Source organism: Lactuca virosa, chromosome 4 (genome assembly GCF_052849685.1).
Source record: "Lactuca virosa cultivar CGN04683 chromosome 4, Lactuca_virosa_CGN04683_v6, whole genome shotgun sequence".
NCBI lineage: Eukaryota > Viridiplantae > Streptophyta > Magnoliopsida > Asterales > Asteraceae > Lactuca > Lactuca virosa.
Window position 1 is genome coordinate 65,316,972 of NC_136429.1, and position 72,089 is coordinate 65,389,060.

A 72,089-nucleotide genomic window follows, 5' to 3' on the forward strand; every position below is an offset into this window, starting at 1 on the left:
AGAATTCAAAAGAAACAAAGTGTGGAAGCTCATCCCGTAGCCACATGGTCACACCATTGTTGGTACTAGATGGGTATTCAAAAACAAGCTGGATGAATCTGGTGCGGTAGTCAGAAACAAGGCAAGGTTAGTTGCAAAGGGCTATAGTCAACTTGAAGGTATTGACTATGATGAAACGTATGCTCCGGTGGCACGAATGGAAGCCATCCGAATCTTCCTAGCATACGCAGCCCACAAAAACATCAAGGTACACCAAATGGACGTAAAGAGTGCATTTCTTAATGGGGAATTAAAAGAATAGGTTTATCTTCAGCAACCTCCAGGATTTTAAAGTATTGAATTTCCAGACCACTGCTACAAACTTAAAAAAGCAGTCTACGGTCTGAAGCAAGCCCCAAGAGCGTGGTACGAGACTCTCTCTGAATTTCTTGTCTCGTCCGGATACAAAAGAGGAGTGATTGATCCCACTTTATTTAGAAAAGCAAATGGTGACCACCTTATGCTTGTACAAATATATGTGGATGATATCATCTTCGGGTCGACTGATCAAGGAATGGTGGATGAATTTGCTAAGCTCATGACCAACAAGTTCAAAATGAGCATGAATAGAGAGATTAACTTCTTTCTAGGACTTCAAGTGAAACAAGTTCCGCAAGGGATATTCATTCATCAGGAGAAATACACCACTGAACTATTAAAGAAATATTCTATGGACAACTGTTCTTCGGCTAAGGTCCCCATGGCCTTCGGATATAAGATCTCTGCTGATCCCTCAGGCGAATCTGTGGATCACAAGACTTATAGAGGTATCATAGGCTCTTTGATGTACCTCACCGCAAGCATGCCAGACATTGTCTTTGCAACAGGTGTATGCGCAAGGTATCAGGCTGACCCAAAAGTGTCACATATGACCGCAGCCAAACAAATACTACGGTACCTGAAAGGAAGCAAGTCACTTGGATTATGGTACCCCGCAGGCAATGATTTCAGCCTTCAAGCATTCATAGATGCGGATCACGCCGGATGCAGACTAGATCGAAAAAGCACCTCAGGTGGATGTCAATTTCTGGGTGGAAGACTCGTCAGTTGGTCATCAAGGAAACAAAGTTGTGTATATCTGTCTACCGCAGAAGCAGAATATGTGGCCGCAGCCAGCTGTTGTTCACAAGTTCTATGGATGAAGACACAACTTATGGACTACGGATACAGAATGCTGCGGATACCAATTTACTGTGATTCTGAAAGTGCTATAGCGATTTCTCACAATCCTATTCAACACTCAAAGACCAAGCATTTGAACTACGGTATCACTTCATCAAAGACCACATCCTGAAAGGTAACATTGAACTCATATTTCTCCATACTCATGAAGAGATTGCTGATGTATTCACAAAGGCACTTGACTCTACAAAGCTCAACACTTTCTTACAAATGTTAGGAATGATGAATCCGGACCCACAATTCTTCTTGAAGTGATACACAGCGCAGACCATCCTTGGTCTCTGTTGCGGTCCTAACTGAAGTTACTTATGATAGATGGTTTTCGTATATACTGTGTACCGCAGTCTATGTACCGCAACCATATATCATATTTATCTTTCACTGGTCCTTATTGTTTGTTGTTACTAACTTCTTGTACAAGTGCTCTCCTCAGTTTCTCTACTGCAGTCATACATCTGTCCATCTGCAATGAATGATCCATCCGCAATGAAGTTTCCATCCGCAATCACATTAATAATTTCTCAACTGTTTCATTAATCTTTGAATCATGGTGTGCTATTTAATGATCCTTCATTACATAAAACATTAAATAAAAACATTCCTTGAGAAACTTTCTCATTCTCTTTTTGAATAAACCTTGTGTCAGACCTATTTTAGGTATGATGACAAAAAGAACGTTTTTCCATAAACAAATCCTTAATCTGTCTTTTCCTCTTACCCAGCACGTCCCATCCGTTACAACTTCTTTTTGCACAACGGATCAAACAAACCCTCACCACACGATCACCAGACGTGATGATGTACGTCTGAATTTTCATTAAATGCAAACCCCTTTTGGTAAAATCTCAAAAAATAATAAACCGTTTCATATCTTGTGGCTGAGATTTCACCTCCCAAAATCAATAGAACCCCCAAACCTTTACTTTTACCTTATCCTCTTTCACCTAGGGTAAAATTGTTTACCGTTCAACTCCATCACTATAAAAACCTTTCTTCTTCCTCAAGAACAGTTTACGCTCTCTGAACATTGAATTCTTTCTCCATTATCGTACTCTGTTTTCTACACTTTCTCTCAAACTGCTACAATGGTGAAATCCGGTGTATCCAAGAAACACTCCAAAGCTTCTGGATCAGTGAACCCTACTGGTTCAGACTCTGCTTCAAGACATCCCACTCCCACGATCGCATCAAGCAATTTCAGAGCCGTGTTCGAAGACCATTCATCTTACCATGCTCCAATCAAGCTGATGATCAAGTTCTTGAACAATCACCCCCTGTTTGGCCCTTTCGATTCCTTCACAGACGTTGTCCCGCTTTCAACCCTATTCAAATGTGCCTTTTCAGCCTATCGACCACTCGAGAACCCACAAGAAGTGCATCTTAACCTAGTTAACGATTCTTTGGTCATTCTATCCAAAGAAAAGTTTCTCTCTGCCATTAACCTTCTTGTTCATCCTTCCAACAAAATTTTTACTCCATCCATGGCGGACATCACTTCTGCACTTTACCAAATGGGTTATCAGAAGAAAATCAAAGGCATTGGAGAATTCAAGAAGAACCAACTGCCTGCGGTCTGGCAATTTGTTTTCCATTTTGTCATCCGCAGTCTATTCGGCAGAACCGGAGGCACGTATAATATGGGACTCAAACTCCTGGAGTTGGTATGGAGCATCTTCACTGGCCATGACGTAAACTACGGTCAGATTCTATGGGACGATTTTCTTCAATACATTCCCAAGGAGAGCCCAAGGGAGAACCCTACCGAACTTACATTTGCAAGGTTCTGGTCCCTCTGCATTTTAGACCTTCATGCGGACGCAGGAATAAGCATGGGCAACGACATCGACTTCTTTGTCACCAAGGATCTTAAAAGGTATAATCCCTCATCTGATCAATCTGTTTTTGGACCAATTAGAAGACTTCCAAACCACATTCTCAACACTCTTGGTCTTGAGACTGCTGATGTCTCAGATCATATTGAGGATACGGAAAGTATTGCCCCGTACCTTCCTACCCCGCCTCTTCAAACCCCATCCACAATCATTACCCCTGGTAGTACCGTAGTCCCATCTTCCACTACTCTCTCCAATCTTTCTCAAAGAAGAAAGAAACTGGCCTCAACCCGTCAAGGCCCCCGCAATGTCTACAAGAAACAAAGAACCCCAAAGAAAGATGTTCCCAAACCATCCGCACCCTCAAAGAAACGCAAAACCAAATCAACCGCACCCACACATGACAGTGACTCTGATGAGGATGCGCAACCAATTGCCATCCTTAAGAAAAGAAAAACCAATCCCACTGGCCAAATGCGTGACCGGACTGATACCCTAGCCTCTCAAAAGGCTCCGGTAGTCCTTGGGGTGGCCGCAGACCCATTCAACACCACAATCGAATACCACTCGGGCTCAGGATAACACTGGTTCTCGCCCTAAGGTCTCCAGGGCTTCCCGACTGCATTTATTTTCCCCTGAGGAGTTGAACTCCATCCTCTTGAACATAACCCATACACTTCAAACACCTTCCCAACCGCAGGGCACTTCTTCCGCCCTTGCCGGAACTGAGCCGAGGCCAAACTTGACTACGGGTCAAGGAGACCGAGGAAGCTCAGGAAATCCTACTCTGCTTACATATGTAACAGGTGGTTTAGGCACGGTGAGCACAAATGTGCAAGGATCCGTGGACCCGAAGGACACTTCGGTGCGATACCAAGGATTTGACGGTGACAACTCTAATGACTCATGGTTGAACTACGCTCCGGTATCTGAAGCCGACATCTAGAAGTATGCCGCTTTCCGTAGGGCATTCCAAGCACGAAAAGATCAACAAATCAAGCAACAGCAGCAAAAAGAACAAGAAATCCAAGCTGTGGCTAAGTATTGGGCAGATGCAATTAACAATGCCAATACCGTAGCCACCATATTGAAAGTTCAAGACTGGATGTCTGAGATGGCAGAAACTCTCCGCAAGGCTCAAGAAGCAACTGCTGATCAAAATGCTTCCAAAGTCCCTCCAACTCCCACTGTCCAAGAATCACAAGACGAAGGAACCGCAATAGAAGTCAGCTCTGCTCCCACCTTCGGTTTTGATGATGTTGATCTACAAGAGGTAAATAAACCCTCTCCCTCTGATGATGATGTTATGATGTTTGATGAAGAAGAAGAATCCAATGGCTCTCACCACTCAACTTCCAAGCCCAAAGAGAAGAAGAAAAAGAAGAAGAATGTTGTAACAAGGAAAGAATTTTTGAGCCTACAAGCAAAGGTCGATCAAATTCTTCCTGCGGTTAAGCCAACTCAACCGCAACCAGAAGACACACCCGGACCGTAGTCATTGATCGAACGGATAGAGCGCTTGGAAACTCGTGAGAGATTGGTTGCTGAGTGTATCTCCCTCAAAGTTGAAATGGGAATCCGGTCCCTTGACAACAATCGACAAGCAGATCACAGGGACTTCATGGCTGCTGCGGAACGCCTCATCTCTGAGGTGACCGCAATCAAGAAAGATCTACAAGCAGCCATTGCGGATCAAGCCACCCAATCTCAAAAGCTGATAGCTGAGACTCACACTGCATATGAGTCCACTACCTCAGTCCTTCAAGCTACTATCAACCGATTGCAACGCTCATTGTCAACCAACTTCCATAGTCCTGAAATCCTTCAACTCACCAAGGAAATTCACAGGCTGCTCTTCAACTCCACCATCCCCAACAATCAACAACTGGCAGATGCCCTCAAAGCTCAATTTCAAGATGTCTATGCCAAAGTTGATGGCCTTAGACAATGGCTTGAGGAAGCTCCTGCGTTGCATTCCTCAAGAGGGGGAAGTGAAGAAGAAGAAGACCATCACTCCAATCACTCCAAAAGCCTCTCCCAACATCAAAGCCCCCCATCATTACAGAAAAAATTCCTACACCGCAACCCTCACCGCAACCATCTCATCATACTCTACCTCATCATACTCCACCATAAAAGGAGATCACTCCTGAGAAACCAGAGACCCCTCCTCACTTCAAAAATATGGTGGATCACATGTCCTCTCCAAGCTCAAACGACTCCCCTGCCACTACCCAAAGGAAAAAAGATTGGAAAGCAGCTAAACTTGCTGAGCTTATATGGAGAGAATGCGGTTTTGACACTATCATGGATGAATCCTTGATAAACTCTTGGATCAATCCTCACCGTAGACTACTGGATGACGACTACAGACCTCACCTCACATATGCTGAACCCCCTTCGGATGGCTACTGGGATGTTCCAATCTCCCCAAATGCCAAATACTTCATATTATTTGAGCAGTTCGACCGCAGCCTTCCAGACCACAAAAGACTGCCAATGGAATTTGAGAGACTTAGTCATTTTTATGCTAAGCATGCCTCTCCCATTGAGAAAATATGGTCTAACGATAGACCATCCGCAGTCAAGAACTACAAGCTTCGGAAGTTCATGAAGGCTGACTTCATCTAGTACACCCTCACTAGAAGGGAACACGACTATGTCCGCACCCAAGCTGACTTCCCCTGCATGAATCCTGAAGAAGTCTTTCTCATAGCTAAGGTGTTTCAGAACAAGTCGGAGAGGCACCCGAAGATGAAGATAGCTCTTGAAAGGGCTAATACGTTTTTGAAGGAGACTGTCTGTGATTTTGCTAAAATCGACGCAGACATCTACCCCACCATTGCCAAGAAGTTTGATCTACCACCACTCGATCCTGCACCGATGCCTACCGAAGGCTATCAAGAAAGATCCTTAGGTGCAACCAACTTCCCTGAACTCGGAGTCATTTTCAAAAGGAAGACCGATAAAGTCAAATACTTTATTCCTATGACTGCCATGAACTGCCTCACCAGGAAGCAACTTGAAATCTGCCGAACCGCAGTCGAAAGATCAAAGCATACAACTGCCGAAGTCAAGTTCGAGATTTTAAGGAGGATCACTTGGTTGGGAAACATCAGGAAGTTTTGGTGGATCCTGATCAAGTTTCTTAAACTTGATAGCTGAACAAAAAGTTAAAGAGGTCACTTAGGGGGAAATTGTTGAATCATGAAAAGTGACCCTCTTAAACTTCAGCTACCGCAGCCAACAAGCTACCGCTGTCAAGCTCCCTCTTCAGCATCTGCCTCCGAAGTCATCAATGCCAACCGCAATCACTCTTACTTTACTTAGTTTATTTGTCTTTCTGTAATACTCTCTATTGTCCAGTATGCCTTGCATGGCAACTCTTAGAGAGTGATTCAAATGTAACTTCTTGAGTCTCTATAAATAGAGCTCATTCTCACTTAGAATCAACCTATCAATCTGAATACACATCTCTGAAGTTATCTTTTCTATCTCTCTATCTAATTACGCATCTCTTCTCACTCACAAATCTTACTAGAATATAACTGATTACACTCTCTCTTCGGAGCAAGTCTTTTGTGACTTAATCACTAAGTTTGATCTCGCTTATTAACTTGGCTTGAATGCATTCCTCGTTATGAATCAACTTATGTGTATACTTGATATAACAATTGTTGTCATTTCCATTTCTTTACTTTTCCGCAACTAACTCTCTAACTATCTAACTCTAAATATTATTATTGAGCTTTTAGATCCTTCGAGATTAACTATTCCGCAATATATTTGTTCTAACGTTTGTTCAAGTGTGTATCAAAGCTTTTCTCTCAACAATTATTTTGTTGATTAATATGATTGATTTTTAAGTGTGTAAATAATTAATTTAGATATTAATTGAACTTAATAATTAATGCCAAAAATTATTTGGTTTATTTTTAAATTATTTTGAAATTTATTATAAACCTAGTATTTTTAAAAGTTTAAAATACACCTTATATATAGAAGATTAAAAGTTTAATATTACTATATGTATAAGACTAAGTCAGTCGAACCGCTAGTATGCCTCATTCACGAAGCTAGTCTATAAGGGGGGGGGGGGGGTGTGGTGGTGTTGATTATGATGGCATGTGTGGAATTAGAAAAGATGTAGTGAATCATCATACAAAATCAAGAACACATGAAGTAATTAAATATGGGTTTAACTCTCATTAGTATTGATAGAAAGAGTACAAATGAGTCTTGCAATTTCTCTCTCTAAACTAATGCTCTGAAAGTGTTCACTACATAAATGAGCGTCACTCACTTCCTATTTATAGGAAAGACAACTCATTACCCAATACAAGTGGGTAAAACACAAATACATCCAAGAGTGACTTTGCACCCTAACATTCTCCCCCTCAAAATTAGGATTGGATGTCCGGCTTCAATATCCAACGAGCTCACGCGATCAAGACCAAACTCCCCCTCGAAGTAACACTAGTCTTCAAATACACAAATGAATACTCACTTCGAATACCCATCATTCTCCCCCTTTTTATAATCAAAAAATGATTATAAAACCCATTAAGGGTGAGAAGCGCCCGAGGAATGAACTTCACAATACTCCCCCTTAATGTGTACCAAAAATGAATCACCGAAAAACTTGCACAGAAAAACATTCACGAAAAAGCCTCAAAAAATTTCCAATTTGTGAAAATTTTTGACTTTTGGGTGAAAGTTGCAAGATTTTCCAAAATCCAGGTAAGAAAATGTCACTTTCTGAATTCTGCAGGGACCCGTTGCGCCAAAAACAGCTAAAGATGCGAAACACTCCCCCATTTACGAAACTGGGCATAAAGTGTAAGTTCGCACCAAATGCAAGGACTAGAAATGAATATTCTTCAATTTCTCAGCTTTAATACTCCAATTTCGAAAGTTGGTAAATTCTGCCAAATTTTCGATACTTCAGGGACTACTTTCGAAACATTTGCCCAATTCTTCAAACTGTCGAAAATTTGATCCAAATTTTGAAGGCGGGTAAAAGATGTCAAAATTTTGAAACTTTAAGGTTCAATTTCGAAACATTTGTATCTTCTTCTTCACTTCGTTAACCAAGTAACGAAGTCTCAACTGGCTTCGCTTTTATCGGGAGGGCTTTGTTAACGAATCGTGTATGATCTATGATAACGAAGCACGAATCCGCACCCTTCGTTAATCAACATCAAAATACATACTTCGCACATCTACTCCAAAAACCTTCGCTTTTTCCTCACTGTTTCCCAATCGATACAAAACAACAAACCCAGACTCAAAGAATTCGTTAATTGAGGCCATCGACTCAAAATCTTCGACATCAACAGCAAATAACAAAGCTTTGTTACTTGATCAAACACACCCATTTAACGAATTCACAGCTTTCATTCTCATCATACAAAATCATCTTCCCAGTCGACTCCAATTTAGACATCGACACAATCCAGGAATATGAACAACTCGTTTGACCATAAGTCAAAATCGATTTCGACTTCACCTCTTGCAAATCAAGACTCCCAGGCTTCGATGCTCAGGAACGATCTTACAATAACCATATAATCTCGATTCCACGTCATCAATCCAAAACACCAACTGAAACCATCGAACTATCGACTCTAAAATCCAACTTATATCCACCAATAGGAAGTCAAACCCATTAGACAGTTAGATAAACCAAGTCGACCATTCATGATTCGTTCCCAATTCAAGGTTTGTTCGTCCCTAAACCATCAAATCCAGTTTAGATATCGACACATCAATACAAAATTCATCACCAAGGCGACCTTTCCCAGTTCATTCCCATCAATTGACATCAAAACCAAAACAAATTCGACTTTGCGACTCCAAATCAATCTTCAATCGTTCACACCTCCGATTTCACAACCTTCAAAACACAGAAATCGACATACACCTTCCCAAACGATCTTAAATCGACCCTCGATTCCTAAGGTTCGAAATTAATCATTTCAATTCTATTTTGACTTTTGCAGTTGACTTTCAGTTCTTCGGTCGACAAACAACAAATCGAAACTTTTCTGAACAATTTCAGATCAAACCCATTGATTCATCAATAATCAATATGTTCTTCATTGTTCATCAATTGTTCTTGAGAGTACTTCAACAATCAATCAAAATTCTTTTAAGATCATAGAACCAATTTGTCGACTTCTTAGCTTGATCATAATCGATTTTATGTTTGAACAAAGTATATAAAATCGATTCACAAGACCAATTTAACAATCAAAACGCATCAAATGTTAAGAATAATGGGATGAAAACGAATACGAGTCAAGAACAGTGAAACGTACAAGCACTTTATGCGTATGATAATGAATGAACGAACAACGAAGTAAACACGCCTCATAGCTGATTCAATGACTCGTTGGGCTTGTTTTCTTAAGATATTAATCCATGGGCTCAAAAATTGGCATCAATTTTGGATTACAAGAATAGTGAAGAAGGAGATATGATTGGGCTGAATCGATGAACAATAACATTCGAAATTTTGACGTGGGCTCAAGAATGATATGAACAGTAAAAAATTTCTTTTGGACTCAATTAAAAATGTGGATGAACAGTGAATTTTGAATTTGAGAATGATTTTTAGAATTTTGATCTAAAAAAATAATTGGATCAAACAAAGTGGTTGAAACGGATTTGATCCAATGAGGCAAATCGATCAAAAATTGAAAAACGTAAAGCACGAATCGAAATTATGGACGTTTTGGAATCCATTTGAGAATTTGTGATACCTTTTTGACGAATCAAGTTCCATTTTCAACGAACGAATCAAATTTAGAAGATCTTGGTTCTTTTGTTGGAACAAGAAAATCTCCAATTTGAATATTGTACTACCCACTATGCGTAATGTACAACTTGTTCTTTGTGTTCTTCGTGTTCTTCAACGATCCAAGAACATCTTCAAAAGAACCACCAACACTTTTGGGTTTTGACTTCAAATTCAATGCAACCTTTGGAGATTGTTGCTTCGGAACCCACATTTGTTTCACGGATTTCGGCTTCACAACATTTGACGATTTTTGTGAATAAACCCGCTTATTTTTGCATTTAATATTCTTCTTGTTTTTCTTTCTCATCTTTTTGTATCTTGAAGACTTGATTTCATGAACAAATCCACTTTCCACAACTTCAACTTTGTGAGTTTGAATCAAACCTTTTTGGAGTTTGATACTTGTGAATTTCTTGGATCACCGACTTCCGATAAGGAATCGTTCCTTTAAACGAATCACAAGAACACAACATATCATTAGTTTGAACTCCTATCGAGCAAAAAACTTTTTCATCATGAGAATTAACTTGAACTCGTTTTTCTTGAACATCAAGAACATCACATTGAACTCCATTGTCAAGAACTTCAACAAACTTAAGAGCAAGAAGATCATTTGGGTTTTCAATAAGAGAAATGAAATACTTATCAAACAAATCTTTTTCCTTTCCTTTCTTTATATCTCTCTCTCAGTCATCAAGTTATTGCAAGCTTTAGTCAAGCATTCAATCTTTGAAAGTGGTTGAAAAATCAATCCTCCATGATCATCCTTCAAACCTCTATAAGAAATCAAAGTATCCCATGAAATCATCCTGCCTTTCAATATTAATCCAATGAATTGTTCTAAACCGACTTTGTATTTGACATCTTTAACGATCACAATCCAAGAATCACACTCTGTCACACCCCCGGACCAGAACGGCGGAAACGTCCGGAGGCGGGTGACTTCATTGTGTAGTATCATAACAAATGCTTATAAATGAAACTTAGCAAATCCAAACATCATACATCAATATAACAAGCTTACATTGTTTTACATCATGTTTATGTTCTCCAATTTTACACAAAAGAGACATCAGTAAGCAAATCCAAAATATAGCAAAATAATCTTGAGTCCGCGATCCACAACCTGTTTATTGGATTCCTGAGAATACAAGTCGTTTGAAAAGCGTCAACATAAAATAAGTTGGTGAGTTCATAAACATTTTTGTATAAAACTTTGATGATAGTTTAGAAATCCAGAAAATCCAATATTTTCTTATCAAAATAGTTGTATGTCTTGTTTCAACTCGAGTACAGTTGCATGTGTGTCTTAGTTAGTCGTTTTCGAAATCGTATATAATTGTTTCCTCTAGAAAATCCTATATTTTATGATGTATAAAATAGTAGCTTTGGAAACCATAATACTTGTGTAGAAAGGTTTCATTTGAACAAACCAAAACATAGTTGTTTGTAAACCAAAAGTGAAATCTGTATAAATACATTTCTGATATATTCTAGTGAGTCGTTATAACCATACTAATATGACGGAGTGCCCGTTTTGACGTTCTTCAGGCGTCGGTTTCGTTTAAGACATTTGTCACCCTAGACTGACCGGTTTAGCTGTAGCGAACAGCGAAGGTGCGTGGTGTCAACCCCGTATAGATCTATACATAAATTCCCGTTCCCCTTCCAGGAGACTTTGGTTATAACTCTTACAGGACTTTAGGCATACACTATTTATATAAATATATGTAATGTGAAGATTTGTCTGACTAGAATACTAACAGATTTTTGAACAATCGTGAAATCCAGTATTTACTAATTAAATAATAGTAGTTGTACTTGTTGACTAGGTATTTCGTTTCGTTTCGCTTCGTTTCTTTGCGTTTTGTTTGTTGAAATAATCTGCTTTGCATATGTTATCAATCGACCCAATATTAGAGAAGTCGGCAAAATGGCTCTTCCCTTTAATATTTACTAAGTGAGACCCCATTTGTCGGAAGGTGTCAAGTTATGATTTGTGTAAACTAGGACTTGTGTGAAGTTATGACAGCAGCTTTATGACATGCAAATTTTTCTGTCATAAAGGCTCTATTTGTAAATTTTCTTGGTGAAATTATTTATCTCAAATATTCATAAATAATCACTAATAGTTTGCAAAAAGTCACTAATATGACATAACGTTCCAATTTTTTTTCAAAAGAATTATAGAAACAGTGTCAACATATCAAGATATATTTCAACAACTTTTACTTCTGGACAAGAAGCCATGGATAAAGGGGGTATGCTGGACATACTCAAAAATTTGGGAGGCTCCTTTTGTAAATAGAATATCCTTTATGTGGTGTTAAAATATACTCCCAACTTCATGAGGTTTGTAAAATCTCACGTGCATGAAAAGTCATCTTGAAATAATAATATTTTAATACACCCATTTAACATACAAATACATACAATTATTCAAGAATTTAGAACAAGAGTTGACTTGTACTCTCCCCCAAAAACAATAAAAACTTAGAAAAAGGTGGGGTATGAAGCTCACATTGGTTTAGTTTGTTGGGTGATTTGAAGAGATGTAAGGAGTTTCCAAGTTCCAACACTTGGAAGTTTCTTTGAACTTAGAAATATCCTAAGAAATTTTTTTGTGTAAATATAATGGAGCCTTAGGAATATTGTGAAGAATCACTAGTCAAATAAGATGAACACTTACAAAAATCTGGGAATTTTCCTTGAAGGGATGAAACTTGGAGCTTGAAGGAGTTAAGAGCACTCTTAGGAGTTTGCTGGAGATGAAAATGAGAAGTGGGGAAATGGGAGAAGAGGAGTTCACGTATTCTAAGTGGAGAGATAAGGAGTGACTTGACATTTGCTTGGAGGACTGGTGTACAAGGCTTAGTTCTCTGTGGATAATACATGTTTTACTGAGATTTGCATGGGAAATGAGGGATTTGCATCACATCACAAAGTCAAACCTCCTTATCTACTTAGAATCCCTTTAAAATCTTGGGTATTATTTTATATAAATATGTCTAAAATAATCAATTTTGGCATAAAATGGGGGGTTTAAGGGGTCCGATATGAAAATTACGAGTTTGGAGAAATTCCCGACGTCAAAATGCATTAAAATGAAGAAAAAGTCTGAAATGGACAAAAATACGGAGTGGAGTCCGGAGCCTGTGAGGGTCCGAAGCCAATTCCAAAATTCCGGAGTCATTCTCAAAGATCCAGAGTCAACAGACAAGTTCTGGAGTGTTTTTCTTGGATTCCGAAGTCCATGCGAAGTCCGGAGCGAAGCGAGCAATCCGGACCGAGGTGCGAAGCCGAATAAGAGTTTCCGAAGCAAAAAAAGTTCTTCCAGATAAGAGGCTTATTCCGGAGTCACCCTTCCGGGCTTACGAGATTGTCCGAAGCAACTAGGGCATTCCAGAATCCATCAGAAGTTCCGAAGTAGAGAGGGGTTCCGGCCTAAAAGGGTTCTAGACCAAGAGGGTCCTTTTGGGTTTTCTCCTTAGGTTTTGAGCTGTTTTCGACTGAGGAAGGTACATAGAGAGATTTGGGAGAGATTTCACACACTTGGAGAGATTTGGGAGAGATTTCACATACTTGGAGAGATTTGGGAGAGATTTCACATACTTGGAGAGATTTGTGAGAGATTTCACATACTTGGAGAGATTTAGGAGAGATTTCACATACTTGGAGAGATTTGGGAGAGGTTTCACATACTTGGGAGAGATTTCACACACTTGGAGAGATTTAGGAGAGATTTCACATACTTGGAGAGATTTGGGAGAGATTTCACATACTTGTGTTGGATTAATGTCTAAGTCCATAACTATATTTGGTATGTACTTGACCCGACCCGGCATGGTCCATTTGGGTTGCACTTCACCGGCACAATTTATATGGATAGTCTTTTGAGAATATTATATTTATGATTTATATTAATATATTATAAGTTCTAATATATTAATATGGAATCATCTTATTTAATTAGTATTGATCAAGAATTAATTTAGAATTAATTAAGTGATCAAAAGGAACTAATTAAATATGGACTCTTAGATATATATATGTGTAGTGGGCCAAGTTCATTTAGGTTGGGCTAAGTCTTCATGGATAGTCCATGGAGCTTTAACCCATGGATCCTAGGAAATGAAAGGTCATGGGTATTAGGATTTAACCCTAATCCTCCACACTATATAAAGGTTCTTATGGTTCATGAAATTGGTGCTAGTGGCTAGTGTGGATACACTAAAGAGGGCAATAACCAATTTTATAAGTGTGAGCCAAGTATCCATATTCTCTAAAGGTTTTCCAAGGTGTTTTGGTGATTTGTGATTCCACTTGAGGCTTCCACACTATTGGGGCTAAGCTCTTAAAGCTTGAAGACATCAAGCTACATCAAAAGGTATGTCATCTAACTAGAACTTTGTAGTATAGGTGCTTCATAATATGCTAGTTAGAATGAAATCTTGGAATATTTAATATTTGCATGTATAATAGAGAAAACATAGATCCAAGGTTTATAGGGTTGCATGTACACCATAGGAGTGTTAGAATGCTCAAAATCCAACAGTGATAACAGAGCCTAGGCTTGTTTTCTTGTTATGCTTGCTTAAACTGCTTAAAAATAGAAGTTTGGAGCTGTCTGCACAGCAGACTCGCCGAGTCCATGAAGGGACTCGACGAGTCCAAGGCAAAAAGCATCCAACTCGTCGAGTTTGTTCATGCACTCGACGAGTTGGACCCCCTGACAGCATATCTTCGAGTTTTGGTGCTGGAATTGGTCTAGAATCATTACCTTAAACTGTTTTGGACTTATAAAACCTGTTTTTGATGTGGTAATGATTATGGTAAACCAATTTCAGAGTTGTTATCAAAATTTCAAGTTTTATATGGTTAATTTTATGATTCTTGAAATTGTTGATATGCTTGTTCTTGAACTTATGAGCTTAGATGATCATAGGAATTATTTGTAACCTTCTTGGTAGTTTAATTCTTGATCATTATGTGTTTTAATGGAGTCCATAACTTGTCCTCAAGTTATGGATAACCAAAAGTAACAAGTCATTAAATCCATTAAAAGAACACAATGGTTACATAAAATGAAAAGTCACTCATTTTAATAAGCCAATAACTCATAAGTTATGAGAAATGAAAAGTTTTGAAAGTTTACAAAACTTGCCCTCAAGTTTTGGAACATGTAAAGTCATAATTAAAACTTTAGTTCCAATCCCTAGAATTTTAAAAAATTAAAATTCAACCCTTATACTTTATAATATTATAAGTTTAATAATATTTATATATGTATAAGAACAAAAGTCGTCTTACCATTAGTAGGCCTCATTCACGAAGTCGGTCTATAAGGGGGGTATAAGGTTACTGCCTATAAAATGGCAGTTTAATGGGTGTCCACTCTCACCCACCGCTTCTTTGACCGGTGGAGGGTCGTTAGCCGAACGGGTAGGACAAGGACTATAATTCTCCTTTCATTAAAAGTATTAATGATAAATACTAAGTAACTAAACATTTATAAATTCCCAAACTTAGTTACTTAGGAAAATGTGAATAAGGTGTTAATCCATGAAATTACACTTTGCACTTTGTTTAAGCCGTTAGTGGAGCGTGTGTGGTTAACCGACACACTAACCTGGACTTAACAAGGTAGGCAAAGGGTAACTTAATGTTTATCATAGTATCGGTGGAGCGTGTGTGGTTAACCGGCACATTGATTGAGGGGTAAATGTTAAGGGTACCAAGTATATTTGCATGGTTACTTCACACCTTGTTTTGTGATCCTCGGCATCCCAGTCACAAAACCTGAAGGGCACACTCGAGATTGAAACATGCCGTTGAAAAGTTCAATGAATCTCAAAAGAATCTAGGAGTTTCAAAACCAATTAAAACTTAATAATACATTTCGTTTATCTTGGTGGAAATTGGTGAATCATCTTTCACCTACCTTCAAATATTTTATAGCTTGGATTACGGCATCCCTCTTCCAAGTTATAAAATAGTTTGTTGGGTCCTAGCCTTTATATTTCATATTGGGTGTTCTATGAAGGACTTAAATCAACTTACTTGAATTTCTCCCATTGTGATGTCTAGTTTAGACAACAATGATCTTCTCAAATCAAGCTTTCCTAATAAATATGACTTCCCGAGTTTGTCTCATGGAAGTCATACTTCTCTTCCTCCACCTCCTCCAATTATTCTCCCCGACCCACAAGTTTAAAGACTTGAAAAGTTCAAGATCACTCAATCCCTACTCACAATAAAACATAAAATTGGAAGTCCTGTGTGCACTCGTGTCTTAGGACCGAAGTCACAGATAGACAGGTTGAGAATGTTGGGTGTCATTGTCCTAAGGAAGTTGGCTATTGACTGGGTCTTTCAGTCACTTCCTGAGTCATATAGAAAGACTACTATGTGACAGGTCACGACATGACCCTAATGGATCTTTCTTATTTGCTTATTGTTGCTGAATTAGAAATGATTTGGTACAATAGTCAAGCAAATATGGATGGAAGGTCTATTTCTCAAACTTCCATGGACATGGACAATGGTAACATTGGAAGTCCAGGAAAAACTTTCTCTTCCCAATGGAAAGGGATCGGCCTTAGTCAACTCGGTTGACCGGAAGGTAAATAGAAAGTCTAAGACTGGAATAGCCTTTTGTACCATTCCCAAAGAGTCTATATGTTTTCATTGTGAAGAAAAAGGGGCATTGGAATCGAAGCTGCCCTCCCTACCTGAAAGGAAGCAGAATCAAAAAAATTTGACTCTACTTCAGGAAAGTACACTATCTAACTCTATTAAGCTCCCAGTTGATGATTCTTAATACAAAATGTGACTCGGTTGCATTTTGATATTTAGTAGGATCAAGCAAAGGGAATGAAACTTAAAGAAAGAGTATGCTGAATCTGATCGCGAAGATGGATTTCTATCGCTTGGTTGAAGATCGGATTCTTGAGCTACTTCTTCGGAGTTATGATAGATTGCTAGGAAACATGTAACAGGATAGTTTCATTTCAAGTTACATTGTAAGGAAAAAGTTTTTCCGCAATTTTGAAAAATAAATAAAAGGTTGTTTTACTTTATTTTATATCTCCTTACAGTGGCATTCATGAAAACTTGATGTTTGTATGTTTATAGCAATATTGGAAATATGAGTTTGATTCTTTCGTTTGTGGTAGTGTCTAAATTTACCAAATAAGGAAAGATTCTCATCACCCAAGTCTCAAGTGGACCGAAACTTGGAATCATGCAAGTTGTTTAGTATGGTGAATGAGAATTTTCATTTTTGGAAAATTAAGACTAGTCCCTTGTTCACATGTATATGTGACTCAAGTAAAGGACTAAGGGATCAAGTACACATTCTTGTGCACTAGCCAAAGTCCACCACAAAAGATGGATAAGACTATTCGTCATGATTTACTAAGGTTTAGTAAATATGATTATACTTACAAGCCTAAGTATAATTCTGAGACATTGGAAAAGTTCCAAATGTATGGCAGAGCGAATAAGAAGAATCAAATTAGGCAGAAGGATAAAAGTTTCTCAAATCTGAAAAGATGGGAGAGTACTTTAGTATCATGTTTTAAGATCATCTTAATGATTTTGAGACCTTATCATAATTCATCCTCTAAGTGCATTCTGATAGTTAAGAAGAGGAGTTATGAATTGTTGAAGTGGTTAAATCAAGAAGATGATTCATACTTCGTTCCAAAAACAATTCTTAGAGTTATACTCTAAGATTGTAACTTGAGTGAGATGTCTTAAAGAAGGTTTAAAACACTTGTCAAATGTAAGAGTAAAAGTTTTCTACTCTTGTACATTTGAAATTGGTAATTTGTGATGTTTTGGATAAAACAAAGACCAACTAAGGCCAATTGTGTTAAGTGTCTGTCTTGATTAGAATCCACACTATCTCTTGAATATTTGGCAAAAAAGTCATATAGGTAAAGGAGACAGTGGGAGTCTAAAAGATCCTGAAAGGGTTTCAAGAAGTAATCAAGAATAAAACCCGTATTTCATCACTAGCACACAACTAGAGGTTTATAACCTATCGTGTTGACATTTCTGTGCCCATTCCAGTTAAGTTGGCTATACATTTGAGTTCTACATGTTCTCAATTGTTTACATAACTACTTGGAAGCAATGGCAGGCCCTTGTGCTGCCAGGTGGCAAGAAGTTAAGATTGCACAAGTTCAGTCCATATGAGTTAGGATTTGTCACTAACCTAGTCTTGTGATTATGGTTAGACAAATTCACATGGATAAGAACACGTACACCATAAAATCTAAGTGTCATAAGGTTTCTCTCTGATTCATGAAAATGATGGTGAGGAAATTCTTTCACTAAGTAGATTTTAAATTATGATATTTGCAGTTCTCAAAGTCGTTAGTGGAGCGTGCGTGGTTAACCGACACACTAACATTGACTTATGAGAAATGGCAAAAGGTCTAAACAATTGAGACTATGATTATGGCGTCCCTTTTCATAGTTCTGAAATTGTTTAGACACACCTGTGATCTATCTAAGATAAGGTGTATGATTTTGATAAAGTCTTATCAAAGCAATCTAGTATCAGAAATCTGAACTTTGGTAAGAATGTCAATAAAGTATTGACTTCTAGAGGTCCAACTGTTTTCTGGATTCATGTCAAAGCTAGTGGGAGCATAAGTGTTATGCTAATAATCATCATGTTAGTGGGAGCATGATAATTATGATAAGTATTTCAAGTTAGCAATGTTAATTATAGAAAACAAAAGTTTCAATTCGTGAGGTTGCAGGGGTTGAAAAAGTTGTTTTGCTATAATTAAGGGAGAGGAAATTATACTTCATTTCAATTCTAAAAAGCTTAGATTGAGTTTATAATCATTCTAAAGAGCTTATATTGAGGTTTTAATCACCTTTAGTTAAGAATATATATATATATATATATATATATATATATATATATGAATTTCATGATGGATTGGTTGAACTTAAGAAAATTCTATATATTGCGTTCTCAAAATTCGATTATGATTACGACATCCCTTTTCATAGTCAAATTTTGAGAATATGGCAAACAAAAAATTATTATGGCAAAAGACTGGTCTAGAACCATGTCTTTATGTGAAACATCATGAATCGTGTCCCATTTACTTTGGGTACAAGATCGATTACATGTGCTATAATATTTATTCTTTCTGAATTTTCCAAATGCCTTGGGGCATTAAGGGGAACAATGTCGAGAGTTGGATATGACTAAAGTGATTAAGCAATTATCGAGGACAATCTAAGGTTTACCAAAGATTGGTTGCTCAAGGACAGTTGGAAGTATACTGTTAATATTGGAAGGACCATATTGACATAGTCTGAAAAGAGGCAACTCTTGTTCAGAAGTGGTAGTCAAAATGGGAATAGAGAGTTGTCTTCATAGGTGGAAGCAATCTGTGTAAGGTTAAAGAAACTTAATGCAAGAAGCATGTTCAAAGCAATGCGCTTTGAATCTGAGACATCGTTTCCATGGAATTGCTCTCCATTGGGATACTCTGTAATGATTGTTGCCAAGCCTTTGTGGCTTTGTACATAATCATTACAAGAGTAACAGTGCATATAAGTTTAAAATCTAAACAGATTTCGATAAATGATAGGAATTTGAAATTCTCACATTTTTCGATAAGGATTTGGAAGTGTGACATTAGAACCACTGAAATTATGTTCAATTGATCTAGTTCACAAAGAAAAGGATCATAGACAAACATAGAGTGGATACTTGGTGTATGGAAAAGCTATTGTTTAGAAAAACATAGTGTACATGCTTGGAGCACGGGACAACTAGTGTTTTTAATTCAGGTATAAAGTTGATAAAAACGAAACAATGAATAATGAGTAATCAGTATGGTGATAAATAAAAGTGGTCTATTTATATTCATAGGGTTTGATACCATATTTGATTCATTTATTCTTGTGTTTCACTTTGCATGTTTTAACTTCCATAATAACTAGGTTATTCTTCCAGAATGACTAAGTTATTCAAACCATCCACAGTCGGTCATATGTTGGAAGTAGATATAAATCAAGACTGTCATGGGTTGGCTTGTAGAGGTCCAAGTTGGTTGACAAAGTGGTGCTACAACACTCATGAGTGCTCATAAGTTCTGAGTATTGGATTCAACCCGCGCTCATTTGAATCACTTCATGGATTTTATCATGAGTGATCATGAGACGATAATATCTTATATTCTTCAAACCTAGAGATATGAGTTGTTACTATGAGTTGATAGTACATTGATTGCATGAAAACACATTGGTAACTCGATGTTATAAAACGTGCCTTTGTGTATGATTCAACAAGTAGCAGAACAAGCCATATGAGTCGAAGTTTATCCATTCCTTTTACCTTCGGGATAAAAGCGATATATGTGGGCCCCTAGATGATTTAGTGATGAAACATGTGAGTGCTTGGCCAAGCCAGGACTGATTTGATTTGTTCAATCAGTCAGTCATCATAAATCGGAAATCGGGAAACAACAAATAGACAGAGAGAATGATTTATAATCCATGTCTCAGTCTATATGATATCTAGAATGGAGGAATATATGATCCCTTATCTAATGGACAAGTCATTGACAAATGTCAAAGTTCGACAGCGGCTTTAAGAGCTACGATTGCCAGTTAGGTTTTGAAGTCATACTCAATAATAGTTTTAGACTTATCCAAGTGGGAGACTGTTGGATTAATGTCTAAGTCCATAACTATATTTGGTATGTACTTGACCCGACCCGACATGGTCCATTTGGGTTGCACTTCACTGGCACAATTTATATGGATAGTCTTTTGAGAATAGTATATTTATGATTTATATTAATATATTATAAGTTCTAATATATTAATATGGAATCATATTATTTAATTAGTATTGATCAAGAATTAATTTAGAATTAATTAAGTGATCAAAAGGAACTAATTAAATATGGACTCTTAGATATATATGTGTAGTGGGCCAAGTTCATTTAGGTTGGGCTAAGTCTTCATGGATAGTCCATGGAGCTTTAACCCATGGATCCTAGGAAATGAAAGGTCATGGGTATTAGGGTTTAACCCTAATCCTCCACACTATATAAAGGGTCTTATGGTTCATGAAATTGGTGCTAGTGGCTAGTGTGGATACACTAAAGAGGGCAATAACCAATTTCATAAGTGTGAGCCAAGTATCCATATTCTCTAAAGGTTTTCCAAGGTGTTTTGGTGATTTGTGATTCCACTTGAGGCTTCCACACTATTGCGGCTAAGCTCTTAAAGCTTGAAGACATCAAGCTACATCAAAAGGTATGTCATCTAACTAGAACTTTGTAGTATAGGTGCTTCACAATATGCTAGTTAGGATGAAACCTTGGAATATTTAATATTTGCATGTATAATAGAGAAAACATAGATCCAAGGTTTATAGGGTTGCATGTACACCTTAGGAGTGTTAGAATTCTAGTGAAGAAAATCGAATTATGAATAGAATCAAAGATGAATTCGATTTCTAGAATCCAAACTCTCTAAAAAACGAAGATCAAAGATCAAAAAATGAAGAATCACCAAATCTAGAATTCCATCATGGATCAATTCATGATCCAATCAAGAACACCCTCTCTGATACCAATTGTAGTGGTGTTGATTATGATGGCATGTGCGGAATTACAAAAGATCTAGTGAATCATCATACAAAATCAAGAACACATGAAGTAAATAAATTTGGGTTTAGCTCTCATTAGTATTGATAGAAAGAGTACAAATGAGTCTTGCAATTTCTCTCTCTAAACTAATGCTCTGAAAGTGTTCATTACATAAATGAGCGTCACTCACTTCCTATTTATAGGAAAGACAACTCATCACACAATACAAGTGGGTAAAGCACAAATACATCCAAGAGTGACTTTGCACCCTAACAAGGGGGTATAAGGAAACTGCCTATAAAATTGTAGTTGAATGGGTGTCCACTCTCACCCACCACTGCCTTGATTAGTGGAGGGTCGTTAGCCGAACGGGTTTGATAGGAAAAATTAATTCTCATTAATAATTATAATGAATTAAAAAGTAACTAAACCTTTTTATTAAAATCTCAATCTTAGTTACTTTAGGAAAAATGTGAATTTGTATGCTAACCCATGAAATTTGAGAGACCCCTTTCATACTTAATATTATTATTACTCCAAACATGCTACATGCATATTCATTAACATATTTTACATATTTGGTCTTATTACAAAAGACTTGATACAAACCGACTAACGAGTTTTTACAAAGTTTTAATATATTACATAACTTCCCAGGAATTTATACACTAAGTACAGAAATGATAATATTAACTATTCTACATCTTCTTACAGTACCTAACTATAGTGGATGCTTATCACCTGCAATAATTAAACACTGAGAGGGATAAGCGGGTGACGCTTAGTGAGTTCAATAACAGTTACAATATAACGTTATGCCATATACATATCAATATGACAGAATAAAAGAGGGACAAAGAACAACAAAGGCATATGTGTATCATATGACAGGCTTTCCATATCAATCAATGATTTGATTCCAAGGTTTACAATCAATGAAACATAACAATTTCAACTTGATATACATCAATAAAGCTTCAGCCCAAATGGCACAGAAAATACAATTTCAAATTATCATTTTGCTAGAATATACAGGATTTCAGCCCTACATAGCCCTATGCCAATACCAGAAGTTATACGATTCATGCTCTACATGGCCAAAGGCACAAAGCCAATACCAGAAGTTATACGAGTCATGCTCTACATGGCCAAAGACATAAATCTGATACCAGAACAATACGAGACATGATCTACATGGCCAAAGGCTCAAAGCCAATACCAGAAGTGATACGAGTCATGCTCTACATGATCAACAATATAAAACCAGAATAACTCAGGAAAGCACATTGAACATATAACACATAACATACAATTTTCCCTATATTGAACTCACCGTGAAATAACCGAATGATAAAATGCTGATTTGGGCAGCACTGCGTCTCTAAAAATGACTTTCTTTGATGAAACTGAGGACTTTTGTTGAAAACTGGGCCTTGCGCGGGCAGAGTTTCAACTTGAAAAGATTATTTTCTCGGGTCTTCGGTGCGTCGGGACTTGCTTCGGGTGTCGGGGATGTTTCCTAGGCTTCGGGGGGTGTTAGGGTAAATTGAGTGATGAAAGAGGGTGTGAAAGTGTTAAAATTGTAAACAAAATTCGGAAGGTCTCGCTTTCTATTTATAGTAGTCTGAGGGCTCGCATTACTCTGGGCGTACTTCTCCGGTACGCGGGGCGTACTGCCTCGCAGACCTCTTTGCTGGGCGTAAATTCGTACGTTAGGCGTATAAAGTGGATCAGCTCGGACGCGTCAAGGCTACGACACGTGGCAATCATGCGAAGGAGTAGGGAGGGTGACGGACTCCGGAGCACTTACACGAGTACGTTGGGCGTACTCCTTCGGACCTGCCTTGAAGTTTGTGCTCAAAACTTCAAAAATTTGTATCTTTCGCATACGAGCTCCGTTTTTGACGTTATTTATATGCACGCGTAGGTGAAATTATGCTCTAAAACTTTCGTTTAGACTCCGTCGGCTAAGTTTGACTTCATTATTAAAGTTATGTTTTTAACAGGCCAGGACATGAAAAGTCCGTTAAAAATTCATAACTTCTTCATCCGACGTCCCTTTTTGTCTGTATTTTTACCATTGTACTACTATTGACGAGATCTTCGATTCTCGTTTAGGTTGTGTTGGCTAAAAATCACTCGGTCCTTATTTCCAGTTTCGGTCTGTGTACTGCTATGCCGAATCTTAGAAAAATCATAACTTCCTTATACGAAGTCAGATTTGGACGTTCTTTTTATGACAATTCTCGGTTTAACGAATACTATGACTTTCAATTAGATCACAAAGGCTGAAAAGTAGTTTATCGTAAACTCACTTTTTACGTCATATGGCGTCGTGCCGGTTCTGTCACGAAACTTTAACGAGTCATAATTATAACTCGGATTTCGATGAGGTTTTCGCCTAAATGTTTCTAACGAGATAATCTAAAACTTTCAATAACATCATTTTTAATTATTTCCAACTTTATATTTTCATTAATTTCAATACTTGACTTTTGATTGAAATCTCATAAGACTTCCAATACTTCCCGAATGATTCTAAACATAGTTTTACTTCAATTTTCATAAAACTATCTTGTTAGAACTCAACACTCAAATTCATATATTCTTTAATAATATTCATTTTTAAACAAAACACGATAACTGAACGTGTATGTTACAAAATTACACATTACACTTTATAAGTCGTTAGTGGAACATGTGTGGTTAACCAACACACTAATGGGGAACTAATAAAGAGTGGTAGTGGGTGTCTCAAAAATTATCATTGATTAATGGAGCGCGTATGGCTAACCAGAACATTAAAATGAGATGATAAATGACATCGAGGGTACCAAGCTAATTTGCATGGTTATTCACATCTTGTTTGTGATCCTCGACATCCCAGTCACAAAAGTGAGAGCATAATCTGAGATCAAACATGCTATTGATTAGATTCAATGTATCTCAAAAAGATCTAGGAATTTCATAAGATTGAAATTTGTAAAATCCTTACCTACCTAAAATAGATTCGAATTTGATTAAGGCATCCATCTTCAAAGTTCGAATCGAAAATATGGATCCTAGCCTTAATTTAAATTTATGGGTTAATAGTTAAGGATCGAAATCAACTAACTTGAATTCTCTTATCTCCTATTATAGTTGTCAAGTCAAGACATTAATGGTCTTCCTCGTTCCTTTGGAAATGGTTTTCCTCTTTCTTCTGAAGATGATCTTCCACTTTCTAATCAAGGTGAAAATGTTTTCTCTTCTTCGGGAAATGGTGGAATTGGACATCATGCTTCTTTAACTCTTCCACCTCCTCCTCCAGTGACTCTCCCTACGTCACATTTTCCTCGAGTTGAAAGATACGAAACTACTCAAGCCATATTGACATGTAGACACGAAGATGGAAATTTTGTGTGTGCGCATGTTCTGGAAATGAAATCGTACATTGACAAATTGGATAGAATAGGTGTCGTTTTCCCAGGGGAGAAAGCCATTGATTAGGTTCTTCTTTCGTTTCCTAAGTCATATGGTCAGTTCATTAAGAACTTTTATATGAGAAACGTCGACGTGACCCTAATTGATCTGACCCAAATGTTGATTGTTGCTGAAGCAGAAATGCTTAAGAGCACAAGCGAAGCAAAAGTGCTTGAAGGTTCAAATTCCAAATTTTTCATGGACATTGACGATGGTGACAATGGTGGTCTAGAAAACATTTCTCTTCCCAATGGAAAAGGGTCGGCCAAGGTTAAACAGTTTGACTGTATGGTAAAGAGAAAGACTAGTTCTGGGATAGTTCCACGTGTCAACCCTAAAAAGTCCATATGTTTCTATTGCCAATTGAAGGGGAATTGGTTGTGAAGCTGCCCAAAGTATCTGAAAGATCTCAGAGATGATAAAGTTAAGTCGTGTGACTCTAATTCAGGTACGTACATTATCGAACTCGATTATTTTAACAAGTTCCTATTCATAGACTCTTAATACATGAATGTGATGATCACATTTTGATGTTATTGTAGGATCTAAGAGAAATAAGGAAGCTTAAGAAGAGTGGGCTAAATCTGATCGTGAGAGATGGACTTTGGTCACATGGTTCCGTAATCAGAATTTGGAGCTACTACCTGGGAGTTAGGATAATTTAATAGATTGCTTAAAATTGCCTGGAAACATAGTTTTCATTTTATGCATTGTAAGGACAAGTTCAGTTTTTTGCTTATTTTTCAATAAAAGTGAAATTTTGGTTTATCTAGTTGGCTTACTTTATATATTTCCTTAAAATGGCATTTATGAAAGTATTGGTTACATTTCTATTATTAGCAAATATTAACTGGGATTTGATTGTTATTATATTGTTTGTGGTAATGTTATAATTAACAAAGGGAAAAAGAAATTTTCATCACCAAGTACCAATTGGAAAGAAACTTGGAGTCATGCAATTTGAATTGCGTTATGTATGAGAATCTTAATCGTTAAAAGATTATGACTAATTCATTGATCACATGTTTATGTGAGTCAAGTGAAGGACTAATGGATCTATTACATGTTGATGTGGACGATTGATTTTGCCGTATTTATACATATTTTTAGGCAATATCTTAATACCTTTTAAGTAATATTTTGGTTATTTGCAAAGATATCTAGTACTTATTGAATTAAGTTGTATTTTGCAGCCAAATGGAACACTCTTGAAGAAAATGGACCATAATTGACAAGCATTGGAGTTTTGGAGGATTGAATATTAAATGAAGGAAATTTCAGCGAAAAAACCCAACTCACGACGTGGCAATCAACCTCACGACGTGAAGAGGGTATTCTAGAAGATAAGTGTGCGGGAACTCAGAATCCTTGCGCGATACAGATTTTTATCAAAGTCACGACATGAAACCCTAGTTCACGTCGTGAGCCACGTATTTTCCAAATCTATAAATACTCTTTCACACTTAGTTGCTTTCGTTTAGCTAGATGAAACATTGAATTTATGGTTTAGTTATTTAATTTATGTATTTTAATAGTTAGATTTGTGCTTGTGTTTTATTATCATTACCTAGCATGTTAAAGTTGTGATTTTGTTGCTTGAAATCAAGTTTTGTGTAGGTTAGTGACCATTAAATTACATGAACTTGTTACCTAGTAGTTTAGTGACTATTAAATTGCAAGAGCTAGGATCGACCAAATCTTATATAAGTAATAAAAGTAACAAATTTAGTTGTGCTGGAGAACATAAATTGTGACCATAATTGTGTGTGCTTAGATAAATCTTACATAGCCTATCTATAATAAATAACTAATTATGTGTTTTGCTTGTGTATGACCATACAAGGTAGTTCATGAATTTGTAAACATATTAGTAAATTTGGACTTGAATTGTTAATTACATTACAATTGATAACCAACTTTAATAATCCATAATTAGTAACTAACCATAGAGAAAATGTGGATTCGAACTAAACGACAATGTTTTTAGAATATTGATTAAAATCGTCAGTTAAGTGTTAAAGTTTGTCTGAACTTGAAAAATCAGATAAAAACCATTTTTAACTTTTGCTTGTTTTTAGATTAATATATTAGTAGTTAGGTTAGTAAATTAAATCTGTTCCCTGAGTTCGATACCCAACTGTTAGTGCTATATTATTTGCGAGAAGGTACACTGCCTTAAGTCGTAAAAGTTAGTTAGATAGTTGGTTAAAAGTAGTGTAGGAAATTATGCATCAAGTTTTTGGCGTCGTTGCTAGGGAACGACTATTTTAGTTTTTAATTTAATTGCTATAGGTTAATCGATCCTTTTTATGGGGTTAAACCTACAAAAAATTAATTTTTAGCATTAGATTTTTTTTTTCTGAATTACTGAACTCACGGCGTGAGGATTCAATCCTCACGACGTGAACTCAACTATTTCATATTTTTTTCGTTTTTGCTTGCTGTTTAGTTTATCGGCTTCACCACGAGGTGGGATGTGAACTTAACTATTTCATATTTTTTTCGTTTTTGCTTACTGTTTAGTTTATCTGCTTCACCACGAGGTGGCATCGTTACCACGTTGTGGTAATCGTTTAGTAGGATTTTTTAAATAGTTTTAGTTTGTTTTTACGTTTTATTTTTGTTTTTGCTTCAGTAATATATGAATCGAGGATCAAACACGCCATTGACGCCACCATTTGAAGATCCATAGTAAGCCTTTCATAAGAAGAAGCCGAAAAACGAAAGCACCTTCGAAAGCTTTGAGAATACTCCTACTAAAAAGGATCCGGTTACGAACTCGAATCAGAAACCGACAAAGAAGAGAGTGAACCTGAAAGCGAGCCAAGAACCATCATGGCGGACATTGCCGACATTTTGATGGAGACGTACAAGAAAAGAATTCGAGAGGAAACCGGTTAAGGCTTAGTGCAACCCGTAATACCCGTTACCGCAACATTCGAGCTAAAAGGACACATCCTCTCCGCACTTAAGGATGTTCCATTTTCCGGAAAAGATCATGAGGATGCTTACAAACACCTAGATGAGGTCAATGACATCGCCGATTACTTTAATATCCCGAATGTTCCACACAAGATGGTGTTATTGAGAATGCTTCTGGTCACCTTTAAAGGGGCGGCCAAGGATTGGTTAAAGGCACTTCCACCCGATGCAATCACCACGTGGGCGCAAATGCGTGAATAATTCTTAGAATAATTTTGCCCACCATCAAAGGTGTCTAAACTCAAGAAGGAAATAACTAATTTTGAGCAACAATCGGGCGAGTCATTTTATGAAGCATTGGAGCGCTACAAAGGACTACTTCGAAATTGTCCCCGAAATGATCTTAATGTGCAACAAGAAGTATCGATCTTCTACGATGGGGTAAATGTGATGACAATGCAACTCCTTGATCGAAGAGTTTTCAAAGCATCCGCATAAGTATCACAATCCTCGAAAAAATGGAGCAAAAGGAATCGGAGTGGCACTTCTGAAGATACGGCGGCTGTTTTGGTAATGATGAATAATATGGATAGAAGAATGACTAAAATGGACCAATCCATAAACGCAATACGCATGGGTTGTGGGAATTGCAATGGGCCGCATTCAACAAAAGATTGCCAATTCGACGAAAATGGAATAAGAAAGCTCAAGTCTTCTACTCCAGTAGAGATCGCTACAAAGAAGATTGGAGAAAGCCCAAAAAGGAATGGTTGTCCTATGATGAGTACAAGAAGGCTAAGGTGGAGAAGTACAAGAAAAACGTAAGAGGGTTTTATCAAAAAGAAGAACTGGCACCCGAAAAGAAAACGAATTTTGAAACAATGCTCGCCCGCTTTGTAACCGCATCAGAAAAGAGGCATGATGAAACCAATGCAACAATGAGAAATTAGCAAGGTCTGATGAGAGATCAGCAAGCTTTACTTAGAAATCATCAAACATCAATCAAAAATATTAAAGCTTAAATCAAAAATTAACTACATTGGTTAACGAGCGGTTACATCCACCAATTCCCGATAATAAACCACAACAGCATGTCATGACATCACGACTGAAGAAGACAACATATCTGAGTTCTTAAAGGCCTTGGAAGAAGAGACAAAGCAGCCCGAATCACCGCTAAAGCGAATGAAAGTCGAAGAAAATAATGTTGCTGAATTACCGACCTCACGACGTGAGTATTTAATCCTCACGACGTGGGCTCAAACTGGGCAATTTTTTTTTTCTGGTGCTCAACTTTACCAACCTCCTTTACCGTTTCCTTCTTGAGCCAGAGTTCACCCGTTGGAGAAAGAACATATTAAATTTATGAAGCAAGTAAAGGGTATTCCGATCAATACTCCTTTTATTGAATCCTTGGCAAAAGTTCCTGAATATGCCAAATTTCTTCGAGACTTACTTGACACTCGCCAACAACTAGAAAGACCTCCAAGGTAGTACTTAGTGAGCAAAGTTCCATGGTCATTATGGAGGGGATACCAAAGAAGATGGGAGATCCCGGACGCCTTACACTTCCATGTGAATTTGGAAACAACATGAAGACATATGCTTTAGCCGATTCTGGAGTGAGTATAAATTTAATGCCATATTCATTTTACCAAAAGCTCAACCTTCCAAAATTGAAGGCTACTAGAATGACAATTCATATGGCCAATCATTCAATGACTCATCCTCAAGACATAGTTGAGGACATATTGGTAAAAAATGGAAAAGTTGGCTTTCTAACAGATTTTGTGGTGCTCGATATGAAGGAGGATAAAGATGTCCCAATTATCCTTGGATGACCTTTACTTAATACCGCACGAGCCTTGGTGGATATTCGCAAGTCCAAGCTTACCTTATGAGTGGGAGATGATGAAATGACTTTTGAAGTGGAAGACAGATTCAAGACATATGGTGCTCAAAATAAAGTATTCTTTATGGATGAAGAAAACGATCTTGAGGAGTTGGAGAAATTAATTGAAGAAGAAATTCATATGATAGAACAAGTCAAGCGTACTAAGCCTAGAGCTTCAATTCCAAAGTTCTTTGAGGTCTTTGCTTTTAAAACTCCAAAGTTGCTAGTTAGTGAGGAAAGTGAAGAAAGTTTGGTGTCAGGTGATGAAGAAGAAGAAGTTACACAAGACTTGAGACAACCAACTTTGGATAAGGAGGATGTCGAAGCTAAGGAGCTATAAAAAGAAAAAGAAGGACATGAACTTGTTGTGAAGAATACAGGGGTGAAACGAAAGCTCGAGGAAGGCGATTCTAAAATGAAAAAGGAAAATTCTAAGAAATCATATTTAAGAAGAGTGAAAGCGTACAAGAAAAAAATGGAGAGAGCAAATGGTGCCAATGGTGATCGTATATCCAAACAATACAACGTAGGGTGACACAGAGTCCGACTCATGACTCCATCAAAAAAAGCGCTTCTTAGGAGGCAACCCGAGCTCGGTTTGCGTTTTTCTTTTCTTTTTTTGTTTTTTTATTTTTTTTGCATATTTATTTAAGTTTTAGGATAAATCATAATCATAGCCATCTTAATTTTTTTTCCAGAAAACGGTAAAAATCAAGTGTGGGGTCCTTTTGGTAAAAAGAAAAATATTTTTTTATGAACAAATTTTTTTTAAATAAATATACTGATTTTCATAAATTAAATAAAAGGGAAAAAACTAGTTTTATGAACAATTTTTTTTAAATAAATATACTGATTTTCATAAATTAAATAAAAGGGAAAAAACTAGTTTTATGGATCATTTGGACTAAGGCAATTGGACTATATGGACTAAATATAAGAACCCAATATTAACAGCCCATTAAAATTGGCCCAAACAGGTCCACGACGTGAGCCCGAAATCACGACGTGGAGTAGTCAAAGTCACAGACTAAGTCAGAACTTCATTCTCTTTCGTTTAAACATCTCTTTTCCAACATTACGACGTGAAGTGCGATTGGTCCCCCTCCCCCCACGCTTTGATTCTGGCCGAAATTCTTGTTTTTCCTACTTCTATCTTTTGTTACATCATCAAAGGTATGTTCTATGAGTTTATTAATCTTTAATTTCCTATGTCTCGTCATCACCATGCTGAACATAACCATCAAGATATCAGATAATATGCACATTAGAACAGGGAGGCCAATTCCCAACAAGGCCCTAGGGGTTGTGACTTCCTTGCTAAGCGTACGGGTCCTGTGCTTTCAGTAGTACGGGCCCATACTACCTTCCACACCTACCCGTATTTGTCTTGAGGATCATCACAACACTCTAACAATACCCTTAAGCATAACAATACATTCAATCCTCACTCCTTAGAGGAAGACTAAACATCTCACAACTGGCTGGATGACCCCACACAACTCATCCTACCACTAGCTGCCATACGACCCTCAATTGGTTCAAGATAACTATTGCATGAATATAATCACATGCTGCACAGCTTAAACAATCCTAGACTAAAAGATTTAATCCTACAACGGTTGGAATCAGACAAGAGCTGCGCAGCAGAACCAAATCCCTTATTCTAATATCATTTAACCCATGTAGCATGTGACTTAGCGTATTCACTCAATAGTCGGTTCACACCCGAAAGAGTCATACAACAATCAATCAAGTACTCTACAAGAGATAAGGCATCATATATCATGAAATCCTATCATGCAATTCATGAAGATCCCTAGCCTATTACTAGCATGTTATTCTAACATATCACAATATCAAATAACAGTATGGTATTTTGGGGTCTACTTACTGGCTCCGGCTGATCGTACACATTGCATCCTCCTTGAGTATTTTGAAAACCATTTGAAAATCTTTTCCTTAGTTTGAGACTGGATCCACGAGTGTTCCTCCAATTCACTCAAACCCAGGCTCTGATACCAACTTGTAACATCCCCCTCTGTCAAGTATAATAATATTGTCTGCTTTGGGCTCCTGGCACGAAAACTTCCCAGGGGGCCACCCATCCCTGGATTGCTCTCGCCCGAGCACGCTTAACTGAAGAGTTCTTATGGGATCTGCTTCCCTCACGACTTTAAAACACGTTCTGAAAAGGAAGGTATCCACACCCCTTACAAGGAAATGTTTCGTTCTCCTTCCAAGCCGATGTGGGATCAGGTGCAACCCACCTTTACCCCCCTATTATAAGGTTCGACGTCTCTGTCGAACACATCGACCCGTGCCCCAGCTCTGATACCAACTTGAAACATTCATAAAATTCTTGAAAATTTGTAAACAAGGTTGGTTTTTGGGTTGTTTAAAAAGTTTAAAATTTTCAAGACTTTTATGAATGTTTCAGAAGAACAGCCAATCTCGACTCTTGAAGACCACATCAAGAAACCTTATTCTCCATTTTGAATCTCATGAGCCAATCAGTTTTATTCAATTTGTTCATCCCCCTAATATTTAGAGAAAGAAGATTCATGAGGAATTCATGTTAATTCCAACTCTATTGACAACATCCAAGAAAGCTTGATTTCCACTGTCAATTTGAAAATCCCACTTAAATACCGACATCGATGGTACACTCTAGCTCGCATGAAGAAAAAGACGAAGATTTTGAGGATGAATCAACGGGGTCATCATTTTTTTCCCCACCAGATGTACAACCAACAGCTCGATTTAAGTCAATGGATCCGAAAATTAGAGACATATGCTGGTCATGGACACCACTGCCATTTTTTTTTCATACGACGCCGTTTAAGAGCAGAAGCACCAATCTCGAATTCTAGGCTGCTTTGTGTAGACTAGAAATGGGTCCAGGCAAGTTCGATCCAACATTAATACCACCAGGTTGACATTCCAACCTATCCGGAGTGGACTTCATCAAATTAAACCTTAAGCAATTCTTCTTATCACCTTTAGAGCCATTGAAATGTGCCGCATTACCCCCTTCATCAATGCATGAAGATTTCCTAAACGACGTCTCATCGTTTTCCGCATGAGCGTGCATGGTCTTGCCCATTCCCATACCCGTCGGAAAGTTCACAACCATCGGAGTTACCGAACGTCCTCCTGCATGATCGTTTTCCTTTGGATCGATCTCACCATTTTCATGGTACATATTACCATGTATCCAAGTGTCACAAATTTCGTCAACATCATCATCAGACTCGTCGTCTGACTCCTCAATTGATTCCTGTAAGAATGACTTGAAAGGATTCCAATCATCGTCGATTTCGATTATACCAATTCTGCAAGCAACTCCCTCAAAGACAACATTCACCTCATCATTTGTTCTCTTCCTAGAAGCCGTTAGAATACAAAGTTTTCCATAAGAAACATCATTACGATTCCAAAACGAACCTGTGTTTACAAACACCTTCCCAAAATTACAGGCGACAGCTTCGAAATTGGACTCATCCCAAGCTTGAAGTGGAATTCCAGTGATCTTGACCTAAGCAATTCTTTCAAAGCGAACTGGTTTCTTCCCTATATGATCCACCTAGTTAAACCATTTCAACCAAATGCTTTTATTTGCCATGAACACTTTAGCTGCCCCATCTGATTTGAATTTGATGATGATTTTCATGCCTCCAAGATATGTGGACTACACCTCATCAAATCCTTCTAAGTCCAATAATGAAGGGAAATTACATAGCGTGTCAAAGTTCTTTGCTTCTCCAACAAGAACTGAACCGGAAGTCCAAGTCTGCACCTCATGAATGGGGGAAAGAGAAATTGTCGGAATAACGTCATTCTTAGTCTTCCCCTTAGCAACATCAGCAAAAGACCTAGAGTCTCTAGTTGCATGGTTAAGAGAAGTAGGAGCAACAAATGTATTTCTGATGGGAATGGATTTCACACCATCGTGCGGAAGCTTTGCACAATTCGCCTTTAGTTTCCTTCCCCTGCAAATTATTTCATTCAAGTTTCTTTCAATGGTGCTAGGATCAGTCACCTCAAAGAATCTAACGAAAACAAAGAAAGCACCGAAGGCGTCCCTCCTACCAGCAATGTACACGTCAACCAACTTGCCTAGCAACAAACATGACTTCCAAATCTCATTCTTCGTTACATTTCCAGGAAGTTTGGAGACATAGAATGAAGTAATGGAAGGAAAACTGTTTCTCCAATCTGTGTTCTTGAAGCCCCCGGATGGAAAGGAATACCGTCACCGTCGTACCTTTGTCCAAGCCGTGTATGACTTATTCATATTTAATTAGATAGTAAGCCTATTACACCCTTATATATATGTAACGACCCAAAAATCAGAGGTAAAAATTTCATTTTTATTATCACTAAAACATTGGTACCATTTATTTCAAACATGTCAAATCCTCGTTAAGTAAAACATTTATCAGAGCTCGTCCCAAAATCATTCATTGCAGAATCATAGGTGTGAGCACTGTGATCAATCCGAGCCCTCCTTTTTCAAAGCAATGATACCTGAAACCAAAACTGTAAACCGTAAGCACGAAGCTTAGTGAGTCCCCCATAGCATACCCCACACACAATCCACATAACACATATCGTATTAGCTATAAAAGCTATCTCTGCCATTATCACATATCAATTAGCTATACAAGCTACATCTGCCACACATCACATGTTAGATAACTATAAAAGATATCTCTACCATTGGCACATAACAATTAGCTATACAAGCTATCTCTACCGTTAGCCACAAAGGCTATCTCTACCATTAGCCACAAGGCTATCTCTACCATCAGCCATAAAGGTTGTCTTTACCTTTAGCCAGACGGCTATCTCTACCATCAGCCATAAAGGCTGTCTCTACCATTAGCCAGACGGCTATCTCTACCGCATATCATGAATACATACATATCACACATTACTACATAACAAGTATACCAACTATCATAAAATGGGCCGGCCTTGGTGCCTTAGACCCATTGGTATGGTGAGAAGACTCACCTGACACTGGTGAAGCCCCGCAGATAAAACTCCCCTTGCTGGTTGACGCATTCCCGAACTGTCAACATCAAACAATACCCAATTAATAATTGGGTTCCAACACATAACCACAACTCTATACTTGGGGTAAAAGACTACTTTACCCTAACTTAGCTTTATTCAATCCAAGGCCCAAAAGCCAAACCATGGACCAAAGCCCAACACATGGCCCAATATTCCAAATTGGGCCCAAACCTCTATATGGGCTTATCTTAAGGCCCAACCACTTATTCCAGTCCAAAAGATTGGTATTCTGACGATCCAATACCTATTAGTCCTCAAGGCCCAATTATGGCGCACTTGTAACGCCCCGATTCCAGGTATGGATTTAAATAAAAGGTTATTTGGTTTTAAGTCCTACTCGACGACTTGGTTGCCCTACTCGTCGAGTAGCAGCGGGTTTGATACGCGTGTTTAGTTACCTACTCGCCGAGTCCATTAAGGGACTCGACGAGTAGGAGCTGGTAGATGAAACCCTAAATCCCTGGGTTTTGCACCCTATTTAAAGAATCATAAGCCTCTTTGCAGTCCATTGAGAGTCCAGAAGAACCCTAGCTTGAGTGTGTGTGTATTCCTTGGAAGTTTAAGCTTGGAGGAAGATCCTTGGTGAGGGAATCTCTTGGGAAACAAGCTAGTTGAAGCAAGAGTTTGTGGGATTCAAGTTCTGCATGTGAAAGGGGATCTCTTGAAGGTATTAAATTGTTTTTCCCTTGGCTCATTCTCTTCTAAACCCTTTTGTGCATAAGTTTAGAAAAGGATTCTTGTGTTTAAGCCAAGATCTGAAGTTGTAACTTCAGATCTGGACTCCCCTTGGCTTCTGGATTCATAAAGCCATCAGCCTTGTCTTGTATGAGCCTTCTCTCAAGGATGTGACTTCATTGCAAGCTTAGTTGTGCCATTTTAGGGTCTTAAAGCCTTGCATGCACGTAAATTTTGCAACTTTACGTGATAAGCATGCCTAAGGAAGTTGGATCTGCAATTTGGGGCCTTGGCATGGCTTAGAAAGTGTCTGCATGGATAAAGGACTGAAGAGACTCGGAGAGTCGCATAGTCGACTCGGCGAGTCATATGAAGATAGGCATTGAACTCGACGAGTTGGATGAACAACTCGGCAAGTCTGATGAAGATCGCCGTAGACTCGACGAGTTGGATGAACAACTCGGCGAGTCGGATGAGTTTTCTCCAGGATATGTATGCGTGTGTATCCGTCGAGTTGCAAGGGGACATTCGACGGGTGGCCTTAAAGTTTGATCGAGAATCGGAGGAACTCTACGAGTCACCTCGATGAGTCGGCGAGTTGGAAAGTGTTTCAAGGAACTCGGCAAGTAGTCGAGGGTACTCGGCGAGTTAAGGTCAACATGGACTGTTGACCTGGACTGAGGACTTTGACTTTGACCAGGGGTTGACTAGTGGGTTATGGAGTACCTTATAAGGTTAAGGACTTATGAGTATATTGTGCTATGGTGATAGGTGGTGGAGCCTGTGTCAAGTGATTCGAGAGTTGGGTTTTATCTACCGGGTCGACATCTGCGAGGTGAGTTATCCTCATTATGTCGATAGGGTCTAAGGCACCAAGGCCGGCCCTTTTTAGTTGTTATCGTGATGGTATGCTACATGTGGATATGATCTGTTAGATCGGGATCAGGATAGACAGTATGTTATGCTTTTATGATCCGTAGGGATAAATATGTTAGTGACCTGCTAGGTCAGTGCTATAGTTATGAGTGATTGCTATGATTGGTGATCAGTGAGATAGATATGTTTGTTGATTGTATATGCCAGTATATGTTAGTTATGCGCACATGATTATTTCCTTGTTGTTTGGATTGAGGCGGTCCTGCTATGTGCTGAAGGCCAATACACCCTATGAGCGGTCTGGGGAGACTGTAGGCCCACGTGGCGGTCCAGTCATGCCGAAGGCTCGGTATTGTTTCAGTTGGACTGTAGGCCCGGTAGGGCGGTCCAGTCAGGCCGATGGCCCAGTATGCATGTTGATTGATTGATTATTATGGATATGGTATTATCAGTGTGGTATTAGTATTTTGGGGGTAGCTCACTAAGCCCTCGGGCTTACAGTTTTCAGTTTATTGTTTCAGGTACTTCAGGAGTTCATGGCAAGGCGAAGGCGTGACCGTACCGCTCCTCATCCTTATGATCTAGCTTTTGGGACACTCTGATTGAATAATGAATTGAAAACACTTTTGTAAACAGATACTATTTGGTTTTATTTATGCTTGAAAAGTTTAAATTTGGCGTAAATTTATGGTTGTTACAAGTTGGTATCAGAGCCTTGGTTTGAGTGAATTGGAGGAACACTTGTGTGAATCCAGTCTCAAATCAAGGAGGTTTTCGGAAAGTAAAATTTTTTAAAATGGTTTTCATAATAAAGGATGGAGGATGCAGAGGGTACGATCAGCCGGAGCCTGTAAGTAAACCCCAAAATACCATACAGTTAATTGATATTTTGATATGTTAGAACAGCATGCTAGTGCTAGGCTAGGGATCTTCAGGAATCGCATGATAGATTTGCCTGATTATATGATGCCTATTAGCCTAGGGTTTCTTGTATATGGAATTGACATCATAACTATAGATGTTTAGTGTATGCATCACGGATGTGCATAATAAAGACCTCATAGCCTGAGAATGTTGATTCGGCCTTCGGGTAGGATTGGACATTCGAAAGTCTATTGGGTCCAGCGTTATGTGCAGCTAGTATACACTAGCGCTGCAGGGGATGATGAAAGTTTCATGGATGTGTAAGTTGTGAGCAGAGGTAAGACCAGTTGCGAGATAGTTGATATTCCTCTAGGGGTGAGGGTTGAGCGCACTTCATGTTGATGCTAGTGTTAGGGTGTTGTGGTGATACTTGAGACAAATATGGGTAGGTGTGGAAGGTAGTATGGGCCCGTACTACTGAAAGCACAGGACCCATACGCGTAGCAAGGAAGTCACAACCCCTAGGGTTTGTGGATTTGGTCTCCCGATATTATGTTATTTATCTGATGATTTGAGTATATCTTTCAGTATGGTGGTGACGAGACGTTTTGCTGCTGGGCCCGGGTCAGGATCAGGGTCCGGATCGGGGTCAGGGTCGGGAGACGGAGGGTCGGAGGTGCCGGTAGCACCTGAGCCCGTGGTACTGATAGGGACAGAGGAGTTGGATGCCAGGATCCGGGAGATTTTGCACGACGAGATTGCTGCTGCATTCCGAGCGCAGCTGCCAGAGATGTTCGGGTCGATTAAGACCGCGATGGTTGAGTACTTTGATGAGCGATATGCAGCTCTAGAAGAGACAGCTGCCGCTGCAGTCACTTCAGCTGTAACTGCGGCAGGGGTTGGGGAAGGAGCCAGCAGGGCTTTTCAGTACCGGGACTTCGATAATACGAAGCCCCCGACATTTGATGGTACTCAGGATGCGATCAGAGCTATGAGGTGGTTATCAGACGTGGAGGGATGTTTCTTCACGTGTTCATGTCCCGCTGACCAGAAGGTCAGGTATGCCCTGAACCTGCTGAGGCTTGGGGCACAGGACTGGTGGAGATTGACGACAGGGTCGTACACAGATGATCAGCGAGCTGCTGTTACTTGGGAGCAGTTCCGGGATATGTTCCGCACCCGCTACGTTCCACGTGTTGAGCGGGAGTGGCTTGCTCAGGAGTTTTTGACATTGACACAGGATGGGGAGTCTGTGATGGAGATTACCCGTATGTTCACGGAGAGGGCCATGTTTTGCCCGGAGTTTGCTTCAGAGCAGTCTCAGATGACTCGTTATCTGAGTATGCTCAAGACTGATATTCAACAGTTTGTGTCTACACAGCGATGCGATACCCTCCTGTATCTTCAGGAAGCCGCGAGGCGGCGTGAGTTGGAGATAGAGCTGCAGTAGAAGGAGCAGCGTCAGGCACTGGCACAATCTCAGCCGGCGCCTAAGCGGTCTAAGACCGCTGATACTCGGACTGGGAGTCAGCAGAACCGCACTTGTGTAAAGTATGGCAGGGGACATTCGGGGGTTTGTCGAGCAGGAGGTGGGTGCCACAAATGTGGCAAGGAGGGGCACTATGCCAGGGACTGCCGTCAGTCCGCCCCTCCAGCAGATATGAGGATTTGTTACCATTGTCATCAGGTTGGTCACATGAAGACCAACTGTCCGCAGCTCACCGCCAAGCCGGCGTAGGTTCCTGCGTCAGCTATTGTGAGGATTGGAGATGGGAGGCCAGTCAAGGTGGAGCCTCCGAAGGCTCAGGGTCGCGCCTTCTAGCTCACGGCCGAGGAGGCCAAGGCAGCACCGGATGTGGTTGTTGGTACGTTTCTTTTCTCTGTCTCAGTTATTGTATTTTTATTATGCTTATTGGTTGTACCTGTGATTAGGTACGTTTTTAGTGAACTCTTTGCCTGCTTTGGTTTTATTTGACTCGGGGGCGAGTCGGTCGTTCGTATCTCAGACTTTCAGTAGAGGGTTTATTGTGCCGGTAGATGAGCTTGAGTGTCCGTTGCGAGTTTAGATCGCCAACGAACACGAGGTTTCTGCTTCTTCGGTCTACCGGGGATGCGAGTTGGAGATTTTTGGGGTGCCCTTCCCGATAGATTTGATTCCTATTTCCATGGGGGAAGTGTGCGTGATCGTAGCGATGGATTGGCTCAGTCGATTTGGTGTCATAATCGACTGTGAGGGACAACGAGTGGTAGTTCGAACCCCAAGTGGGGGAGAACTGGTGGTATATGGCGAGGGCACCAGGATGGGATCAGGGTTTTGTTCAGCGGCCAGGGCTCGACAGTATATTCAGCATGGATGTGTCGGTTATTTGGCGTATGTGGTAGATACGCGGGATAGGGATCAGCCCACGGTTTCGGAGGTCCCAGTAGTTAGAGAGTTCGCTGACGTGTTTCCGGAGGAGTTACCCGGAGTGCCTCCGGAGAGGCAGGTTGAGTTTAGGATTGATCTAGTGCCGGGTGCGGCCCTATCGCTAAGGCGTCGTACCGACTGGCACCGCCAGAGATGCAGGAGTTGTCATCTCAGTTGCAGGAGCTTCTGGGTAAGCAGTTTATTCGTCCGATTAGTTGCCATCGGGAGCACCGATCCTTTTTGTCAAGAAGAAGGATGGTTCGCACAGGATGTGCATTGACTATAGGGAGTTGAATAAGTTAACGGTGAAGAACCATTATCCACTCCCGAGGATAGATGATCTTTTCGATCAACTGCAGGGTGCATCTTGGTTTTCCATGATCGATTTGAGGTCCGGATATCACCAGGTCAGGGTGAGGGAGGAAGGCGTGGAGAAGACCGCGTTTCGGACTCGTTCTGGTCATTACGAGTTCGTGGTGATGCCATTTGGGCTCACCAACGTGCCGGCAGTGTTCATGGATTTGATGAACCGGATCTGCAGACCGATGCTCGATCGCTCGGTCATTGTGTTCATAGACGATATATTGGTGTATTCCAAGACACGAGAGCAGCACGAGGAGCACCTTAGGGAGCTGCTGGAGGTTTTGCGACGAGCACGGCTGTATGCCAAGTTCTCGAAGTGTGAGTTTTCGTTACGAGAGGTCCAGTTCCTCGGGCATCTCGTTAACCAGGAGGGGATTTTGGTCGACCCGGCCAAAGTCGAGGCCGTTATGCAGTGGGAGGTTCCGAAATCTCCCTCCGACATCAGGAGTTTCTTGGGATTAGCAGGGTACTACCGGAGATTCATTCGAGATTTTTCCAAGATTGCAGTACCCCTCACTCGTCTAATGAGGAAGGGGGTGGATTTCCAGTGGGGCCCTGAGCAGCAGAGGGCGTTTGAGACCCTCCGACAATGTTTGTGTGAGGCGCCAGTATTGACGCTCCCCGAGGGAGTCGAGGATTTTGTGGTATTTTGTGATGCATCCATCACAGGTCTGGGGGTGGTCCTCATGCAGAGGGGAGCGGTGGTTTTCGCTCTCAATATTTGGAGGCATTATCTGTACGGGGTCCGATGTACTATATACACAGATCACAAGAGTTTGAGGCACATCATGGATCAGCCGAACCTAAATATGAGGCAGTGCAGGTGGCTGGATGTGGTCAAGGACTATGATTGTGAGATCCTTTACCATCCTGGTAAAGCGAATGTGGTTGCGGACGCCTTGAGCCGCAAGTCAGCTGGGTCTTCTACCCCGACAAGGTGTATGAGGATAGCGGTGAATTCCCCGCTTGTGAGATTGATGAGGGATGCTCAGGTCGAGGGCATGAGACCAGAGAACTGGAAGATGGAGCGGATTAAGGGCGAAAACGCCCGGTTTGTTCAGGATAGCCGCGGATTATTGACCCGACACGGTCGGGTTTGGGTTCCGATGACCGGAGGGATCCGGCAAACAGTGATGGAGGAGGCTCATAAGTCTCACTTTTCTATACACCCGGGGGCCACCAAGATTTGCCGGGATTTGAGTTTGAACTACTGGTGGCCGTGCATGAAGCGAGAAATCGTTGGGTATGTTGAGAGGTGCTTGACCTGTAGGATGGTCAAGGCCGAGCATCAGAGGCCGCATGGCAAGCTGCAGCCTCTGGAGATTCCCATGTGGAAATGGGAGCAGATCACGATGGATTTCATTACCAAGCTGCCGAGGACGGCGAAGGGGTTAGATGCTATATGGATCATCGTGGATCGGTTGACCAAGAGTGCCCATTTCTTGGCCATACGGGAGAGTTCGTCGGCTGAGAAATTGGCCGACATGTATGTCAACGAGATTGTCTCTCGCCATGGGGTTCTAGTTTCTATCATTTCCGATAGGGATGTTAGGTTTACTTCCCGTTTTTGGCAGAAGTTCCATGAGGAACTGGGTACGCGACTGCATTTAATACAACTTTCCATCCGCAGACAGATAGGCAGAGTGAGCGGACCATCCAGACCCTCGAGGATATGTTGAGGGCGTGCGTTATTGATTTTGGTGGGATTTGGGATTCCCACCTACCGCTTACAGAGTTCGCCTACAACAACATCTATCATTCCAGTATTGGCGCCCCGCCTTTCGAGTTGTTGTATGGCCGGAAGTGTAGAACCCCAGTCTGCTGGGGTGAGATTGGGCACAGGGTAATGGGGCGGACAGAGGTAGTTCTGTAGACTACCGAAAAGATACAGCAGGTTAGACAGCGTTTGCAGACCGTTCAGAGTCGGCAGAAGAGTTATGCCGACATACGCCGATCTGAGCTGGAATTTCAGGTGGGTGACATGGTACTTCTGAAGGTCTCACCCTGGAAGGGTGTGATCCGTTTCAGGAAGAGGGGAAAATCGGGTCCCCGTTTCATTGGGCCGTTCAGGATCATTGCCAGGGTTGGCAAGGTGGCTTACAGGTTGGAGCTCCCGGAGGAGCTTAGCCAGATCCATAGTACGTTCCATGTTTCGCAATTGCGAAAGTGTATTATGGACCAGGAGGCAGTGGTATCACTGGATGATATTCAGGTCGATGAGCGCCTGAACTATGTGGAGAGGCCTGTGGCCATCTTGGAGAAGAAGAAGAAGATTTTGCGGAACAAAGAAATACCTTTGGTAAAAGTACAGTGTGAACACCGGAGAGGATCCGAGTGGACTTGGGAGCCGGAGGCGGAAATGCGGGAGCATTACCCGGCGTTGTTTAGTCCAGCGGACTTCGAGGGCGAAGTCTAGTTCAAGTGGGGGAGAATTGTAACGCCCCGATTCCAGGTATGGATTTAAATAAAAGGTTATTTGGTTTTAAGTCCTACTCAACGAGTTGGTTGCCCTACTCGACGAGTAGCAGCGGGTTTGATACGCGTGTTTAGTGACCTACTCGCCGAGTCCATTAAGGGACTCGACGAGTAGGAGCTGGCAGATGAAACCCTAAATCCCGGGGTTTTGCACCCTATTTAAATAATCATAAGCCTCCTTTGGCCTCTTTGCAGTCCATTGAGAGTCCAGAAGAACCCTAGCTTGAGTGTGTGTGTATTCCTTGGAAGTTTAAGCTTGGAGGAAGATCCTTGGTGAGGGAATCTCTTGGGAAACAAGCTAGTTGAAGCAAGAGTTTGTGGGATTCAAGTTCTGCATCTAAAAGGGGCTCTCTTGAAGGTATTAAATCGTTTTTCCCTTGGCTCATTCTCTTCTAAACCCTTTTGTGCATAAGTTTAGAAAAGGATTCTTGTGTTTAAGCCAAGATTAGAAGTTGTAACTTCAGATCTGGACTCCCCTTGGCTTCTGGATTCATAAAGCCATCAGCCTTGTCTTGTATGAGCCTTCTCTCACGGATGTGACTTCATTGCAAGCTTAGTTGTGCCATTTTAGGGTCTTAAAGCCTTGCATGCACGTAAAGTTTGCAACTTTACGTGATAAGCATGCCTAAGGAAGTTGGATCTGCAATTTGGGGCCTTGGCATAGCTTAGAAAGTGTCTGCATGGATAAAGGACTGAAGAGACTCGGCGAGTCACATAGTCGACTCGGCGAATCATATGAAGATAGGCATTGAACTCGACGAGTTGGATGAACAACTCGGCGAGTCTGATGAAGATCGTCGTAGACTCGACGAGTTAGATGAACAACTCGGCGAGTCGGATGAGTTTTCTCCAGGATATGTATGCGTGTGTATCCGTCGAGTTACAAGGGGACATTCGACGGGTAGCCTTAAAGTTTGATCGAGAATCGGAGGAACTCGACGAGTCACCTCGATGACTCGGCGAGTTGGAAAGTGTTTCAAGGAACTCGGCGAGTAGTCGAGGGTACTCGGCGAGTTAAGGTCAACATGGACTGTTGACCTGGACTGAGGACTTTGACTTTGACTAGGGGTTGACTAGTGGGTTATGGAGTACCTTATAAGGTTAAGGACTTATGAGTATATTGTGCAATGGTGATAGGTGGTGGAGCCTGTGTCAAGTGATTCGAGAGTTGGGTTTTATCTACCGGGTCGACATCTGCGAGGTGAGTTATCCTCATTATATCGATAGGGTCTAAGGCACCAAGGCCGGCCCTTTTTAGTTGTTATCGTGATGGTATGCTACATGTGGATATGATCTGTTAGATCGGGATCAGGATAGACAGTATGTTATGCTTTTATGATGCGTAGGGATAAATATGTTAGTGACCTGCTAGGTCAGTGCTATAGTTATGAGTGATTGTTATGATTGGTGATCAGTGAGATAGATATGTTTGTTGATTGTATATGCCAATATATGTTAGTTATGCGCACATGATTATTTGCTTGTTGTTTGGGTTGAGGCGGTCCTGCTCTGTGCTGAAGGCCAATACACCCTATGAGCGGTCCGGGGAGACTGTAGGCCCACGTGGCGGTCCAGTCATGCCGAAGGCTCGGTATAGTTTCAGTTGGACTGTGGGACCGGTAGGGCGGTCCAGTCAGGCCGATGTCCCAGTATGCATGTTGATTGATTGATTATTATGGATATGGTATTATCAGTGTGGTATTGGTATTTTGGGGGTAGCTCAGGAGTTAATGGCAAGGCGAAGACGTGACCGTACCGCTCCTCATCCTTATGATCTGGCTTTTGGGACACTCTGATTGAATAATGAATTGAAAACACTTTTGTAAACAGATACTATTTGGTTTTATTTATGCTTGAAAAGTTTAAATTTGGCGTAAATTTATGGTTGTTACACCACTTATGGCCCAATTTTCCAAATTGGGCCCAAGCCTCTCTAATGGGTGTCATCCTGAAGCCCAATAATTTCCCTTAGTCCATAAATGTGTTCCCAATTAGCCCACAAAGGCCCACAGCAGCTTAGTCCAATAAGTGGCCCAATAAGCATCCAAACCCAATTAGGGGTTTTCACATAAAATGACGATTAGGGTTAAGTGTTCCTACTTAACCCATTAAGGACTTATTCCATTAAGGGCTTAACCCATTAAGTCCAATCATACAATGAAATCGGGCTTGAGTCATATCTTCACTCCAATGGTCCAAAATGCGGGTCCCGATAAGACCAAACCCAATTATCCAAAATTAGGGTTTTCAACTAAATAATAGCCTAATAGGCCCAAAACTAAGTCCTTAGATCAATCACGGCTTCATTAGGCCCACTAGGGTCTCATAAGGCCCATTAGGGTTTCATTAATCGGGCACCACCCACTACCACCTCGGGTAGTGGTGGTCGACGGTGGTTCACGGCGGCGGCCACCACCTAACGGTCGTGGTTACGAGTCTCTTTTTATTATTTTCGCATCGATTACAATATTACAAAGCAAAATCCGAATAACACACATGCTAATACAAACACACACACATACACACACAGCCACCCTAGTGGTGGCCGGCGGTGGCACATGGTGGCAGCCACCACCTCACGGTGGTGGTGTGTTGAATCATGAAAAGTGACCCTCTTGAACTTCAGCTACCGCAGTCTTCAAGCACCCGCAGTCAATCTCCCTCATCAGCAACCGCATCTGGAGTCACTATCTACCGCAGTCTTTGTTTACTAGATTACTTTACTTATCTTCTATTGTAATACTCTCTATTATCCAGTATGCCTTGCATGGCTACTCTTAGAGATGTAATCTGGTGTACGTCCTGAGTCTCTATAAATAGAGCTCATTCGTTCTTAATTAACAACAACTCTGAAAGATATATTTTCTATCTCTATATCTTACTACGCATCCCTTCTTACTCTCAAATCTAACTAGAATATAACTGATTATAACCTCTCTTCGGAGTAAGTCTCTTGTGACTTAATCACTAAGTTTGATCTTCCTTATTAACTTGGTTTGAATGCATTCCTCGTTATGAATCAACTTATGTGTATACTTGATATAACAATTGTTGTCATTTCTATTTCTTTACTTTTCCGCAACTAACTCTTTAACTATCTAACTCTAACTTATTAATATTATTGTTGAGCTTTTAGATCCTTCGAGATTAACTATTCCGCATCCTACTTGTTCTAACGTTTGTTCAAGTGTGTCTCAAAGTTTTTCTCTCAACAATTGGTATCAGAGCTATAGTGGTTGCTTTTTGAAAAACGGAACTCTGATTTTCAAAGGGCCTTCTATACCACTAAAGCTCATTTCTTAAACACAAAAAAAACTTCAAAAAATATGGCACAATCGTTATCTCTGAATGTTTCCAACAGTGTTGGTGGCTCTAATAGAGCTCCAATACTGGTAGCAAATGAATATCATCACTGGTCACAAAGAATGGAAAGATACTTAAGGAGACTTGGTAGAGATGTATGGCGATCCGTAGAAGAAGGACCACATGTCTCAGTTCTTACACCAGTCCAAACTGACGGTGCTACAGCCAGACTGGGAGGAGGTCAACCAGTCATGAGCCGTCCCACCAAGGATGATCTAGATAAAATGGAAAATGATGCTGTTGCTTTTTATGAAATTTCTTGTGGAGTTGCTCCTGACAACTTCGATATTATCATAAATTGCAAATCAGCAAAAGAGATCTGTGAAGTTCTCAAGAATTTGTACGAAGGCTCAGAACAAGCACAAGACAAGAAGCCTACAACCGCACTCAATGAGTTCAACAACTTCAAAGCTCATACCGGCGAAAGTTTGGAAGACTCCTTCAAAAGTTTCAACCTAATAGTCACCAAGTTATCCAATGCGGGCACCATCTGCAGTAACCATGAAACAAATATTCAGTTTCTTAATGGCTTGGGAAGATATTGGACTACGGCCAAGATGATAGTCCAAGGCGACAGAAAGATTCACTCTTTGTCTCTCTACAAGCTCTATGGAGAATTGCAAGCACAAGAATCCACCGTACTCAAAGACTGTGCTGACTTCGGAGGACCACTTGCTCTCATAGCACAAGCCCCACTCAATCAATCCTACTCTCCCTCGTATGACACTCCACCGCAGTCATACGAATCTGATTCAGAGTATGATGATGAAGAAGAATTTCAGAAGGATATTGCTCTTGTTAGCGAACAGTTCAACCGTCTACCACCTCCTTCTTTCCGCAGGAATCATCAGTTCAACAAACCTCCATTCAATCGTAACTTCAGCCCACAGAATAATCATCCTCTTTATCCCAAAAGTTCTCATCCACCACCGCAATCTCAAAATACTCTACCAAAGGAGACACCGCAGTCCACTAAAACCACTGACTCCGGTACTCCCTCAGATGACAAAATGGATGTTGTGATTTGCCACAAGTGCAACAAAGAGAATCATTTCGCAAGAGATTGTAAGGCCAATGTAGTAAGAGATAAAGCATTCTATCTTAGAATGGCTCAAGATTTAGAAGATAAGGAAAAGGCAAGGGCTTACGTAGCCCATGTCAAAAGAGACCATCAAGTTTGGTCATCCGGAGATGAAGATGATGCCATCAGCAGTGTCAAAGGAAAAGGGAAAATCTGTATGCTGGCAACCACGGATGATGATGAGTCTACAAAGCTGGGAAAGAACTACTGCTACATGGCAAAGGATGGAACTCTAAGCATCGTCGAACAGGTAAAACTCATGATTCAAACTCTAAACTATAACATGCATGACTGTCAACCTTTCATAGATAATCTTAATGACACATGTGCTGCTGTCCTTACAGACTATAACAAAGCCTTAGATGAGAAGAACATTGCGTCCAAAGAGATGTTCCATGTGAGAGGACGACTGGATAATAAAAGACTCAAAATGGCTATGTTAGAGAAGGACTTAGAGTTAGAAAAAGATGCAAGAATGTTGAGTGAAACACAATTAGAGATAGCTTTGAACCAGAGAGATTTAGCTCAGAGTGAAATTGTACGCTTAAATCTTTTAATCGAAAAATTGTTCAATGAAAGTGAAACTATTGAAAATTTGGTAAATAATGGAACAGTGGACAACACATACAATTGGGGTTGGTCAAATGGATATCCTACCGCAATGGATTCCTCACCCCGGTTTAACAAAGATAGACTGTATGTCCCTCCAGACCGAGAATTTCACTTCCCAGTCAATGACAAGACTTTTCCCGAAGACATGAGAACACACTTCGATAGACTTCATAATCTAAGCAATAATTGTGTAATTGAGGAAATCGTGCCTGAGGTTTCGGGTCACACAGGTGATCAAACTCCTATCTGTGGCACCATTTACCCAAATTCTCAAACTTCATCCGAAGTCGATGAAGAAATAGTTGTTGAGGATCCGAAAGTGTCGTAAAACTTTCCATCTCTGCCCTCAGACAGCAGTGTTTCTCACTGTAGCCAAAAGTCCCACAAAAGTCCCACTGCAGTCCTAACTAAGACTTACTCTACGGTAGTCAAGTCATCCCTACCGCAGTCTTCGAACAAAAGTTCTGCAACTCTTCAACCTATTCATCACGAATTACCCATAGAAAACTTTGAAGTGGGTCAATGCTCTCAAATCCCTGAATCTTCAAGTTCTGGTGACTCAAGCCCTCGTTTTCACAAATTTTCAAAGGGTTCTAGGAAACCGCACTTAAACAACAAAGACTGCGGTTCCCCAAAATCCTTAGCTAAAAAGTCTTTCAAAGGGGAAACTCGATCCAGAGGCACAAATAAACAAACTTTTTCAAAAAACAAGAAGCATGCCAGATTTCCAAAGTATAAGAGTCCAGAAAAATTTGTTTTCTCACACTACTTTAAGAAAAACTCTTTCATCAAGAAAACACCCAATAAGGAATGTCCAGATTCATCAGTCATTCCTAATTCATCTTACACAATCCAAAAGAGTGTCAAGTCTTTTCGAAACAATGGTTTTCAAGTCTATTCCTCAAATGATCCTAAATGGAAGGGTATCTTACCCACTCCAACACTTTTAAAGTCACGTCAAAATTTCAGCAAATGGAAGGGTATTCTACCCAATCCACCAAAAAGGATTCAAAGACCTACACGTGCTAAACCTTTTCAAAAACAAACTTTTTCAAAACCCAACAACACTCATGTCAGGGATTACCAACCTCGGACCGGTAACAAGTCCAATTCATCCTATAGACCGCTGACCAAACATAATGTCAGATCAAAAGACAAAATCTCTTTTTGTAAATGTCAGTGTAGTTGTCAAAAGGATCCATCCTATGTCAAATCTAGTCGGAGTCAGAAACCTCGTATTTTTTCAAAAACTCGCAACACTCCAAAACTGCACAAACACCCAGGACTAGGATCAAAAGTTGACAAGAGACTCGTCCCTGCAACCTCGGTCCATGCATCATTCAGAAATTCACCAATTGCCCCAGGCTCCAAACTCGTTTGGATGCCTAAACTAACCGTGTAATTCTCAGGCTTCGTGCAAGGAGGAACAAGAAGATGAATGGTTAATTGACAGTGCCTGCTCCTTGCACATGACCAGAAGGTTAGAGTACCTTCGGGATTTCAGGCCAATATGCAATGGTGGAAATGTCACATTCGGCAACAATGCGAATGGACTCATCCGAGATTATGGTGTTCTCACTACGGGGAACTTCTCTATTCAGAAGGTTGCTTATGTAGAAAGCCTTAAACACAATCTCATCAGTGTTGGCCAACTATGTAAGGCAGGACATCGAGTTGAATTTGATGATCAATTTTTCTATGTAATGACAAGTGATAGGAACACGTGTCTGATCAAATCCAGATCCGAAGGTACCATGTATCCTTTGGATGTCTCTCTGATCATTGGCAGACCGCAGTTGTGTTTCCTGTCCAAAGCTGTATCCGAAGTCAGCTGGCTATGGCACCGCAAGCTAGCTCATCTCAACTTCAGGTACATCAACAACTTGGTCACAGGAGAACTAGTCAGAGGTCTCCCTATTCTCAAATTCAGCAACGATACTCTCTGTCCGGCTTGTGAATGTGGAAAGCAGTCCAAAGCAAGTCACCCCATGGTGATTGATTCTTCAATCTCTGAACCTCTAGAGCTCTTACACATTGATCTCTGCGGTCCATCCACCGTAGCCAGTCTCCATCACAAGAAATACATACTGGTTATTGTAGATGACTTTACACGCTTCACATGGGTCTTCTTCCTTAGACTCAAGTCAGAAACACCGCAGATTCTCATCAATTTCATCAAGGAAATAGAGCTTCAGATCAAGCTTCTAGTAAGACGTATCCGCAGTGATAATGGAACCGAGTTTACTAATCATCTTCTCAACTGTTTCTTGGTTTCCAAAGGCATCACACACAACTTCTCAGCTCCTTATACACCACAACAAAATGGAGTAGTAGAGAGAAGAAATGGCACTCTAGTAGAAGCAGCTAGGTCCATGCTTAACTTCGCACACCTTCCTCTCTACTTCTGGGCTGAAGCTGTAGCCACCGCATGCTTTGTTCAAAACTGTAGCATTGTGTGCAAACGTCTCAACAAAACACCATATGAGGGCCTTAACAACCGAAAGCCAAATGTCCGCTTCTTTCATATCTTTGGGTGTAGATGTTTTGTGATCAACAACCAAGATCACCTTAACAAATTTGCACCGAAGTCTGATGAAGGCATTTTCCTTGGCTATTCCACTAACAAAGTTGCTTACAGGGTCCTCATCAGACGTACAAGGCTAATCATTGAAAGCTTCGATGTAAAATTTGATGATTCTCACATCCGCAACGCCCCTCCATCCACTGAAACCACAGCGATCATGGAAAGCGATATTCCTGCCTCTTCATGTCCTTTAAATCTAGTTGAAGTCAATTATGACGATCTTTTCGACCCTGTTGAAATGGCGAAATTATCCGAAGTTCTTGTGTCTCCGGCAGCTCAACAACAACACGTTGATGTTTCTGGTCCATCGGTATCCGAAGTAGCATCTCTCAATACTTCCACCTCTTCGATTGAGGGGGAAAGCTCTACTCTGGATCAAGCAACAACCGTCGAGGTTCCAGTACTTGATGCTGCTCAAGTTCCCATCCGCAGAGAATCATTACCATCAAATGTATCTTCGGATTCGGATGATGAACACATAGAGAACATTGACACAAGAACCGATTCAAGGATTATCACTCTCCCATCCGCAGTCCAGGGGGAATCTTCTCAGGTCCCTGAGGATCTCCCATCAGCAATCCAGGGGGAACCTCTTCCAACTGCTCAAGAAAATTCCGTTCTCGTTCCAACAATCCAAGATGATTCTGCAGGATGTTCTCAAATCCAGGGGGAATTGTCGTCTCCAACCGCAGAGTCTTCTGATATCGAAGACATTCCCTCTACCGCAGCTGCTGATCATCTGCAACCCCGTCTACATGTATAGACGAAGGACCACCCACTAGGTCAAATCATTGGCAACCCATCCGCAGGTATCCAGACTCGATCTTCCAAGGACTTATCTGATCACTGCCACTACGCAGCATTTATGTCCTCGGTAGAGCCCAGAACGATCAAAGAAGCATTGCTTGAACCTGACTGGATATCCGCAATGCAAGAAGAGCTAGAAGAATTCCAAAGAAACAAAGTATGGCTGATCGTTCCGAAGCCACGTGGTCACACCATTGTTGGCACTAGATGGGTGTTCAAAAATAAGCTGGATTAATCTGGTGCGGTAGTCAGAAACAAGGCAAGGTTAGTTGCAAAGGGATATAGTCAACTTGAAGGCATTGACTATGATGAAACGTATGCTCCGGTAGCACGCATGGAAGCTATCCGGATCTTCCTAGCATACGCATCCCACAAGAATATCAAGGTTCATCAAATGGATGTAAAAAGTGCCTTTCTCAATGGGGAACTAAAAGAGGAGGTTTATCTTCAACAACCTCCGGGCTTTGAAAATGTTGAATTTCCAGACCACTGCTACTAGCTTGAAAAAGCAGTCTATGGTCTGAAGCAAGCCCTAAGAGCATGGTATGAGACTCTTTCTGAATTCCTTGTCTCATCAGGGTACAAGAGAGGAGTGATTGACCCCACTTTATTTAGAAAAGCAAATGGTAACCATCTTATGCTCGTACAAATATATGTGGACGATATCATCTTTGGATCAACAGATCAAGAAATGGTGAATGAATTTGCTAAGCTCATGACTAACATGTTCCAAATGAGCATGAATAGAGAGATCAACTTCTTTCTAGGACTTCAAGTGAAACAAATTCCACAAGGAATCTTCATTCATCGGGAAAAATACACCACCGAATTGTTAAAGAAATATTCTATGGACAACTGTTCTTCGGCTAAGGTCCCCATGGCCTTTGGTTATAAGATCTCTGCTGATCCCTCAGGAGAACCTGTGGATCACAAGACTTATAGAGGTATCATAGGCTCTCTAATGTACCTCACCGCAAGCCGACCAGACATCGTCTTTGCAACTGGTATATGTGCAAGGTATCAGGCTGACGCAAAGGTGTCACACATGACCGCAGCCAAACAAATACTTCGGTACCTGAAAGGAAGCAAAACTCTTGGTCTATGGTACCCCGCAGGCAATGACTTCAGCCTACAAGCACTCATAGATGCGGATCGCCCTGGATGCATATTAGATCGCAAAAGTACCTCAGGAGGATGTCAATTTCTGGGAGGAAGGCTCGTCAGCTGGTCATCAAGCAAACAAAGTTGCGTTTCTCTGTCTACCGCAGAAGCTGAGTATGTGGCCGCAGCCAGCTGTTGTTCTCAAGTCCTTTGGATGAAAACTCAACTATTGGACTACGGATATAGAATGTTGCGGATACCGATCTATTATGACTCTGAAAGTGCTATTGCTATTTCTCACAATCCAATTCAGCACTCCAAGACTAAGCATATTGAACTAAGGTATCACTTCATCAAAGACCACATCTTGAAAGGTAACATTGAACTCATCTGTGTCCATACTCATGAAGAGATTGCTGATGTGTTCACAAAAGCACTCGGATTTACAAAACTTAACACCTTCCTGCAAATGTTAGGAATGATGAATCCAGACCCGCAATTCTTTTTGAATTGATAGATACCGCAGACCATCCTTGGTCTCCGTTGCGGTTCTAACTAAAAGTTAATTATGATAGATGGTTTTGGTACATCCTGTGTACCGCAGCCTATGTACCGCAACCATATATCATACTTATCTCTCATGGGTCCTTATTGTTTGTTATTATTAATTTCTTGTACAAGTGCTCTCCTCAGTTCCTCTACTGCAGACATTCATTTGTTCATCCGCAATGACATCTGGTCATCCGCAATACAATCTCCATCCGCAACCACCTTGATAGTTTTCTCAACTGTTTCATAAATCCTTGGTTCATGGTGTTCTATTTAATGATCCTTCATTAAATAAGAAACCATTAAATAAAAACATTCCTTGAGAAACTGTCTCCTCACCTTTTTGAATAAACCTTGTGTCAGACCTATTTTAGGTATGATGACAAAAAGAACGTTTTTCCATAAACAAATCCTTAATCTGTATTTTCCTCTTACCCAGCACGTCCAATCCGTTACAACTTCTCTTTGCACAACGGATTAAATCAACCCCATCCACATGATCACCTGACGTGATATTGTACACCTGACAGTTCATTAAATGAAAACCTTTTTTGGTAAATCTCAAAAACTTTTTTAAACCGTTTTCATATTATGTGGCTGAGATTTAATTTCCAATTCAAAAGAATCCCCCCAAACGACCTTTTACCTTATCCTTTCTTTTTACCTAGGGTAAAAACAGTTACTGTTCAAATTCATCCCTATATAAACTCTTCTTTTTCCCCAAAATCACTTTACGCTCTCTGAACATCGAATCTTCTCTCCATTTTCGCACTCTGTTTTCTACTCCTTCTGTCAAGCTCCTACAATGGTGAAATCCGGTGTATCCAAGAAACAATCCAAGGCATCTGGATCAGTGAACCCTACTGGTTCGGACTCTACTTCACGTCATCTCTCACCTACGATTGCTTCAAGCAACTTCAGAGCAATGTTCGAAGATCATTCATCATACAATGCTCCGATCAAGCTGATGATCAAGTTTCTGAAGAATCGCCCCCTGTTTGGCCCCTTCGATGCTTTCACAGACGTTGTCCCAATCTCAACCCTATTCAAATGTGCCTTTTCAGCCTATCGACCACTCGAAAACCCACAAGAAGTACATCTTAACCTGGTTAACGATTCTTTGTTCATTCCGTCCAAAGAAAAGTTTCGTTCTGCCATTAACCTCCTTGTTCATCCTTCCATCAAGATTTTCACCCCATCCATGGCGGACATCACTTCTTCACTTTACCAAATGGGATATCAGAAGAAGATTAAAGGGATTGGGGAATTCAAGAAAAACCAACTGCCTGCGGTCTGGCAATTCGTTTGCCATTTCGTCATCCGCAGTCTATCCGACAGAACCGGAGGCACAGACAATATGGGACTCAAGCTTCTAGAGCTGGTGTGGAGCATCTTTACAGGTCATGACGTGAACTATGGTCAGATTTTATGGGACGAGTTTCTGCAATACATCCCTAAGGAGAACCCAAGGGAGAACCCAACCGAACTCACGTTTGCAAGGTTCTGGTCCCTCTGCATTTCAGACCTCCATGCGGATGCAGGGATCAACATGGGCAGCGAAATCAACTTCTTTGTCACCAAGGATCTCAAAAGGTACAATCCATCTTCTGATCAATCTATTTTTGGACCAATTAGAAGACTTCCCACCCATATTCTTTCCACTCTTGGTCTTGAGACTGCTGATGTCTCAGATCACATTGAGGCTACGGAAGGTATTGCCCCATACCTTCCTACCCCGCCTCTTCAAAACCCATCCGCAATCATTAATCCTGGAGGTACCGCAGTCCCTTCTTCCACTACTCTCTCCAATCTTTCTCAAAGAAGAAAGCAATTGGCTTCCAAGAAGAAACAAAGAACTCCAAAGAAGGATGCTCCCAAAAAGAAACGTAAAATCACACCAACCGCACCCACACAAGCCAGTGACTCTGATGAGGATGAGCAACCAATTGCCATCCTTAAGAAAAGGAAAACCAATCCAACTAGCCAAATGCGTGATCAGACAAATACCGAAGCCTCTCAAAAGGCTCCGGTAGTCCTTGGGGTGGCCGCAGACCCATTCAACACCACTATCCTTTTCCAATCAGACTCAGAAAGTGAGTCTGATTCACCACATCGTGGAGACTCCCCCCCAGTTCACTCCCAAGAGGATGACACTAGTTCACGCCCTAAGGTCTCCATGGCTTCCCGACTGCATTTCTTTTCCCCTGAGGAGTTGAACTCCATCCTATTAAACGTAACCCAAACACATTCCTAACCGCAGGGCACTTCTTCCGCCCTAGCCAGAACTGAGCCGAGGCCAAACTTGACTACGGGTCAAGGAGACCGAGGAAGCTCAAGAAATCCTACTCTGCTTACATCCGCAGCAGGTGGTTTAGGCACGGTGAGCACAAATGTGCAAGGATCCGTGGACCCGAAGGACACTTAGGTGCGATACCAAGGATTTGACGGGGAATAATCAAACGAATCATGGTTACGGTACACTCCGGTGACTGCATCAGAAATCAAGAAATATGCCGCTTTCAGAAGGGCATTCCAAGCACGCAAGGAACAACAGATCAAGCAACAGCAACAGAAGGAACAAGAAATCCAATCGGTGGCTAAGTATTGGGCAGATGCAATCAGTAATGCCAATACCGTAGCCACCATTCTGAAGGTTCAAGACTGGATGACAGAGATGGCAGAGACAATTCTTAAAGCTCAAGCAACTGGTGAAGGTTCAGGCCCCTCCAAAGTAACTCCAACTCCAAATCCAATTCCAACTCCAACAGTTCGAGAATCACAAGACGAAGGAACCGCAATAGAAGTCAGTTCTGCTCCCACCTTCGGTTTTGATGATGATGATATTCAGGAGGTAAATAAGCCCGGTCCTTCTGATGATGACCTTATGATGTTCGATGAAGAAGAAGAATCCAGTGGCTCTTACCATTCAACTTCAAAGCCCAAAGAGAAGAAGAAAAAGAAGAAGAATGCGGTATCAAGAAAAGAATTTTTGAGCCTGTAAGAAAAGGTTGATCAAATTCTTGCTGCGGTCAAGCCAACTCAACCGCAACCAGAAGACACACCCGGACTGCAGTCATTAATCGAACGGATAGAGCGCTTAGAAACTCGTGAGAGATTGGCTGCTGAGCGTAGCTCCCTCAAAGTTGAAATGGGAATCCGGTCCCTTGACAACAATCGCCAAGCAGATCACAAGGACTTCATGGCTGCTGCGGAACGCCTCATCTTTGAGGTGACCACAATCAAGAAAGATCTCCAAGCAGCCATTGCGGATCAAGCCACACAATCTCAAAAGCTGATAGCTGAGACTCACACTGCCTATGAGTCAACTATCTCAGTCCTTCAAGCTACAATCAACCGCCTGCAAAGATCTTTGTCCACCAACTTCCATGGCCTAGAAATTCTTCAGCTCACCAAGGAGATTCACAGGCTGCTCTTCAACTCCACTATTCCTAATAATCAACAGTTGGCAGATGCCCTGAAAGCCCAATTTCAAGAAGTATATGCAAAAGTTGATGGCCTACGTCAATGGCTTGAGGATGCTCCTGGGTTGCATTCCTCAAGAGGGGGAAGTGAAGACGAAGTCCATCACAGTGAAGAAGAAGTCCATCATTCCAATCACTCCATCTCACAACATCAGAGTCCCCCCCATCATCACAGAAAAAATTCCTACACCGCAACCTTCACCACCACCATCTCATCAGACTCCACCTCAAAAAGAGATCACGGTTGAGAAACCAGAGACTCCCCCTCACTTCAAAAATCTGGTGGATCACATGTCCTCTCCAAGCTCAAATGACTCCCCTGCCACCACCCAAAGGAAAAAAGATTGGAAGGCAGCTAAACTTGCTGAGCTCATATGGAGAGAATGCGGTTTCGACACTATCATGGACGAATCCTTGATAAACTCTTGGATCAATCCTCACCGCAGACTGCTGGATGACGACTACAGACCTCACCTCACATATGCTGAACCCCCTTCGGATGGCTACTGGGATGTTCCAATCTCCCCAAATGCCAAATACTTCATATTATTTGAGCAGTTCGACCGCAGCCTTCCAGACCACAAAAGACTGCCAATGGAATTTGAGAGACTTAGTCATTTTTATGCTAAGCATGCCTCTCCCATTGAGAAAATATGGTCTAGCGATAGACCATCCGCAGTCAAGAACTACAAGCTTCGGAAGTTCATGAAGGCTGACTTCATCCAGTACACCCTCACTAGAAGGGAACACGACTATGTCCGCACCCAAGCTGACTTCCCCTGCATGAATCCGGAAGAAGTCTTTCTCATAGATAAGGTGTTCCAGAACAAGTCGGAGAAGCACCCAAAGATGAAGATTGCGCTTGAAAGGGATAACACTTTCTTGAAGGAAACGGTCTGTGATTTTGCTAAAATCGACGCAGACATCTACCCCACCATTGCCAAAAAATTTGATCTGCCACCACTCAATCCTGCACCAATGCCTACCAAAGGCTATCAAGAAAGATCCTTAGGTGCAACCAACTTTCCTGAACTTGGAGTCATTTTCAAAAGGAAGATCGATAATGTCAAATACTTCATTCCTATGACTGCCATGTATCACCTCACCAGGAAGCAACTTGAAATCTGCCGAACCGCAGTTGAAAAATCAAAGCACACTACCGAAGAAGTCAAGTTCGAGATTTTAAGGATAATCATTTGGTTGGAAAACATCAGGAAGTTTTGGTGGATCCTGATCAAGTTTCTTAAACTTGATAGCTGAACAAAAGTTAAAGAGGTCACTTAGGGGGAAATTGTTGAATCATGAAAAGTGACCCTCTTGAACTTCAGCTACCCCAGTCTTCAAGCACCCGCAGTCAAGCTCCCTCATCAGCAACCACATCCGGAGTCACTATCTACCGTAGTCTTTGTTTACTAGATTACTTTACTTATCTTCTATTGTAATACTCTCTATTGTCCAGTATACCTTGCATGGCTACTCTTAGAGATGTAATCTGGTGTACTTCCTGAGTCTCTATAAATAGAGCTCATTCGTTCTTAATTAACAACAACTTTGAAAGATATCTTTTCTATCTCTCTATCTTACTACGCATCCCTTCTTACTCTCAAATCTTACTAGAATATAACTGATTATAATCTCTCTTCGGAGTAAGTCTCTTGTGACTTAATCACTAAGTTTGATCTTCCTTATTAACTTGGTTTGAATGTATTCCTCGTTATGAATCAACTTATGTGTATACTTGATATAACAATTGTTGTCATTTCTATTTCTTTACTTTTCCGCAACTAACTCTCTAACTATCTAACTCTAACTTATTAATATTATTGTTGAGCTTTTAGATCCTTCGAGATTAATTATTCTGCATCCTACTTGTTCTAACGTTTCTTCAAGTGTGTCTCAAAGTTTTTCTCTCAACATGGTGGTTATGTTCTTGGGCCAACACAACATCAAAAGCACTCCAATATCAATCCAAACGCACCCGAAAGCCCACAGCCACCCGAGATGGTGGCTAGCAGTGGCAGAACGGCGGCAGCGGGCGGCGGAACGACGGCAGCAGGTGGTGATGATGAGTTTTCTTCATTTTTTTCCTGTCTAAATATACATACAACAATAAATTCACGAACTATACCCACACACACACACACCAAATCACGCACACAGCCACCTCCTTATGGTGGCTGGTGGCGGCAGAAAAGGATGCTATGGCGGCAGCCACCATGGTTGGCAACCATTGTGGGTTTTTCTCGGGTTTCTATGGCGAATCAAACACCCACAACCACCTCGTGTTTCTAACAGCGGCTTAATCTCTTCTAGGTGCCAGACAACAGCTCCCAACCACCGACTAGGTGGCTGGAACAAGCAAAATGGCGACCACGGAGCTTCGGGTGGCAACAGCGACGCACATGACGTCGAACAACTCGAGGGTAACGAAAATACGAGATAAGGTTGATCTTACCGTGGGATTATGGTTGCCCGCAACCTTTTCTTCTTCGTTCACATCACGAACTTCGATCTCGGTAGTCCTCTTGGTCTTCACGGTGTCGCCGACAGCAGGGCTGTGGTGGTCGGCTCGGGCTCGCAACTCCCTTGGCTTCGCCGGTGAGGAGGTCGACGGCGGCTGGAAAGTCTCCTCATGGTGGCGGCTAGTGGAGCATTAGGGTTAGGGTTCCCTTGATACGCATCTTCAACTGGTAGGGAGGTATCGGGTTTAATCCCGTAACTCCAAATCAAACTTATGCCCCATAATTCAATTCTGGTCCCTCCTCATTAATTCTTTTTCAAATGAAGTCCAATAATTACCATTTCTACCCTAACTTCGGAAATTCCTTTCAACTCCAATCCAAAATTTACCCTACATCCCTCAACTTTTAAAATCCTTTCATAATAAGTTCCAAAATTACACTTTAACCCCCAAATAATCCAATTTATAACATTCGGCTCCTCAAAACCAATAATCCACTAAATAATATAGATTTAGGGCGACTATTCGTTCATCAACTTTTTTTTATCTATTTATTTATTAATTAAACAGGATGTTACTACTCTCCTCCACATAAATTAGATTTCGACGTCAAAATCTTTCCTTACTATCCCTTACACGCCCGACAACTTAGGCAACATGGTCACAATACTGGGTACACCCTAGCCCTCCCAAGGTAACCGTGCCTAGACTTTTCAAGGCAACCATAACCCACTCTAGCAAGGTTCTAAAACCTGAAGATGAACGAATTCTCTACAACAAGATCACATCTACTACGTCTGAAGTCTGCTGTCTTGAGATAGTCTGATTCCCTGGCAGACCACTCATACTGAATCATTATCATTGAATCCAGTCCGTTTATTCCGTAACCCAACACAAATATTAATATTGCCCAATTGTTGAAACTGCCCAACACTGAACTGCCTGAAGCAATATATTGCTACATGACTGCTTTCCAACATCTATCGAGACCTTCCTGGTCTCAATTCGTATGACAATCAGCTGAAATACCGGGTTCCAGCCCGGCTGCAGAGCCAAAGGACTCCCCATTTAGTCGTCTCACACGACTTCTGGATGAAATCTTTCTCAAGAACTAGTTGCCACTAGTTATCATGTCGCTGTAACTCTAACAACTTCATGATCTAACCGTTCGGTTCCATGCGTCGAACCCTGTCGTCACCAAATCCAAGGCTAAAAGTGATTGCTACGCGACCAATGGTAGCCTAATATCCCGAATGACTTTACGCAGTCCATTGCTTCCATGATCTCATAAACTGTAGGGGCGATCCTACAGGCTTATCACTGTCTCAACCAGATCTAATCCATCTGGGTAATTCCGAAATCCAATCTGTGGATTTCCATATCCTCACTGCTGCACCCGAACTGGTGGGTACTACTGTTCCTTCCATGTTCTAATAACACTCCCATGCTCTATACCAACCTAGTGCATGCTACGGCTACACCCTCAGTGTCACGACACTCTATCACTATCTGACCGCTAGTGAATGCTACGGCTACCCCCGCAGTCTTACAACACTTTCACCCTGCCGACCATGAGTGAATGCTACGGCTCCCCCGTAGTATTACAACACTTCCATACCAACTGATCATTAGTGAATGCTACGGCTCCCCCGTAGTCTTACAACACTTTCATCGTAACGTAACCGTAGCCAAATCCCTTACTCCTAATCTATCGATTCAAACGCATACATAGTCGAGCATACACTCCACTGAACACCCGAACTGAACTCCATTCATTACTTGAGCCCCAACCTGCTTTCCTAAATTCTGCTATCAAGCCCCCAAGAAGACGCGATTCACCTGACAAGGACTCTTATCGGACTCCAAACTCGCATAACCCTCAAACCAAATAGCCACTTGGGCCGCCTTTTTCCTTGAGAAGTCCATCCCGGTCTCGTACCTGTCCCTGTCCTGAATACCTGCATGATTCTCCCCCACTTAGATTCGACTAAGTCTTCACAATACATGAGATTTGAAGGATTCCCGATCCTTCTTTATCGTCAATAGCTGACTGCTGACAACCTGCTTCTTGTCCGTGCGAGTGTTCTATTACGGCCCAAAGCTCCAAGGACCATGCAACTCCTAAAGATCAGACGAACACTTCCCAAGTCCCAGCGAGACTAATAATCTCAGACGCCTTGAAATGATGCCCCATCTATATCTTGAAGTCCAAATACCTGATGCCCATACCAAAGCCTCTACAGTAACCCACTTCCCCTAGCGCTTCCAAAAGCCGACTCGAGCACCATGGCTGAGTCACCAGTCCTGTCCGCAGACCTTCCGCATCATGTCCCTGAACCGATCTCGACCATAGACCCAGGTAACATTGAACGCTTCAAACCAGCAAAGAAAGAAACGACCTTCACTAATCACCCCGTAACTCACAGTATGCAAATGGCATATGACAAATGTTTGAAGGCATAATCCAATCACAAGCAGGGCAAAAGACCCAGAGATACACTTTACTAAAACCCTTGGAACGAGAACTCTCTCGTGCAGTTTCCTGCAAGTACCGCAGTAAATCCGGCCCTGTTGGCCTCTCAAAACTGACTCGAACTCTTGGGTCTCTTCCAGAGACCCTCCAATATAGGCACCCGATCTATTCCCCTCTTCCAAACATGCTCCAAACCAATCCCTGCTCTCGAGCTCTACAAATCATATCAATCAGGGTCCCGCACCCTGACCCACTCACCAGCTCAATCTTCAACGGCTGAACTGCAATAGTTGGAGCAACCTCTGCTCTACACCGGGCTACTAACTATCCCCAAGACATAGTCTCCCAACCCCAAAAGTACAACAGATCGCATAATCAATCCTTGCCGCCTGATACAAGAGATCCAAGGCGAACTCAAAATCCTGCCAGTCCTTCCACTATCTGGCTCACTACCGGGGTCGGGACCAAACCCTGGTCCTTCTCCTTACGTGCTCATCCGCATTCTGCATAGCAGCTATTCCCACGGTCCAATCATAATCAAGGATTCTCCTTCCCATGTTTCTTAGATTCTCCAAGACTCTCACTGATTCGAGTATGGATCCTGTGCTTCCAGTAGTACGGGCCCATACTACCTTCCACACCTATCCATACTTTCCTCAGCAATCCTCCCGAATCCTCTAAGTCACCTACCCCACTGATGCACCGAACATCCGCTAAACAACAATACAATATCCACCGAAGTACCTCCTAGGCTCCCCCTTGGCTCCCAACCTCACCGAACCGCCCCACTATCTCACTGGAGCATAACCTAGGCTTTCCTAGGTTCCCAACCTCACCATGTCATCAGCTGCTGAGGAACTCCCCATGATGCCAGCCATTCACCTCCTGGATATCGTCATATCCACTTAGTGGCTGACTCCCATCACTCAAGAGTTCCACAAAGCACAAAGCAAGCAGCATTCGTGCAGAAACACTCCGGTCCGAAGAACTGCCATAGAACATTCCACCAACATATCACAACCCGCGCTATCCACATCCATCCATTCTCATTGTCGGCTGCCTTATGCATGCAAATTATACACAGAACAAGATCTAATAGACTGTCGAATAATAGACTCTACCCTAGCACCACAATCAGACAAGGAACAGGAAATAAGGCCAAATCAATTATTCTAAGGCTATAAGATCCTAACCATATACAATTTTAAAAACATACACATAGTAGTTACTAATACCAATAATCATTCTCATTCTAGCATGACATTAAATATTCCCAAGGCTACAAGCATCACATATCAGGCCAATCTATTACTGACTACTCAGCACTAGCATGCAAGTCTACCAGCTCATACAACATATAAAGGCATCTCCCGTAGCCCTAACTATCATGCGATTCTCAGATTCAAAAATCAATTCATAACAGATAACATATATGGGTATTATGGGGAAACTTACTTGAGCTCGGCTGATTGCATGCACCACACCCTTTCTTGTCTTAGAAACTCTTTACTTAAAAAAAATTCTTTTTAAAACTTTACAGATCCTCAGTTTGAGTTCAGAATCACCCGAAAGTATGTCCGAATCCCTCAAACCAAGACTCTCATACCAACTTGTAACGACCCAAAAATCAGAGGTAAAAATTTCATTTTTATTATAGCTAAAACATTGGTACCATTTATTTCAAACATGTCAAATCCTCGTTAAGTAAAACATTTATCAGAGCTCATCCCAAAATCATTCATTGCGGAATCATAGGTGTGAGCACTGCGATCAATCCGAGCCCGCCTTTTTCAAATCGATGATACCTGAAACCAAAACTGTAAACCGTAAGCACAAAGCTTAGTGAGTCCCCTAGAGCATACCCCACACACAATCCACATAACACATATCGTATTAGCTGTAAACGCTATCTCTACCATTATCACATATCAATTAGCTATACAAGCTACATCTGCCACATATCACATGTCAGATAACTATAAAAGATATCTCTACCATTGGCACATAACAATTAGATATACAAGTTATCTCTACCGTTAGCCACAAAGGCTATCTCTACCATTATCCACAAGGCTATCTCTACCATCAGCCATAAAGGTTGTCTCTACCATTAGCCAGACGGCTATCTCTACCATCAGCCATAAAGGTTGTCTCTACCATTAGCCAGACGGCTATCTCTACCGCATATCATGCATACATACATATCACACATTACTACATAACAAGTATACCAACTATCATAATATGGGCCGACCTTGGTGCCTTAGACCCATTGGTATGGTGAGAAGACTCACCTGACACTGCTGAAGCCCCGCAGATAAAACTCCCCTTGCTGGTTGACAGATTCCCGAACTGTCAACATCAAACAATACCCAATTAATAATTGGGTTCCAACACATAACCACAACTCTATACTTGGGGTAAAAGACTACTTTACCCTAACTTAGCTTTATTCAATCCAAGGCCCAATTCAAGGCCCAAAAGCCAAACCATGGACCAAAGCCCAACACATGGCCCAATTTTCCAAATTGGGCCCAATCCTCTATATGGGCTTATCTTAAGGCCCAACCACTTATTCCAGTCCAAAAGATTGGTATTCTGACGATCCAATAGCTAATAGTCCTCAAGGCCCAATTATGGCCCACTTATGGCCCAATTTTCCAAATTGGGCCCAAGCCTCTCTAATGGGTGTCATCCTGAAGCCCAATAATTTCCCTTAGTCCATAAATGTGTTTCCAATTGGCCCACAAAGGCCCACAACAGCTTAGTCCAATAAGTGGCCCAATAAGCATCCAAACCCTTCAATTAGGAGGTGATGATTAAGTGTTCCTACTTAATGGGTTAAGCCCTTCAATTAGGTTTTTTCACATAAAATGACGATTAGGGTTAAGTGTTCCTACTTAACCCATTAAGGACTTAATCCATTAAGGGCTTAACCCATTAAGTCCAATCATACAATGAAATCGGGCTTGAGTCATAGCTCCACTCCAATGGTCCAAAATGCGAGTCCCGATAAGACCAAACCCAATTATCCAAAATTAGGGTTTTCAACCCAATAATAGCCCAATAGGCCCAAAACTAAGTCCTCAGATCAATCAGGGCTTCATTAGGCCCACTAGGGTCTCATAAGGCCCATTAGGGTTTCATTAATCGGGCACCACCCACTACCACCTCGGGTAGTGGTGGTCGACGGTGGTTCACGGCGGCGGCCACCACCTAAAGGTGGTCGTTACGAGTCTCTTTTTATTATTTTCGCATCGGTTACAATATTACAAAGCAAAATCTAAATAACACACATGCTAATACAAACACACACACACACACACAGCCACCCTAGTAGTGGCCGGCGGTGGCACATGGTGGCAGCCACCACCTCACGGTGGTGGTGGTTATGTTCTTGGGCCATCACAACATCAAAAGCACTCCAATATCAATCCAAATGCACCCGAAAGCCCACAGCCACCCGAGATGGTGGCTAGCAGTGGCGGAACGACGGCAGCGGGCGGCGGAACGGCGGCAGCAGGTTGTGATGATGAATTTTCTTCATTTTTTTCCTGTCCAAATATCCATACAACAATAAATTCACGAACTATACCCACACACACACACACACCAAATCACGCACACAGCCACCTCCTTATGGTGGCTGGTGGCGATAGAAAAGGATGCTATGGCGGCAGCCACCATGGTTGGCAACCAGGGTGGGTTTTTCTCGGGTTTCTATGGCGCATCAAACTCCCACAAGCACCTCGTGGTTCTAACAGCGGCTTAATCTCTTCCAGGTGCCAGACAACAGCTCCCAACCACCGACTAGGTGGCTGGAACAAGCGAAATGGCAACCACAGAGCTTCCGGTGGCAACAACGACGCACATGACGTCGAACAACTCGAGGGTAACGAAAATACGAGATGAGGTTGATCTTACCGGGGGATTATGGTTGCTCGCAACCTTTTCTTCGTCGTTCACAGCTCAAACTTCGATCTCGGTAGTCCTCTTGGTCATTGACGGTGTCGCCGACAGCAGGGTTGTGGTGGTCGGCTCGGGCTCGCAACTCCCTTGGCTTCACCGGCAAGGAGGTCGACGGCGGCTGTAAAGTATCCTCATGGTGGCAGCTAGTGGAGCATTAGGGTTAGGGTTCCCTTGAGACGCATCTTCAACTGGTAGGGAGGTATTGGGTTTAATCTCGTGACTCCAAATCAAACTTATGCCCCATAATTCAATTCTGGTCCCTCGTCATTAATTCTTTTTCAAATGAAGTCCAATAATTACCATTTCTACCCTAACTTCGGAAATTCCTTCCAACTCCAATCCAAAATTCACCCTACAGCCCTCAACTTTTAAAATCCTTTCATAATAAGTTCCGAAATTACACTTTAACCCCCGAATAATCCAATTTATAACATTCGACTCCTCAAAACCAATAATCCACTAAATAATATAAATATAGGGCGACTATTGGTCCATCAACTTTTTTTTATCTATTTATTTATTAATTAAACAGGATGTTACAATATATTTAATTGGTCCACAATTGTTTTCGCGTTTTCAATATTTTCTCATTCTCATTATAAATTTATAGTCTCTCTCTTTCTCTCTCTCTCTCTCTCTCTCTCTATATATATATATATATATATATATATATATATATATATATATATATATATATATATATGGAAAACAAAAGAACTCTAAAAAAACCCTAAAAATCATAAAATACATAAAAAATACTTAAAGATCACAATTTTTTTTTGACCTTATATTATGAAAAATCGTAGCTTTTCTTATAAATCTGCTGAAAAGAAAATTAAAAAATCAATTTTTTTTAGTTTTTTTTTTCAAAAATTTTTTCTGAAAAATTATATAAAAAGCTGCGATTTTTCATAATATAAAGTCAAAAAAAATTGTGATCTCTAAGTATTTTTTATGCATTTTTATAATTTTTAGGGTTTTTTTTTGCATAGAATCTAAACTTTTATATATATATATATATATATATATATATATATATATATATATATATATATATATATATATATATATATATAGGTAGAGGTTCATTTGAGACAACCTATATTTTGTGAGACATAGAGACCAAATCATAGTCATTGATCAAATTTGATCTTGTGGTTCAAAAAAAACCCTGATTAAAGCGCTTAATTTTTATAATATAAAGTCAAAAAAAATTGTGATCTCTAAGTATTTTTTATGCATTTTTATAATTTTTAGGGTTTTTTTTTTTTTTTGCATAGAATCTAAACTTATATATATATATATATATATATATATATATATATATATATATATATATATATATATATATATATATATGTAGAGGTTCATTTGAAACCACCTATATTTTGTGAGACATAGAGACCAAATCATAGTCATTGATCAAATTTGATCTTGTGGTTAAAAAAAAACCCTGATTAAAGCGCTTAATTAAACACTCAAGGGTAGATTAGTCAGCTTTTAATCATATAATGAAATCCCCTGATTTACATGATTTTTCCTTAATCAACGTAACAAAATCAGATTCGCTCTTTCATCCATTGATTTCCTCATATGGTTTTCTCAATCGCAACAATATTTTGATTGAATGGGAAGCAAAAAACTTGAGTTTTGTATGTTAATTGTCACTCACGCTGCGATGATTTGTGATTTTACATGCTTATTGAAAGAGATTTCAACAATTGATCAGTAGTTCACATCGATTTCAAGCTTTCACGAGCGACTGATCATCAATTGATATCTTCGATTGAGATCGTTTTCAGCAATTGGAGGTTTCATCGGAATCAGATCTTATCCCCTTCATTTGATGATTTTCAACTTCAGAACTAGATTGAAATTTATTTTTCACCAAAATACGTTTTCATCAAGTTACATAAACCGATGTTAGCAATTGATCATAAGATTCATATCACTTTCAGCATTTTCAAGCTTCGATTTTGCTTCCTGGTAAGCGCTTTCAACTATTTATCATCATCGTCATCAGATCGAGATCGATTTTCAGCCCCTTCAAGCTTTGATTTTTACTCCTAGATCTTAAATTTTCAATCTAATAATGTATGTACAAAACAGTTACTGTTCTCTAGCAAATTCTCTTAAACTATACATGCATTCTATGTTTTTGATGAAAATCCTGAATGAACAAAGAGTTTGATGTATCATTCCACTTTCCCACGACTAATGTCTTCTTTAAGAATTGGAGTATACTTCTTAAAATATGAGTCACAATTGGTATAAAACAATGTAATGTTAACTACTTTTATTATATTTACCATCGTTTTGTTAAAAAATGTTTTTTTTGTCAAACATAAAAATACTGGAGATGTCTTTTATTATATTCAACTTGAAAGTAACTTGAATATTTCAAGCTATAAGTTTTCAACTACAAGTGTCAAGATTAATAAATATGTAATAAATTTTATATGTCACAAACATGTAATATTTTTATGGTTTTTAGTGCATTGTTATGTGACTATAACTTTGTAAGACCCTTTTCAGATTATTCATATTCATCCCTTTATCTAACATGACAACCCAATGATCGAGTTTTATGGTTTTCAAATTATCAGTGTTTATCTAATCAATGAGATTCTTTGTTTTAGTTTCATCCACTATGTTGGCTTTTGATACTGTTATTTTATTCGATTCATTTGAATAAACAAAATTAATGTAAGATATTTAGAATTCAACTATAATATGAAAATTATACCATAATAAACAACACATTAATCATTAAACTAACAATATCCTTGTAACTTTAATTTTTAATTTTAGAATATTACGTATTCTAATATCAGAATATGAACGTAATTTAAAAATATGACACATACTTTAAGAATATGAAAAATAATTTCAAAATATTTCACATTACTTAACTGTTAATCAAGTACTATCACAATACTTCACAAAAGATATTCAAATCAAGCTGTTTTCAACAAAAAACAGACTATCTAAAATCATATATTACATATTATATAACAAAAACGTTAGAAACAAATTGTTTCCAATAAAACCATAATGTCTAAAATGATAATATGACACATATTTTCATAATATTTCACATTACCTTACAGTATGTCAAGTGCTATCACAATATTACACATTACTTTAGTGAAAGGATTAAAGCAAGTAGTTTCTAACAGAATAACATCTAATATAAAAAAGCAACAAATGACTCGCCAAATCATATGTGTATAATATCAAGTTATCAAGTAGAAATTTATAATATTAGAATCCTTACATAGCATAATTACATATTATACATTACAAAATATTATAATAATGGACTTTAATATCAGAATATTGCACACAATTTCGAAATATTACATCTTAACAAACTAATATTAAATATGAAACATTTAGAATAACTAGAATAATAACATATCAATAAGTATTAGAAAACCCAAAATTTAATTAGGTATTATTCTATCATAATACTCTACATGTAACTTATAATATCCTACAACATTATTTTGTTAGAATATTCTAAATATAATTTTGAAAATAGATAACATATAACATTATTCTACTAGAATATTTTACATATACACATTATTTTCACTTAATATATCAACTTATTTAATTGAAAACATAGAACATTATTCTATTAGAATATTCTAGTTATACACTTATAAGAACAAACAACATATAATATTTGAATACTAGAATATTATACATCTATGTATTATAACATAAAACATATAATATTACCCTAACATAATATTCATAGTAATCAACTTAAAACAAATCAGCTTTTACAAATTAGAATATTCTACTTGTAATATTATAGTTCTATACAAGTTACCGATCAAACTATAACATTATTTTGTAAAAATATTCTATATGTACATACAACATATTTTAATCTTTTAGAATATTCTAATTTTATACATGTTTGCAGTTAGCCTATAATTTTTGATAGCAAATAACACATAACATTATTCTATTAGAATAACATACATCTCCTTTTTATAATGACAAACATAGAATATTATTTTACTATAATATTGTACATACAAACTTTAATTTTAAGTTTATCTAGTATGTGAAAGATATTACTAACATTATACGACATTGACTACAAATTTCATGTATTATTACTTATAGCATAACTGTTCTTGAACCATAATATCATTTTATTAAACATTCACCAATCTTTAAACCTTCAAACCATAACTACTGTTTACCAAAGATTCAACTATTCATGTTGTTCAAAATATAGAAAACATAGCTGCAATTCAAAAAAAATGATAATCTATATTTATTAACCATTAAACACTTCTAAATATTTTATCAATTCAACAGTCGTCATTCCATTTCTTCCATTTTTGCTCCAAGTTAAGATGTTTTGCTTGATCACATTTTCCAAACTCCAAAAGAATTATTATACATGAACATTATTCCAAAAGAATTATTATACATGAACATACAACCTATAAAATTATTCTATCATAATATTCTACATATACATAGTAAATAAGTATTATTAACATTACATATATCTATAAATTATAATATCATTTTTTTTTTGTAAAAAGGTCATTACATATAAATCTATAAAAACCAACAAAATTTAACACTATTCTAATAGAATGTTCGAAATGTCAATTTTTTTGAGACCGTAAGACCATGAGACCACTTTTCTCTAGTGAAATATTCTAATATTTCAATATTCATAAAAATATAATATATGTAATATTCTAATATTCTAATATTCTAAAACATAGAACATTATTCAAATAAAATTATTATACATGAACATACAACCTATAAAATTATTCTATTAGAATATTCGTCATATACACAGTAAGTAAGTTTTATTAACATTACATATATCTATAAATTCTAAAATATTATTGTAAAAAGGTCGTTACATATAAATCTATAAAATCAACATTTAACATTATTCTAACAGAATATTATAAATGTACAGAAAACCTATAACATTACTCTATTAGAATATTGTACATGAACTATAACAAAAAATGAACATTTGATCATAAAAAGTATGATATTTCAGATTGGTCAAAGCATAACTATTTTTTAACCATGACTATTATTCTGTGAAACATTCACTGGCCATTGAAACAACCATAGCTATTGTTCAAAACTAAAAAAAGATAACCAATATTCAAACGAACAAAACACTACCATGTCATTCATAATCAAAGACTTTCAAATATTCCAAAAAAAATTATTCACGTCCTTCCAGTATGTTTCTTGCATCGATCCATTCCCTCATCATTTTTAATGACCATCCTTATCAACCTTTCCCTATTCCTTTGCTTCGTCAGTTACTTTCTTATGGAATTGGAATCTGATTGGTCAAAGCATAACTATTTTGTATGCTTCTTATTCTACAGAAAACTTTCTTTACCCAAGTCAATATTTCACATTTCCACTTACTGTTCCAGAATAAATTTCCATCTGTCGCATTAAGAACACATCAGAATCGCATTAAGAACACATCAAAATAAATTTCATTAGCTTTCAATGTGTATCAAACACTAATCCTAGCTACAGTAAATAATTTCAAAAGTATTTAACCGAAACTACAATAAAGAAGTTCATTTCTAGCTCAAGCTATAGTGAATCTGCATTAAACACTAACCATAGCTACAATATAAATTTTAGAAAAGTAATTCCTAAATTAGAATAAATTGTTTAACAAGTTCCTAAAGCCTATTACAAGAGATGATTTAGAATCTACATTATGTAGAATCTAAATCTGAATCTAATATTATCAAACTAAAACATAAAGAGATGAATTCAATTATGTCATGATAGAATAACAAATTCTCAAAATGTATTTTAGTTTTGACTTATCAAAGTAAGCAGTAACATTTGGTTAATCAATAAAATAAAATCTTAAATCAAATTTATGAAGTAACACCTAACTTTACAAATCATAATACCTAGAATATTAAGTTACCAAAGACTATTTTACTAATATTTTTACTGGATCATCTAACTTATCAAACAAAGTAACATCTGAGTCAAATTAAGAAGTACCATATTACTTATCAAACTAGAATACTTAGAATATCAAATTATCAAACAACATTTCACTAAATATTTACTAGATAATCCAATTACTCAAACAAAATAACATATAAAATCAATTTAGGAAGCAAGTTATGTTTGCATAACATTCTATCATTTTCAATAACAATTTTATTGCAGAAAATATGAAATCAATACAGAGTGCATTATGTCGAACACCTAGCGGGCGATCACTAAATTTACCAAACACCTAACTGACACTAGAAGTATGAAACTAATAAGATAAACCAAACAAACTAAGATCTTGAATCAAATTATAATTCAAATTCCAAGAATATCTCTACAGATTTTGTGAATAACTTCATTTATGCATAATAACATAGCTTGGATTGTAGATTTATTAACATTGAAATTGTTAACAGCCAAAAATGAGTCAATGGAATCTTTTATTACCTGATGAGAAGAATCCTTCCTCAACTAAGAATCATGAGAAGAAGTAGCAGTTGAAGGATTGGCAGAAACATGATTCAAGATCAGAATATGAATAAAAACGTTTAAAATCAAAATGACAGTGAACCAAAATCGATTTTTAGGGTTTTATTGGGGGTTTTGGAAGATCGGTGCAAAGTAGAATCAGAATGAGAAGAAATCTCATAGATGAATACATCAACTCATAATCACATGCATATTATAAAATCGAAAATTAGAATATTTTAACTCAAAATCATCCACAAATATAAAATCAAGAAGAAATTATAGTATTATACGTCACCTGGATTAACTCTTGATGCAAAATATGAATCCGATTCTGTAGAATGATCCATTTGTTGTAAAACTAAGCTTCGATTTCATTTGATTCAGGAATGTTGATGCTCGAGAACTTGATCCGATTTTAGAATCAAAATAACAATGTTGAAACTCCGAATCAAAACGAAGTAGAAGATGTTGATGATCGAGATTGAATCAGACGAATTTTGGTGTTCGTATCGAGGTTACTTAGGGTTTTGCAGATCAGAATGAAGAAGATTGAAGAGGAAAAGAAAATAGTATCGTCTCGTAA

At 39.7% G+C, this 72,089-nt stretch overlaps 2 protein-coding genes and 1 non-coding gene across 3 annotated transcripts in view; 1 reads left to right on the forward strand and 2 right to left on the reverse strand.

Annotated features, from left to right (window-relative positions):
- Positions 1–28,172: 28,172 nt before the first annotated feature.
- On the reverse strand, positions 28,173–28,279 carry LOC145110240 (small nucleolar RNA R71). The gene has a single exon (XR_013709623.1). It is a non-coding gene; the product is annotated as a small nucleolar RNA R71 (small nucleolar RNA).
- Positions 28,280–29,398: 1,119 nt separating this feature from the next.
- LOC145104565 (uncharacterized) lies at positions 29,399–29,716 on the forward strand. Its single transcript, XM_079041788.1, has one exon. The coding sequence runs from the start codon at positions 29,399–29,401 to the stop codon at positions 29,714–29,716; it is 318 nt and encodes a 105-aa protein (XP_078897914.1).
- A 40,364-nt stretch (positions 29,717–70,080) lies between these two features.
- Positions 70,081–72,089, reverse strand: part of LOC145109796 (Late embryogenesis abundant (LEA) hydroxyproline-rich glycoprotein family) — a 2,936-nt gene continuing 927 nt past the window's right edge. The window contains exons 2-3 of the mRNA XM_079046951.1: positions 71,802–72,089; positions 70,081–70,453 (exon numbers count right to left, since the gene is read on the reverse strand). The exon at positions 71,802–72,089 is cut by the window's right edge and continues 404 nt beyond it. The gene's annotated coding sequence lies outside the window, so the exon portion shown is untranslated. The remainder of the gene's footprint in view (positions 70,454–71,801) is intronic.

Bases quoted from the DNA above. Each gene is read 5' to 3' on its own strand.
- LOC145104565 (XM_079041788.1), top strand. From the start codon at position 29,399: ATGGAGGGGATACCAAAGAAGATGGGAGATCCCGGACGCCTTACACTT.